Source organism: Dermacentor variabilis, chromosome 3 (assembly GCF_050947875.1).
Source record: "Dermacentor variabilis isolate Ectoservices chromosome 3, ASM5094787v1, whole genome shotgun sequence".
In the NCBI taxonomy this organism is placed as follows: Eukaryota; Metazoa; Arthropoda; class Arachnida; order Ixodida; family Ixodidae; genus Dermacentor; species Dermacentor variabilis.
In genome coordinates, this window is record NC_134570.1 from 178,498,040 (window position 1) to 178,567,779 (window position 69,740).

At 46.0% G+C, this 69,740-nt stretch overlaps 1 protein-coding gene, 1 long non-coding RNA gene and 1 pseudogene across 2 annotated transcripts; 1 reads left to right on the plus strand and 2 right to left on the minus strand.

The window, feature by feature from the left end:
• The first annotated feature begins 1,357 nt into the window (after positions 1-1,357).
• LOC142574338 (uncharacterized) lies at positions 1,358-8,528 on the plus strand. The gene is made up of 3 exons (XR_012826501.1): positions 1,358-1,478; positions 2,999-3,135; positions 8,194-8,528. It is a non-coding gene; the product is annotated as an uncharacterized LOC142574338 (long non-coding RNA).
• Positions 8,529-19,272: 10,744 nt separating this feature from the next.
• On the minus strand, positions 19,273-21,249 carry LOC142574339 (uncharacterized; annotated as a pseudogene).
• Positions 21,250-47,290: 26,041 nt separating this feature from the next.
• On the minus strand, positions 47,291-58,282 carry LOC142576547 (uncharacterized). Its single transcript, XM_075686712.1, has 4 exons — positions 57,958-58,282; positions 51,867-51,889; positions 50,206-50,247; positions 47,291-47,650 (listed from the first exon to the last, which is right to left on the minus strand). The coding sequence occupies exons 1-4, from the start codon at positions 57,995-57,997 to the stop codon at positions 47,426-47,428; spliced, it is 330 nt and encodes a 109-aa protein (XP_075542827.1). The 5' UTR covers positions 57,998-58,282; the 3' UTR covers positions 47,291-47,425.
• Positions 58,283-69,740: the final 11,458 nt, after the last annotated feature.

A 69,740-nucleotide genomic window follows, 5' to 3' on the forward strand; every position in this document is an offset into this window, starting at 1 on the left:
AAAAAATCTTGGCACCCCTCTTACAGGCATTGTCAACTCTGGGTCCCACCGCTGACTGTACATTTCCGGTAAAAAAAATCACACATGAACTCCTTTCGTATTTGTCTCAGTGTGCGTAAGCATTGTGACTCTTCCTCATCTACACGCAGTCCATGTCGTTATTAATGTTATGAGACTTGATCCGACAAGTATAAGCGACAGCGTTGCGGCGACACGAGCTGCTCTGGTCGGCGGCGCAAGCGAAGTACTGCAGGTGGCGGGGCCAGGCGCGCTGGTGACGTTCCGTTCGTTTTGAGCCGTTATCGCTCCTTAGCCCTCCTCATCCGCGACGAACCATTATCAACCGTTCTCCGGCGGCGGCTGCTTGTGGCACGGCCGCGCGAACCGTATCTCGAAAGCGAACTGCATTGTGGACAGAGTGTGCCCACTGCTGAAAACTTCACGCGCTGTGTTCTCACCGTTTACTTCGCTTTGAAAACAGACGCGCGTACACCTATCTTGAAAGTGATCTGCGAAAAGCGCATAGTGCGGCATAAGCTGAAAGCTTCGTGAGCGCAGTGTTCTCGCAGCTTCGGTCGCGTTGAAGCGGGAGCTAGCACGAAGGTAAATTCACTCGCTGCTGCCGGTTCTATTTCGAAAGATATCGTGCGGTACGGACTGACGGACGGATGGTTTTTCTTGTTGGGGAAGTATAGAAATGCTTACGTTACAAAAAAAAAAAAATCGCAGGGTTCGCGAATTTCGCGATAAGAACCAACACCAACCTACTACCCGCCCCCCGCTGAGCGATGCCGTCTTGATCGCCCCCTCCCAACCCCGGGAAAAGGGACACTACCTTTCTATCTCAGTTGAAGAAAGGATGATGAAACTTTAACAACGACAATAACGGCATTTTCTAACGAGTTGTTTTGTGGCCTCTGAGATTTGCGCGCGCGAACCTGGGAGGCCATAATTGGCCGCTTAATAGCATAAAAAGACAAAGATAATGCCAAACGACACAACTAAAAATTGAAACAAAGAACTGATCTTAGCTATACTGTTTGGGGAAAAGAAATAAAAAATTAGACAGCCGCAACACACGCCACTAAAGCCACCACCGCCGGCATAACGCGGAACCAACAGTTGGCAACATTCATTCGCGCGTCATTGCTTCGTCCGCTTCGTCTCCGCAACGAGAGCCGCCATCTTCTCGCGCCTAACGTTTTGTATGGCTTTGTTCTCTGCAATCCGCGCACACAGCTCATCGGTGGCTGCACGTCTGCTCGGCGTCGCAATGGGGCCTGCGGTGGCTGCACGTCTGCTCGGCGTCGCAATGGGGCCTGCGTCATTTTCTGGTGCTCGCGCAATCGCTGTGAAACATGTCGCATGTGAAATGTTTGATAGAAGTGCCTCACGTCCAAGTCAAGCCGCCGTACGGGTGTATGGCTGTGCGCCCCGTTCTCGGAAGCGTCGACGGGTTTCCGGCATGCGGATTTCAGGTACGTGCAAATGCGTTTCGCCCTCCTATTGAGCTCTGGAGCAAAGCGTGCAATATTGCATGTGAAAGATGCAGTGCCCGTCATCATGGTGTGAATTTCGAGCGGCAAACGAGAACTTTGGCACTTAGAGCACACCGCGGCTGCCAAGTCAGCGTGGAAATTGTTTTACGTTACCGTAATATGTTGCTGTCAGTCTAATCTGCGGCTTGTGGACAGCTAGCCCATTGACTTTTGCTTGTGGCAGCGATAGGTATATAAATGGAAGCGGTAATAATTTTCGAGAGCAGAGAGTTGTTTCGCTCGATGTTTGGTCGTATTCATGGCGTTATGAAAGCTAGAAAACTAACTGGCTTGATCGTGCTTAGTTCCAACTCCAAGGGGCGTAACGTTGGCGCTGTATATGTTTGTTTTTCGGTGTCACGAGTACCACTTTCATGCTTTTGTTGCACGAGAGTGGTAGCTGCTACATGCCGTCTGGGTACAACACAATAAAAGCAATTTCCTCACTCATACGTATGCAATGTGACGTAACAAAATTTCCAGCGTTTTATTCGGAGCGTAAATATCCAGTATAGTTTAGTAGGAAACTCAAATTCTGTCTTAGCTTAGTAGGCGTGAAACAAGTGAAACTCTCATTCCTTTTTGAATTGTTCGCCCAAACCGCACCGCCCGCAGATGCGTCATCGGGTAATTGACAGTAGCTTCGCTACGTGAGTTGTTTTATGCGCCAATATTGCCCGGTTAAGTATCCTGTTAATTTATGCCGACGCTCGTTCATCTTGATTTTAAGCGGTTACTATCCCCGAGTACCGGACGATGCCAAACTTGTGAGGTGTAGCAAACGCGGGAAATTCAAAGTGGCGTGGCTGCAAGGTCCTGTTTTTACATTTCTTGCATTCAAAGCCAACAGACACAGTATCACTGATTTATTTTCCATTTCTGCTGTACTTGATCAATCTAATGTGACAACTGCATTTGCTCTTTAATGTTCTCCATTTACTGTGTATTCAGCTTGGCTGCCGCCAAGCTGAATACACAGTAAATTCAGAGGATGCCGCTGTGATAGCTCTTTTGTATAGCACATGCCTCTAGGCCCATGTGTTTCAAGGGCTCTGGCGAGGCAGCAGTGCTCCAAGTAATTTTACCATCCTATATATTTTCTATTGTGCATCATTCTTCCACGATGGATTTTAATGTTAATAGTATTCGTCATTAGTCATCGCCATAATTTTATAGCACGTAGATTTTACGCACTTTACAGCGACAATTTTTAGGCCAGTTTACAGCCAAGTCACATCTTCCATAATACATTGTCAACATTACCACTTGTCATGGCGCTCTTTGGCCAAACCTGGCCCTTGCGCCATAAAACACCACACATCATCATCATCAGCTTGGCTGCCAGAAAATGCTTGAATTTCTTTCAGTATCCAAGTGACGAAATATTTCACTGACGGCCGTGTGTGAAACACGCAAGATGACAAAACTGATAGCAAAATGATGAGATATTTCTTTTATAGCGTTTGGACTCGACTTTTGGTGAGGATGTCGATCGACCTTGCGCCGGGTGACAGCACACCCGACATCGCCAAAGTGCAGCCTATCAGTTGAGTGCCCCCGAATGGACCATCAACATCGGAAAATGAAGCAGAGCCAGGTAGGGGCAATTTTTACTTTGGAACAGAATACTGACAGCTGCCTCTTTTTTTAAGAACTAAATAACATATTTACAAACCAATCCTTTCTCTTTGTGCAGCCTACATAGAATTGTTTTTTGCTTATTATACAGACCTTCAGAAAGCAGTTCTTCTGAACCCTTTTTGCATGCACAAATAAATAAAGAGGAGTGCACTTTCTGAAGAAATTGATGCACTGAAATGTGCGTTCGACACACAGTGAGAAGCAAAATAACCAACAACTTTAAAGCGGTAAAAGAAAGTTTGAAACATGTTCTAACATCATAACCCGCCTTGGCATACGGATCCAAATATAACAGCAACAGAGGTGCATGCAGAGAAGTGTTCGTAAATGTTTGCAAGATATGTACATTGTCTAAGAAATTGTTTTTATTTACTTGGAGCTTCTTGGTGCCATGGCAGTGCAGTAAAAGCTCAAAATGATGCCCCTGCTCCTAATAAAGCACCTTTAGATTTTAAAATTAAATTATGGGCTTTTACATTCCAAAACCTAAAGTTTTGGGAACCTGGCTTCTTTAATGTACACCTGAATCTAAGTGCATAAGCGGTATTGCATATCACCCTCATTGGAGGGCAGCTGCCATGGCCTAGATTGAAGCTGGGACCAGCATGACTGAGCAGCATGGCATCATAGTAAGTGGGATATAACACCAGGTCAAAATGAGAAATACTGCTTAGAACTACCAACTTCTTGGCTCACAAGCACTTTGCACCAAGTTAAAGGATTATGGAGTACTGACAGCGACCATTTATGTACCAATTTCTTTTGAGGCTGACTCCATTATTAGGGTGCGAAGCTTCAATTAGTCAAAACCAGCCTAAATTACAGAACCAGCTCAAAACACGCACCATGTATAGCTGGATTTGGACATGCAAATGGAGTCAATTCATGTCGCCGAAAATGGAAGTGGCAGTCACACTATTTCATGCATTTTGCCTGAAACATAGTCAATAATAATTAATCAATTTCTAAAATATTCTCTTCAAAAAGCTTTTTCAAGCATGAAAGCAGGAGCCAAATGGTGTTCAGGTGCACGAGCGGTAAGTTGCACGGCACTTCTTGCATGTGTTCACTGGCTTCTTTCAGGCTTGAAAAAAAAAATTTGTTGCACCTACTGAGCAGTAGAAAGCTGGATTGGGAATTTTGCAGGATGCTCTACAATTTTCGCACTGACACTTTTGCTTTGAATAAAATATTTGAGCAGTTAAATAATTGTTAATAACTAATTACCTAATTAGGAAAAATGCAAGAATTGGTTTCACTTCCTCAAAACGATGGCAAACGACATTACCTTGGTGCTGTCCAGCTACGTGGCACTTGTACATATTTAAAGCTTGCACATGTCATACAGACCACCTGGTAATTCCAAGGCATATATAGGAGTGGCTAAGTTGTGTGAGCCAGCCATGTGTAGCGAATCATGAGAAAGAGCCATGTTTCTTTGACTTAAGGGCATGATAAGATTTACATGCTCGACACCTTGTATCAGTGTGCTCTAGGCCTGTTCGTAGTTTAGCTGCTACGTAAACAATATTTCTCCACGTGTAAGCTCATATGCATCTTTCAAGTATATTGCCTCGTGTGTCCAAAATAAACCATCTTCGCGCTTCCTTCATTATGTCTTCATCTCTTGCTGTGCTGAATTTTTAAAATGCAACTGCACAAATTTTCATCTAGTTTTCATAGTTCCTCGTTGTTTGGTGGCTTTATTTCTGAACAAGTTGTTTTCGTTAAACCCTGTTCCACACAGCAGTACACAGCATTTCTGCCTTGAGTGGGAATTTTTTTTTTCAGATTGACATTAATACACCTTGCCTGGGCAATGTAAGGCATTCTACATAACACGGCCCTGCAATAATGTTTTATACGGCATTCCAGCATCATGCAAAACTGTTTACTTACCAGATTAGAATATGTATAAGTGTTGGAAGTAGCAGAACTGGAAGAAGCCAGCAGATAATGAGGCCAAGGAAAGCATACAGGAACATGTTGTAAGTTTTTTATATGAAGTGTAGAAATGATAAATTCTAGGTAAGTGGAAGTGGATTAAAAGATATCCACCTGTGGGTGGGGAACGGACCCATTACCTTCACATTACGCATGTGATATACTAACCACTGTGGTACTACGGCCGTGTTCGAGCGTCGACAATCTGAGGGGCCATTGTGGATGGTTGAATGCTGCCTCGGTGGCGCAGTGGTTAGTGCATCGCATGCCTAATGCAAAGGCTGTAGGTTCGTTCTCCCCCCATGCCTGGTTGTTTTTTTTTTGACGATTTTCATTTCCCTTTATCATTTCTACATTTAAATAGAAAATTACAAATAAGTTTCCATGTGCCTTTCCTGGCATCTTCCAGCTGTGATTCAGAAAAATTTTGACCCTCAGTATCCTTTCTTCTCGTTTGGAAGAACAGGAGCTTCATTTTAAAAATAATGAATTCACCTTGTTCAGCATCTTAATGTGGTCTCAAATCTTATCACAGCATGTGTATTACTAAGTGAAGTTTTTGTTAAGATGATGATATAGCATGGGACCTAATTAGTAGCCTTTGTGTACAGATATGGCTAGTCTAATAAATAGGAGGATTTTAAGCACTTCAAACATGGTCTGAGCATGCGTTTAAAAAAACTAATCTAGCATGATTTCAGGCATAACTGTTGCCCCTGAAAAATATTTGGATCATCTGCATTGGCATTGTTTTTAGAGAGCACCAATACTGCTTTGATAGAAGTAGCCTCGTGGAACATGAAGCATCGCTTCTTGCTGAGTCAAGGAAATATTATCTGCATATCTGAGGTGCATGTGTCATATGCTCGAATGCTGCTTAAAGGCTGCTAATAAGAAAATTACTTGACTTGCCTTCCAGAGATTGCTTCAGTAGTCTATGCTACTCGATCATAAACAATTTACCATAGTGAACATTCATCACAGTTGGCTTTGCAATGTTTATGCAAAATACCACAATTGCCTTCTAGACATGTGACTGCACTAAAACTTGGAATTAATGACCAGTAAGATTTATGGGACAGCAAAACTTAGTTTATTACTCCTGTTTCTGCCATAGTTTCTTACAGTAATTACTAGAGGGAACTCTGGTGCTGGAGTCGTACCACCATGGGAATGATGGGAAGCACATGGATTTGTCTGATATTCATGCTTGTGAATTCAGACGTTCTTGTGGCTTCGTATATTATACGCTATATAAATCTTATTGTCGTAAATTTCAGCGCAGTCTATGTCTATACTCTTCGAAGTGCAGAAGACGGCGCCAACACGCACAATTGCTATTAATTGCAACGATTGAGCTTGTCCAGGTGGCCAAATCGAAAGGCGCCAAGCGTCTCAAGGCACTGGTATGCCCGCGATGAATTCATCAGGGCGTTGCACTCGCTTGTCGTTATATGCCTCCGTGGCTTAATGGTTTCAATATCAGACTTCTGTTCTAGAGTTCCTGTGTGTGAATCCTGTCGTCGGACGATTTTAATGTTTATTTATTTATTATACAGTATATTGTTGAAAATGACTAGTTTACAAAGTCACAAAGCCGTTTGAAGCCAAACAAACGAAGTTTAGGCAAATCCATGTACTTCCCATAATTTCCATGCTGGTACAGCCGTTCTTGTTTGATCTCCTGTGGACACTAACGTCAGAGTTCCCTCTAGTAATTATTGTATGAAACTCTTATTTCTGCACCTTGCTCGTGCAGAAGCGGCACCACACCTGCTGCGTAAACATGCACTACCTTTCGGCCAAGTGCAAGGAATGCTGGGAACTCGCCCTGTACAAAGCCTGCACTAAAACAAATCACAACATGCAGTTGCTGCCGCGTTGAACTGGTGGAATGAGTAGCGAAATGCAGCACCTCCTGAACTAGTTCAGAAAGTGCAGGTTATTCAAGTGGAGATTATATAGTAACAGAAGTTGGGCGATTCTGCATTACATTCACGAAATATACTTCATGATACTTTTCCATTTATTTCCTCAGTTATTAAGAATCCCTTTTGCATTGTTGGACAAAACTACAGAATGCCAACATATTTTCTAGCATTCACTGGTAGCAAACATGTCAAAACTTGTTGTAGTTTCTGGATTGCCTCTTTAGCCGTTAACCGCCAAGTTAATTCCGGAGAAATGTACCAAATGTTTTACGTACTCAATTTTTAGGTGTCATTCTCATTCTAAAAATATATTACTTCATTGGTCTCTGGTTAGAAATAACACAAAAATAGGAGTTGCTCTTGCGGGCAGCTTTCCCTCAATGCCGACTGTAACTCATCTTTGACAATAAGAGCAGCGTAACATCGGGCAGAAAGAGTGCGACTCGTCATTGGCGATATTGGTACTGCCTCCAGTCACTAGTAATGCTTGGGATCAATGGTTAAAGGTAGCGACTTTGTTGCTGCCCAATTTTAATTCTGCAGCTGTTACACTTGGGTGTAGCGTGTGTATGTACGTGTGCATGCATTAAAATGACTGCACGCTAGAGCAAAGCAACTGTAGTGCAGAGAGGCATTAGTCATCTTTACATATTTGCTTTGTAAAGATGCACTAAGTTTATCTTTTCAAGTATAGACTTGGCGCTCATTGGCCAAAGATGCCCTTGTGCTACTAAAACCTATCAATTAATTAGCTTTCGGTCTGTGAGTTTTAATTTGTTTTTCTTGAACTGTGCAATTCCCACTGACAGGACTGCATGTCATCTGAGGTGTTCCTTTTTCAATCAAGAATGTTGAGGTTGTGTTTGTGAAACTCGATTTCTTGCCTCAAACGAGCTTGTGCAAACTGACCAAGCTGATAAATCTACCTGCTTATATATTAAGTATGTTGCGGTTATGAACCCTCATAATGAATGACACATAGTATAATAATTTTATCTAATAAAACAATTTAATGAAATATTTCATGTTTTTCGTGTTCATGTTCACTTCTCTACTCTAGTGTCCTGTCTGCATGCCTCACATTTTTTTGCATATTAAATATCGTATAAACTTAACCATGCTTTTTTACCACAATGCAGGGGGAAAAGGTTCCGGTAACACCATGCATTCAGTATGGTGGCCCAGATGTGTATGCAAGCAACCTCCTTCATGTGGACCAAGAACTACTCTGCAGTGTCTCGCAGACTTCCATGCGAAGCCCTCAACATTCTCGTCTCAGTGGAATGGCTGCTCATCTATCTGCGTGTCCATCACCAAGACGGCCAGTTGTAAAGCTCCTGTACCCGTTTAAGAAAGCTTAATGATTTTTTTATTTAGTTTTCACGCTTGGCCGTAGAATGTTAACATTTTTGATGTTTTCAACATTTTTACCTGGCACAAAGTGGTGCAATAACTTTAAACCAGTGTAATGTTTTTAAGTGATGCTCACTCTAATGCCTATCTGGTTTTGTTTGTGTTTAAGAAATTTGAATGTCTGATGAGGCAACGGCATTGTAATTTGTCATCGTGGCTCGTTTCAATGAGCTGCTAGGAAATAAGATGCACAACTTATCACACGCCAGTTGTAGCATTTTTGTTTTCATGAAAAGTATGCACGTTTCAAAAGATGGAAAGTGGGGAAAAAAGCCTCAAGAACATAATCATCCTAGGATTGTCATGTCCTTACAACTCTGCAATGACTAATGCCTGATACATCTTGGGAGCACACTGGTCGCAATGCCTACAGGTATACTTGATAAGAGAATAGCTTGCACTCAGATTTGAGATTTGCCACGCAGTTGATGGCTGATGGCTTTTGTTTGTCGTCTTCATGTGACTACTATGTATTCAATATTCATTTAGATGTGCTGCGGTTTTTTGCAGTCACCTATATATATATATATATATATATATATATATATATATATATATATATATATATATATATAATATAATGTGTGTGTTCTTCGTTTCAATAAAAATTTAGTTGAGAGTTAGCGCTCATCCTGTCTGCTTCTGGTCTGTGTCATTTCGCGCTACAATCCAAGATCATGTTACTGTACCAACTCGCCCAACTTTCTATCCTTGTGTTAAAGACACACTCAGACTTGTTCTTACTTATGTGACCGGTTATTTTTGTGCTTTATGATAAGGTGCAGTGCTTTTCGAATGAAAACATGTGATAGTTCGTAGTCAGGTTACTTAAACTGTTCTACTTAAAATTTAATTGAGCAAGCCTGTGCCATTATTTGGTGCTTATGTCTTTGTATTGGTATGGTTTTACTCCTTATTTTCCTTTTTACATTTAAAATGTGCAAACATTATTATGTAACCATTTGTCTTTAATGAAATAAATACTTTTCTTCTGACATTTCGTCACAAATTTTACAATGATTTTGTTGAATTAGGTAACCTTAGACTAGCTGATTGTTATTCTGGTAGCTTAACTTACAATGCCTGTGGAATATTCAATGCAAGCACATAGTGAAAAATAAACTAAATTATTGGGTATAAGCAGGTCACTGGCAGTAAATGGAGCATACATATATTTCAGGAAATAGTGCATGCTTATATATTGAACAGCATGCACAGCTGCACATGCTGTTTTGTTCGTAAATGCTGAAACATTATTCGGCGTGGAAGTACTTAGTTCTTTGGCTTTCAGTGCTGCCTTTAAGTCATGTGTAAAAGTACTAGTAGAAGCATCCCGTGGAGATAAATGACAACTTTAATGTATAGAGGTATAAAATGTGTGCTTAAAACGGCAAAAAACTGCTTGACAGGCAAACGTATGCTTCTGTAGTACTGCACTTGTTACCGTCGCCAATCCATGCATTGCTTGCGCTCAATTGCATTCAATATGAGCTACAGCAATGAGCTGTGGTGTCTTTCCCTCCTGGTCGAGCTGGTGTTGCGAAAATTTTTGACCAAGTGGAGGTTTTTAATTATTTCTGAAATGCATGTAACCATGCTTTTGGCTGTGTGCTGTTTCCACGGGGTTATAAGTACTGGTGCACCAAGGTGCGGGAGATCCTGTGTCCTTAGTGCAGCGCGCATTGTTATTGCGCTCTGCAGCCTGCCGGCAGTGTACTATCACTGCGGAGGAAGATTACGAAAAGCATGGCCTGTGTGCCTTGCTGCAATGGCGAAACCTTAAGTTGTTTGCCTGAAAGGGTCGCACGTTATGCTACCACATGACGGACCAGAAGCGCAATATGAGGACGCCTCACAGATTCTGGCTCATACTGAACAAGGTAGTACCATAGCTAAGGCTAGGCAGCATTCACAACAGCTAGTCTGCCCATTAACTACGTGGATGTAGTGAACACTAAAATAATTGCAGGTATAACACCCTTTTGGAAGGGTATTGTCCATGCTAGACCCATATTGAAAGGGTGGTGTCTGTGTTACACCCCATATAGAAAGGGTGTTGTTTGTTTTACACCCATAGGCGAGGTGGCGTCATATTAACACCCCTTCTTTTGTGGGGTGTTAATTTGCATCCCGTTGCTTGGGGTGTAGCAATACAGCCAAAAAGGGTGTCACCCATGGGACAAGTCATTTACACCCTTAAGGGTGTTAAAATGTTTAGAGTGTAGCGCAATTTGCTGACGGATACCCCAAGACTGCTTGTGTGAAAGCAGTTTACACAAGCACGTGCCAATACTCCGGAGAAGCAGTTAACATTGGATTGCACAACACTTGCTTAACTCTACGTGTGCGAAATGTAGCCTTAGTGAAATAAGTAGGCAGTACAACAGAAAGGGGAGAGGATAGTTAAGGGATGTCTTTGCGAATTAGTTCGCAATTTCATTTAAAAACGAGCCTTTGGAATACATTGCAAATAAGCAGGGACTAGCAAATGGAACAATCATATTAGACAAAATATCATGAGAAGTCAAGAAACAAAGATGCCAAGGACAACTCACAGATAGGCCTCAATTTGGCCGCATAAGGTTGGCATGGGAAGTAGAAGTAAGTGCACAAAGCGCTATAACTGTCTTTCGAGTCACCGCAACGCCACTGCGCCAGGTAAGGGGAGGTATACGGCAAGAGTGGAGGCGGGAGAAGGACAGCCGGGCGCAAGCCATGCCAAAGGTGACAAATGTCACTGAGGAATGCGTTCGGCAAATGGGGAAGCGAGAGACACGGCTGAGAGCTGTACAACCCCGCGACGCGGAGATGGAGGTGCGCAAACCCATGGATCACGCGCGAAATGACAAGGAGTGCCCGCCACCGGCACCGCGGCAGTGCCGCGACAGCGGGAGAAGGGACGGCGAGGGCGGAGTGGACGGTGGCGGCGAGAGTCACCGCAACGGAGCTGCACGGAGGAAGGAGGCGAGAGGATAAGCGAGAACAAGTGATCCGGCTTTTGAGGACAAGCGGAGAGCAAGGCTCGAGCCGTGCGCGAAAGATGACGCCAGGAGCGTGCAGGTCCCGGCTAAGGAGCTAGTTACGGCTAGGCACAACGACAAGGCCGACGGCGACCCGAAACGCGGGAACGGGCGCGACAGAGCTGCGCTCTAAAGCTCAGTGCCCTTCCACTCTGTGAAGAAGGATGACCCGCGAAGGTGTATAGGCGGACCCCTTAATAGCGACTTGCGTCTTGACCGCGGGTCGGTCCGGCATTCCGTCATCTCCGGCATCAGCCCACATATGGGGAGTGCTTAACGCCTGCTTCACCTCTACTGCAGGTCGGCCCGGCATTTCATTATCTTTGCGAAGGGCTCACCTTTGCGAAGTGTTCCATACCTTCTACACTTCCACCGCGGGCCGGCCTGGTATAGTGTTATGTTGGGATTTTTTTTCTACACGCGCAAACGGTAGTGGGGAAAGTCGCCTTTAAAGGGCCACTCCGGCGATTTTTTTGTGTACACTGATCTTAATAAAATTTTGAATATATGTTCTCTATTGCACTCTGATTATCAGCACCAAATTATATGGCTGAAAATCATTTAGTTTTCCTGAAAATGAATTTTAAATATTGGTTGCGTTCCCCACTCCTGACTTTCTACGGGCTATCCTGTGTTTATGACGTCGGAGGCTACAGATACACCGCCACTATTGCTGAAATCGTCGCTGAAATCGCCGCAGTCTAGTTGGGAAACTCTGTAAAAGCTATCTGTGTCTTCAGGAGACATCAGCTTCGCTTCCTTGGCATTAGCGCCATGTGTACCGCTATTTTAGCACGCGTTGTGCGTGTTTGCATTATGCTGGTGTAGAATCTGACGTCGGTGACTCATCGTGACGTCGCGCGAAGGAAGTACCCGCTTCGGTTTTGGTATCTCGTTTATTGCTTATTTAAAATGATTGATGAATTTCTAAGCAAACTGAATCATCCTGCCGGTGACAGGACTGTCAATGCCATTTGAAAATGACAATATCCTGATATGTTTAAAAAGACGCCGGAGTTGCCCTTTAACAGCTTCCCTGTAAAACAATTTGTCGCACATGGGGAACGACTCCACGCCTTCGAATTACGCATGCGATGCTCTAACCAATTGAGCTACCGTGGTGCCGTTTTCCCATCTACTTTCTTGGGTATTTATGGCTTACTACTATAACTAATCCTGGGAATGTTAACCAGTGCCAACACTTACAAACCTTGGCGGGAGATGTGGAACATCTTTTCTGCCGCAGGCATGACGAGTACATGATCTTTTTGAGAGAAGGCAACCGTTCTACGAACCCAGACTAGTACTTGTGACGCCTGCGGCGGAAAGGATGTTCCACATCCGCCGCCAATGTTTGTGAGCAGTGGCACTGGCTAAAGCTCCCAGGATTTGTTGTAGTATAACACATAAATACCCCAGACAGTGGATGGGAAGACGGTAGCGCGGTAGATCAATTGGTAGAGCATGGTAATTATTCAGCTTTCGCAGTATTACGATCGCACGCAGACCGTTTGCAGCAGTGCAATCAATGTGCGGGCACTAATTCAGTGATCCATCGCAAATTACGCCAAAGTACGTAATTGGTTCTACTTGCCATATAATACTGAAGTGACATGCGAGTGAAATATTCACTATAGGTCTGTGAAAGGAAAATTTAGAACCGCACATTTACGAGAATTGAGCGTTACGTCCGAATAGCCAGGACGGGAGATTCCTTACGTGCGCGTGCCGAATCGAGAAGAGTGAATTGATTTAATCAGCCTTGGCAAGAACACAAATGTCATCGACGTGAACGCAAGTACTAAGACACTGGTCAAGTTGGGTCGTGCAAAGCAGGATATTATATAAAACCGTTGTGAGGACAGCGCCTTCCATTCCTTGTGTTTGCTTGTACCTACAAGAGTAAAAGAAGCCTTGACCAGTAAAATGCTCTACCCTTCAAAACTTCAACTGCCCATGTCACAATGCACACAGGAACGTCGTGAGATTGCAACTGGCGTAAAAAATTGTTCTAAATTCTGGTGTAGGCTATGCCTGCATCAAATGTAACGGATACTATTGCGTACTGTTTTTGCGTCGTGCGAGTTGAATTCGGCTTTCAAAATTTGCGTGTTCATTCAGATTGAACATCCAGGTCTAAATTCCATTTTAAAGGTACTCAATGGGTAATTTATGTTAGGTAAATGCGCTATGTGCCAAAGAAGAACCCCTTATGTAAGCTTGACTGCATTAGAAACAAGAACTATTGGTCTGTTCTATGTGCCAAATAAGAACCCCTTATGTAAGCTTGACTGCATTAGAAACAAGAACTATTGGTCTGTTGTTTTTCTGATCATATTCTGGCCTGGTTTTAACCATCATTATTAGGTTAACCACTTTCTACAGAACTGACGTGCTTTTTACATGTGTTTTCAATGGAACACATCCCTAACTATAGTATTCTGGTAGGCGATTTCTTTCCGTAGGATCTGTAATACTGCTTTTCAAATTTCATCAGAGCAGGACGCTTTGATAGCAATAGTAACCTAATCAGATTCAACTCCCAGGATGCGACCCTTCTGTAGCTGAGCCAGAGATAATATTAGAAGCAAAATACTGCTGGCATGTCATAAAGCATTTTCCCAATCCTTAGGCGATTCCTTACAAGTATTGTTTAATTTCTTGTGATATCGCAACTGAAAATTCTATATTAAATTAGCGGGATACCCCCCCCCCCCCAGTAAAAGAAGTAATTGAGTAGCGTTTCTTTTATTTTTTTATGTCATAATCGTCTTTCACTCCAATAACAATACATTTGAAGGAAGCAGAAGGAAAGTAATATTCTTACAAGTTGGAGAACACTGAACAGGTAAGTTTTATTGCTACAGTAAATATATGCACTTCCCGGGAAAGTAACGTCCAAACTTTTAGAAGTCCGTCAAGCCGAACAAATATTACGCGCAATTTTTTTACTTCCAGCATTTGACAAGGTCTCCTAGTGTTGAAAGTCAGTGTAATTGACGAAAACGCGCCCGTGTATATGAACTGCTGTTAGCTGGCCATCTATGTAAAAAAACCGAGAGAGCTATGGTCGGTATACGAAGCGAAATGAATAGCGGACCAAGATGACGCAGTGAAATTTCTGGTAGCGAGCTCGTTCTAGCACGGAGTGAGGATTATTAGGGATATTGGCGGCTAGGAGTCACGGAGTCGCCATCTATCGGAAGCGCCATGCTGGCGTAGTATGAGGGATCACGCGGCGTGCTCCTCATAGGTTTTGCGGTCAGCGCTCGCTGAAAACACCACGCGCGAGCTCTCCCGGACATTTCTGTAAGTACTTTCGAAACGAGAGAAGTTTTTTACTGTCCAAATAATAATCTTGGGCAAACTGAAAGCACAGAATCGTTTACAGACGCTATCTCTTTACCGGATACGTACAGTGAACGCCACTGCGTGCGGTCGCCGCGATGTAGTCTCCCGAACCGGCTTCTTGAAACGCTGAGAGCAAACTATGTGAAATATGCTCTTATAGTGTTTGTATAAATAAATGGAGCGTGACAGAATGAAGCCTCAATGCAGCGGTTGCACAAATTCGCAGCGACTCACTGCGCGTCTGAATGCTTGTCCGCGCACTGTTTCGCTTTCGCCGCGCGCGCGTTTTCGCACCGTGTCATGAGCTTTAGGCTGCAGAATATGAGCATTTGACAGTATACAAGCAACCATTGTTGCGTGGGCGCTATAAGAGCTGTTAAAAAATAATTTCATTGCAGAGACTTCGACGCCTACGGGGACTGTGATGTGCCGTCGCGACGATTCAATCTTTTTGTTTCTTCTAAATTCTTGGACGTTTCAATATTATTTTTCGAGTTGCGTCGCACAGTATGTTTATCGGTGTTCACAGCGTGCGACTTCCCGCTGCTTCTTTTTTGTAATCCAGTGTAATAATTCATAACACAAACATGACCATATACCATGCTTTTCTTAATGTGCTTCTTACCACTCCCTTTCCACTACAGCGAACTTGCCAGTATCTATAGCATCGACAAGTTCATAGACCAAGCCGTCATGACATTAGTCGGGCAGCGGACTCGGGCGAGTGTCGCAGTGCGCGTTTTCCGAACATCCCAGACCCGGCGCCGAAGCAGAAATCTTCCTCGCGTCTGCGCTTGCTGCATGCCCAAGTTGTAGCCGATGACTATTTGCCGGTTTTATATTTCGCGAGCCAAGCTTCACGCAGCTTCTTGTCCTGCGGCTACGTGTGAATAAAGCTGACACCGGGCTCCATTGCGTACGTCCGGCACTGCGGCACCGAGCAGTAGCCTACCATGTTGCGCGCCTTCAAAGGCAGCCACTACCTATTGTAATGCTTTCAAGCGTTGTAAAGGAGACACTCGAAGCGGGAAAATCTCGCCACTGAATGAGGACCGTAGCGTACGAGGGAATTTATACCCGTGTCACACGGGCGTTTGGAAGGCCTTCCAACCGATAGGCAGTTGACTCAAAGGTCAAGTTCGAGCTGCTACACGGGCGGTTTCGAAGGCCGCCGCGTCAATAGTCTATCGTGTCAACGGAGCACCCTACAACTCTATCGAAATCTCGATGGCCTTTGAGCAACGGAAGCGGAAACAGCGCGAACATGCCCTCTCGTTCACAGTGTGCTCGTACTCACGATTAGAAAGAACAAATCAAACCAAATTCTCTAAAAATACTATACATGAGTGTTATTCATTATTCAATAAAGTGTTTTTGCCACTTGACATGTGCGAACACACACCAAAATGGCAGCCGCATCGAGCGGCGCAAACGTTGCCGCAGTTTCGTTACTCAACAACTTAAAAACTAAACATATATGTATGGCAATGTGTAAACAATTTTTTTTTAATTTATAAACAAACATAAAAGAAATTATAGTGCTTTTAAATGGTTTTAATGTTGTTTAGCGTTTTGTTACATGAAAACGAAAATAAAGATCCGCAGCGCCACACAATTTTGCGAGAAACGCCTGAACCACTCAACGGCCTTTCAAAAGTGCCGCGTAGCAGCGCGACAACTCCTTTGAGTCGATAGAGTTGTGGCGTTTCAAAGGCCGTTGACTGGAAGGCCTTCCAAATGTGTGCGTGTGACACAGGTATTAAACTCGTTTTCAGCGCGCTTCGGCGCTCCCGAAGCAGCCCACGCGGCCGCTATGTCCACGTGATCCCTAATAGCACGTCATGGCGACGGTGGCGCCAGCTTTTCCAGTGGTGGAGCTCGAGGCCAATACGTATCTCTCCCTTGTTTAAACAACGTAGGTTACTGTCTATGGACCATTCCCACAGACGAGGACCACAAGTGTCCATTGTTAGTCCCCCTCACAAATGATCTAAGCTAAAATAACGTGATTTTCTGTACTAGCCAAAACGCTACAGAAGTTGCTATTATCGTGGACGCCTGCAGGGTAATCCACATTAAGTATAGGCCAGCATTAACCGCGGAAGCTAGAACCCAGGGGTGAATCACCGCATGGTTGCCATTGGCTGTGTTAATGCAGACGCTCTTCAACACTTGCGGCAAGGATTCCTTCAGTTAAGGCCCTAGCACGCGGGCGATACTTTATCAGAATGGCGGCGCACAAGATATTATGTTGTCATGGCAACAGCAGCAGCGCGGCGCCTACTCACCCTAACGCTCTTTTTTTGTTTGTTTTTTTATGACGACCCGACCTGTTCCTTTTCCACCCTCCCCCGAGCCCCTTCCACCCGTTTACATTTATTTTTTCCTAGCCTGTCCACGGCGCGTACTGTTTTCTACCGTGCGCTCGTGCTACGCCGCTCATTGGTATTGTTTGTGAATTGGCGGCTGGTGTGCCGTGGGTTCTTTATGTGTTTGCATACACGCAGTCTTGTCCACAATTCGACTATGCCAGCATGTGCCAGAACATAAATAAATTCCACTTCCAACACGCTGACTGTACAACAGCGATCCTATTCGTCAAGCATGCCGGGATTATTTTACAGATGCTGCCGCTACTGATCACCACGCAAGGAACCAGCAAAGGACTTCCAGTCTTTCTCGATGCATCGTTCCCAGGACTCTTTCGCATCACGTACAGCAGCCTATTGAAACGTCCAAACCGAGGCACGTCATCCAACGCCGTGGATACAAAAGCAACAATTCTTCGACCCTTCTTCAGTGGGACCGGCAGTACAGCAGCGCTCATGTCGTTCAAGCATGCCTGGATTATTTTACAGGTTGGGTATTACGCTCCTGTATCGCACTTTCGCACGAAAAATCTTTTTCTTCTTGTACTACCGCTCCCCGCAAGTATTTTCGGAATCTTTAGCGTTTTGTAGTCGCATTTCTCTATTCTGCTTTTTGGGGACGTCGAGACAAACCCGGGGCCAATAAACGAAGGGCGGCTGCAACTAATTCTAGATAAGCAAACGCAGATGGAGGCTAAACTCTCCGGTGTCGAGGGCAAGCTTGAATCTCTTCTGGAGCTATTAGCTAAACTAGCAACCCTCAAAGGTAGGGTCCGATGTCTTCCGCGCACAGTCGAACAACAGCAGCAAAGGCTGACCGAATTAGATGACAGAGGTAGGACAAATAATCTTGTTGTTTTTGGCGTCCCCGAGGGCAATAATGAAACAAGAAAAGATATTGAAGAAAAGAGTGTTGTAAGAAATTTTCTCTGAAACCTTTTGCATCACTGTATCATAGGTAGAGCGAATTCACCGAATTGGTCAAATGAAAAAAAAAAGGACTCAAAGCCCATAATTATGAGACTATATGACTTCACAGAAAAATAGCTAAATTTGCAGCAAACTAAAAGAAACAGATCGCGGTATATCTGATGACTACTCACGTGAAATACTTGAAAAATAACGTTGCGTTGGCACTCTGCGCGGGCAGATAAAAGCAAAGATGCCAAAGTGAAGCTGGTCCATGGCAAACTTTACGTAAACCACGTTGTTTACACATAGGATTTCCGGTCTAATTTACGGGTGCAGCTTGCAAGCAACTATAACGTCCTTTCCTTCCGCCTTGAGTGACGTCAAAAGCCGTATGAAATCAGACTAATCGACATTAATGCATGTAGTGTTCTTAATTAAAGTGAACGAACAAGAGTTTTACATGACCCCGATCTGATTGCCATTACTGAGACCTGGTTGTGCCTGGCGGTCTCCCGATGTTACAGACTCCAATGTGTTTCCTCCTTCATGGAACGTACTGCGTAACGACAGGGTGAACAGGGGCGGTGGTTTCACATTACTAATTAGAAGGCCTTTGACATACCAACCACCACTGAGCTTCCATGGATGTGAAAACGTGTGGTGCAGAATATTCATGAATGAAACACCGTTAATTGTTTGCCCTATTTACAAGCCTCCCGTAAGCTCAGGAGAGGTCTTTCACAGACGCGGTCACCACTTATCAAATGTGACAAACAGCAGAAGGAAAATATTATTAGTAAGTGATTTTAACTTACTTGGCGTGAACAGGCATGTTATAATTCCAGGAGCTTTAGATAAGTTGCATGCTGAAAGCATGTTCGAAACAATGTTGAAGTACGACTTATTGCAGACTGTCAACCAACCAACACGAGTTCAAGGGTCCTGCCAGTCACTACTTACTGTTTTAACGCGACAGCGTTAAGGAGCTCGTGTCGCAGAAAAGCCGGTGTCGTCGGCGTCGGCGGCCGTGAGCGATAAATCCCAGCAGGCACTTCATGAATAAAAAACAACTTGCAAGATGGGTTGGGTGGGAATCGAACCAGGGTCTCCGGAGTGTGAGACGGAGACGTTACCACTGAGCCACGAGCTTTTTTTTTTCTTTATTACCGACATGGCAACAAGGCTACAAAACAAGACATTTTAACAGTACACAACGGTCACGACAAAATCTCTGCCATTGGTTGGCAGTCACAGGGCTAAAAACGCTTGAAATTCGCTAGCTCAGTCATCACACTGAGCCATGTTGGTTTTTCTTTTTGTAAATTATACATTTCCTTTATGTGACAAATGCTTTCAATGAGGTATTCTCTAACAGGCCGGGAATTGACATCGGCATGTCTCACGGCCATTCTAGTTTTCCATAAGCTATGTAAAGACACGAGCATGAACATGTCATAGGGTACTTTGTCTTCATTTAGAGTAGGCAAGAAACGAATCCCATATGGTCTAATCGGCAAGTCCTTCTTTAGTGTTCTCTGTAAGATGTCCCAATGGAACACAGCATCCCAGCAGTCAAGAAAAATGTGTTCTACTGTTTCGGGTTTCCGGCATAGTAAACAGTTGACGCTCCAAGGCACGGAAAGGCCTTTTTCATCTAGCCACGGTTTCACAGGTAAAGTATTAGTGTGGAGCAGGAAAAAGAAGGACTTTACCGACGGGCGTACTGGCATTCGTTTTACTCTTTTTAGTACATCCTTTTCAGGTCCAATGCAGAACATCGAGCGATACAATGGCACCGGCAATTGTGTCTCCCAGGTCCTTATATAAGCGCTTTCGTGGTACCCTACTTAAGTATTCCATGGAAAACCGAACCTTTAACAGCTGAAAAGCCAAGACTACCTCTTTTAGGAAACCACGCGCTCTGCCTTGACTGCACCGATGTGACGATACAATAAACTCAGGTATAGCTTCGCTCAGCCTTGTTTGAAACATAGTTACTAAAAATGGGTCATTTTGGTCCCGCAAGAAAACAAACCTCGACACAATCTGCCTAATGAACAAATGTGCCAGACCTAATCCTCCATTTTTAACCGAACGAAAGAGATTAGTGCGACTGGTGCGCTCCCAGCTTGAACCCCACACAAACACTGCGAGCACTCTGTGTAAACGTTGTATGTTAGCCCTTGACATGCACAACGCTTGGAGCACGTAAGCAATTTTAGCGACGGCAAACAGGTTGCACACTGTCGCACGAGCAAACAGAGAAATTGCGGCCTCCCCATTTAAGTGTAGCTTCACGGACCCTTTCAGTTTCGGCATTCCAGTAATAAACGGCGTCACGGTAGTGCTCAAGCGGCACCCCTAGGTACTTTGCCGGCGTGACTGTCCAGCGGATATTTGCCAACGTACTCGGATGGTCTTCCCAGTTGCCGATCCATACCCCTAGGGATTTATCAAAGTTGATAGCACTGCCTGTCATTCTGCAGTATGATAACGCCTCTGCGACCGCGATTTCGATGCTTTCTTTATCCCGACAAAACAACGCGATGTCATCCGCGTATGCCAGCACTTTCACTTCCGCGGACTGCACTCTGAAACCCGATATTCTATTGTCATTCTTGATTTTCCTACAAAGCGGCTCTAGGTAAATTGCGAATAAAAGAGGCGACAAACCACACCCCTGGCGCACAGATGACCGGACGCTAAAGGTTTTGGTAACCTCCTTGTTTATAATGAGGCTGGCGGTACAGTCTTGATAGCACATCTTTACCCCATCTAAGATCAAATCCCCTACCTTTATGTGTTCTAGAATACTGAAAAGAATTTTATGGGCCACACGGTCGAAAGCCTTCTGCATATCTAACTGTAACATGGCGCAGTGTTCACCTAGGTCGTTACAGTATTCTAAAATGCTTCTGGCAATATGAATGTTTGTGTAGATAGACCTTCCTTTAATGCCGCATGTTTGATGCGACCCTACTATTCTGGTCACCACTCCCTGTAATCGCTTTCCGAGCACTTTTGTAAATATCTTATAGTCTACATTCATTAGTGATATCGGCCGGTAAGCGTCGACAGCTAACAATTTTTCTGGGTCCTCTGATTTCGGTATCAGAACTACGTGCAATGTCCGAAAAGAAGGAGGAACCTGTTTTTGCGCATAGGCCTCCTTAAACAACTGTAACAGGATCTCACTGACATCACTTTTGAAGGATTTATAAAAGGCCGCTCCGAGTCCATCAGGTCCCGGAGACTTGCCTGCAACTAAATCATCTATGGCTCCTTCCACTTCGGTGATGCTCAGAGGCCACTCCAGAAGTTTTTGAATGTCTTCCTCTAATTGCGGCATGTTTGACAAAAAGTCCGTCTTGAATTCTTCTGTGACGTCTTTAACAGTCCCGAATAATTTGCTATAATGATCAAGAAACGCCTCTTCAATTTTTTGAGGTTGGCTCGTGATCTCGTTCTCGTATTGAATCATTCTGATTTCATTTCGCCTTGCGTATGCCTTTTCGTCAGATAAGGCTCGTTTAGTCGGTGTCTCACCTAGCCAAACCCTTTCAGCTCGTGCCCTTATAACTGCTCCTTTGAACTTCTCTTCTTCGATAAGCTCAAGCTGGCTTTTCAGTTCTGTTATTTCTTTTGTTCGGCTCCCGGGTCTCTGGCTTTCCACGGTGTACAAAAAATCAAGCTCACATTCCAGTTCATTTTCTTTTTTGCTTTTAAGAAATTTCTCTTTAGTGGCTTCTTCTATAGCACTGATCTTGACTCCTTGTTTAAAGTTCTCCCATAATTCTAGTACGTTGCCATCTTCGGCTTCGATCAAATTATCTAACTTTTGCTTCACGCTTTCACAAAAGGATTCGTTCATTAACAGCCCATCGTTGAACTTCCACAACTTCCAGTTAAACTTCGATTTTCTTTCTTTGGAACCTACACTAAAAGTTACAAGGCTGTGATCGCTGAACGAGACGTGTTTCACACTATAGCTGCCGCACATCGCAACAAGCTCCAGTGCGACATACCCTCTATCTAGCCTTGCGTGACTTTGCCCTTGAAAATATGTGAATGCAGGCGTGCCGGTAGTACACAGGAAATTACCGACGTCATCCAGATTAGATTCTTGCACTAGTGTGTTTAAAAGTAAAGCACTTTTGTCACTCACTGGAAGGTTTTTCACTCGATCGGCCGCGTAACATACACAATTAAAATCTCCTAGCAATACGACTTTCCTGTCACACTGTAAATGCTGATTTACTCTCTCAAAGAAAGGCACACACTCACTTTCAGTGTTTGGGGCGTAGACACATATCCCGCGCCAACCTACACCCAAAAAGAAAAAATCCACAAAAACCAGTCTTCCACTTTCACAAGAAAAGACCCCTTCTTCTCTAATTCCCAGGTTGTTTCTAATGAAGATAGCGCACCCCGCGGAAGTGCCAACAGCATGTGATACACAAACATTGTATCTATTGCGAAACTGCAGCACCATGCGATCCGTCTGTTCTTCACTTTCTATCTTTGTCTCCTGCACCGCTGCTATATCAACATCTGTTTCTAAGAAAAGCCGGCTAAGCTGGTATTGCCGCTTTTTGGCAAAAAGACCGCGGACATTTATAGTAGCAAAACGAAGTGCAGTGTTTTGAGCCATGGTTATGTTTTTTGAAGAACAAACGAACCGCATGGTACCCACCTCATGCGTCTGGGGCCAAAGCTGCCTTCGCCTTTTGCACAAACCTTCCGCAGCTGCCATGGCAGCCTTAGGAAAGCACAGTTGATGTCCCTGTCATGGCGTTCCATCGTCCCTTGAGTTTGGCTTGGTCACTGCGTAGACTAGAAGCGACGCCGCGAAGCACACGCTCTCGCGGCTACGTCGGCGGCGTCTACGCGGCCCTCCGGTCCAGAGGTATGCTCGGACGCGGCCTCAGCGTTGATCGCCGAATGATCGCCGCCTTTGGCGGCGGTCCTTCCGAGATCCTTGCAGCCAGGGCCTCATGCTGGTCCAGCGTAGCGTCGTGGCCGCGCTTGGAGACTGAGGCTCCGCTTGTTCCCTCGCTTACTTCCATGAGTGCTGGCTCCTCAGGTGACTTCGACGGCGTTGAGGCATCCTGCACTTTCACGACGCCGGTGGCGTCGCCAGCTGCGTCGGTCAGCTTTCGGCTTTCCTTGTTAACACTTGCGTCTTGGGGCATGTCGGGCGGGGTTAACGTTGCCGCATCAAGTTCCTCGAGCTTCGACAATGCTTCGCTAGCGGCTTCTTCACCGTCAGCCTCGTCCATGACGAGTTCCGCAGTGTCTTCTCCACCAACCGGCCCCGCAACACTTGCGTACGTCTTCACGCACTGAGATTCCTCGTGTCCAAAACGACGGCAGTGCATGCAGCGAGGAACTCGGAATTCTCGTCTGATATGGCCCTTACTGTGACACCGCAGGCAGAGTGGCGCTCTTCCGGGCGCGACTAGAAGGGCCATGTCACCGGCTACGCGAAGCTGGTGTGGAAGGTCATCAACCTTAATGCCGTTATGGAGCTTGAGGCGCACGAGGCGTGTCGTCGACCCCTTGTCTTGGATACCTTGAACTCTCCACTTTTCCTTCGAGACCTCGGTCACCTTTCCGAACGGAGCAACCGCTACACGCACATCATCGTCAGCCACATTGAAAAGAAGCCAGTGAAGCTTCTGACGCACGTCCTGGTTTGCCGGATGAATAACCAAACAACGTTGGCCCTTCACCTTCATTTCGCCGCATGCCAAAGCTTTCTTCATCCCTTCCGTGCTCTTGAAAGTCACAGCCCATACGTGGCTCATCTGATATGCCCCCAACGCTACCACTTCGGGGAGCAAACCAAGACGCGCCAACGCGTCCCGGAAATGTTCGACTCGGTAAGGCCTCGACCAGACATCCGCGTGCAAAAATAAAGTATTCAAAACACTACGACCTGATGGCAGAGTAGGCAAAACCACTTCGTATCCCTCGGTATCCATTCCGTCGATCCTGTCACCGCGGCCGCTGTTAGACGCAACCACCGCTCCTTGGGGGCCCATGAAACGCACGTCCTTCCACTTCGGTAGCCAAGACGCGTCGCCACTGAGCCACGGGCTCGATGCTTCAAAGCGGTACAAAAGCGCATCTAGTGAACGCGGTGTTGCCTTAGAAACGAGCTGTTTCTAAGGCTCAGGCATGCGTCGCTTGCTCAGGCGCACATTTCGTTGTCGCGCCGAACGCTGCGTTGCTCGACGCTCACCGCGTGCGATGCGGGGCGCGTAGTCGCTGCGCCGTAGCCCATTGTCTTACACCCCTTGGCGGGTCGACGGGAACGCTGTCGCGTACCACTCTTGAAGGCGAAGCTTAAGCGTGCTCCAATTTTTTTATCCCAAGGATCCCTTCGGCATGAAAACAGCGTCAAACAAGGCATCTCACACCACAAGCTTTATCGTAAGCACCCTGAAACAACATAACAAGCGTTTGGTAAGCTACCCGACAACAAAAGTGTACAATTTCAATAGAGCAGACCACATTTCCATTTAAGATTACTTAGAGACAGCGCTTAACGTAATGCCTACAACGACTGATATCGACCAGCTTTGGAACTACTACAAATCTGCCGCAGAATACTGTTTACCGCGTTTAGTACCCCACAGGACAAAGCGCTTATAAAAAATCCGTGGGTAATGCGGAATATTATCCATCTCAAACGGGCACTGCGCCTTGCGCGTAAGAATAAGCGAAAAAATACTGCCCCCCCACCCCCCACCCCAGTGATTCCAAACCTAAGTTCTCAGGTGCACAGTGAGCTTAAAACAGATCGAATGTATTTTATGACGAATACTCGCTCCGAATACATGGCAACGTCATCGCAGAAGTTTTGGCAGCATATAAGTGATACCATACGTGCGGCAATAAGTGTATTCTTGAATGAAAACACCTGCAGAGCACCCAAACTCATTGCAGACTCATATAAGCAGTTCTTCAGATCTGTTTTCATTCCTAAAAATAAAAGTACTTCAGAGTGAACTTTACGATCGAAGCATAGCTGCGAGTCGGCCTAGTTGAACAGATTCATTTTTATTTTATTTTTGTGCGCAAACAACCAGGGACGAAGAAGTGGACCAACACAAGGACGAGCGCTCGTCCTTGTGTTAATTTGCAATCGAGTGATAAAAATTTACGATCGAGTGATAAAAGCAACCTCGGTATTTCAAAAGAAGGCATAATGGCAATGCTTCTCATATTAGATCCCAAGACATCCGCAGATCACGATATCATACCCAATGAAATCTTAAAACGCCACTGTCACTGGGTATCAAGGTTCTTTGCTAATATTTTTCACTTGTCACTCCACGAAGGAAAAGTGCCACGCGATTCCCTACTAGCAAGAGTAGTCATCATCATCATCATCAGCCTGGTTACTCCCACTGCAAGGCAAAGGCCTCTCCCATACTTCTCCAACAACCGCGGTCATGTTACTAACTGTGGCCATGTTGTCCCTGCAAACTTCTTAATCTCGTCCGCCCACCTAATGTTCTGCCGCCCCCCGCTACGCTTCCCTTCCCTTCGAATCCATTTTGTAACCCTTAATGACCATCGGTTATCTTTCCTTCTCATTACATGTCCTGCCCATGCCCATTTCTTCTTTTTTTGATTTCAACTCTGATTTCAACTCGCATTACTCGCATTTGTTCCCTCACCCAATCTGCTCTTTTCTTATCCCTTAACGTTACACCCATTGCGTCGTCCTCAATTTAAGTAGAACCCTTTTCGTAAGCTTCCAAGTTTTCGTCCCGTACGTGAGTACTGGTAAGACACAGCTGTTACACACTTTTCTCTTGAGGGATAATGGCAACCTGCTGTTCATGATCTGAGAATGCCTGCCAAATGCACCCGAGTCCATTCTTATTCTTCTGATTATTTCCGTCTCATGATCCGGATCCACCGTCACTACCTGCCCTAAGTAGATGTATTCCCTTACCACTTCCAGTGCTTCGCTACCTATCGTAAAGTGCTGTTCTCTTCCGAGACTGTTAAACATTGCTTTAGTTTTCTGTAGACTATTTTTCCCTCTCTAGGTCAGTGAGCATGGATTTCAATTGGTCCCCTGAGTTACTAAGCAAGGCAATATCATCAGCGAATCGCAAGTTATAAGGTATTCTCCATTAACTCTTATCCCCAATTCTTCCCACTACAGGTCTCTGAATACCTCCTGTAAACACGCTGTGAATAGCATTGCGGAGGTCGTATCTCCCTGCCTGACCCCTTTCTTTATTGAAATTTTGTTGCTTTCTTTATGGAGGACTACGGTGGCTGTGTAGCCGCTATAGATACCTTTCAGTATTTTTACATAAGGCTCGTCTACACCCTGATTACGTAATGCCTCCATGACTGCTGAGGCTTCGACTCAATAAAATGCTTTTTCGTAATCAATGAAAGCCATATATAAGGGTTGGTTATATTCCGCACATTTCTCTATACCTGATTGATAGTGTGAATATCGCCTATTGTTGAGTAGCCTTTACGGAATCCTGCCTGGTACTTTGGTTGACCGAAGTCTAAGGTGTTCCTGATTCTATTTGCGATTACCCTAGTAAATACTTTTTAGGCAACGGACAGTAAGCTGATCGGTCTATAATTTTTCAAGCCGTTGGCGTCCCCTTTCTTATGGATTAGGATTATGTTAGCGTTCTTCCAAGATTCCGCTACGCTCGAGGTCATGAGGCATTGTGTGTACAGGGTGGCCAGTTTTTCTAGAACAATGTGCCCACCATCCTTCAACAAATCTGCTGTTACCTGATCTTCCCCAGCTGCCTTCCCCCTTTGCATAGCTCCCAAGGCGTTCTTTACTTCTACCGGCGTTACTTGTGGGATTTCAAATTCCTCTAGCTATTCTCTCTCACATTATCTTCGTGGGTGCCACTGGTACTGTATAAATCTCTATAGAACTCCTCAGCCACTGGAACTATCTCATCCATATTACTAATGATATTGCCGGCTTTGTCTCTTAACGCATACATCTGATTCTTGCCTGTTCCTAGTTTCTTATTCACTGCTTTTATGCTTCCTCAGTTCCTGAGAACATGTTCAATTATATCCATATTATAGTTCCTTATGTCAGATGTCTTACGCTTGTTGATTAACTTAGAAAGTTCTGCCAGTTCTATTCTAGCTGTAGGGTTAGAGGCTTCCATACATTGGCGTTTCTTGATCAGATCTTTCGTCTCCTGCGATAACTTACTGGTATCCTGTCTCAGGGAGTTACCACCGACTTCTATTGCACATTCCTTAATGATGCCCACAAGATTGTAGTTCATTGCTTCAACGCTAAGGTCCTCTTCCTGAGTTAAAGCCGAATACCGATTCTGTAGCTTGATCTGGAATTCCTCTATTTTCCCTCTTACCGCTAACTCATTGATTGGCTTCTTATGTACCAGTTTCTTCCGTTCCCTCCTCAAGTCTAGGCTAATTCGAGTTCTTACCATCATATGGTCACTCCAGCGCACCTTGCCAAGCACGTCCACATCTTGTATGATGCCAGGGTTAGCGCAGAGTATGAAGTCTATTTCATTTCTAGTCTCGCCATTCGGGCTCATCCACGTCCACTTTCGGCTATCCCGCTTGCGGAAGAAGGTATTAATTATCCGCATATTATTCTGTTCTGCAAAGTCTACTAATAACTCTCCCCTGCTATTCCTCGAACCTGTGCCATATTCCCCCACTGACTTGCTTCCAGCCTGCTTCTTGCCTACCCTGGCATTGAAGTAGCCCATCAGTATAGTGTATTTTGTTTTCACTCTACTCATCGCCGATTCCGCGTGTTCATAGAAGCTTTCGACTTCCTGGTCATCATGCCTGGATGTAGGGGCGTAGGCCTGTAAGACCTTCAATTTGTACCTCTTATTAAGTTTCACAACAAGACGTGCCACCCTCTCGTTAATGCTATAAAATTCCTGTATGTTACCAGCTATATTCTTATTAATCAGGAATCCGACTGCTAGGTCTCGTCTCTCCGCTAAGCCCCGGTAGCACAGGGCGTGCGCGCTTTTTAGCACTGTATATGCTTCTTTTGCCCTCCAAACCTCACTGAGCCCTATAATATCCCATTTGCTACCCTCTAATTCATCGAATAACACTGCTAGACTCGCCTCACTAGAGACCGTTCCAAGGTTAAATGTTGCCAAGTTCAGATTCCAATGGCGGCATGTGCGAAACCACGGAGTTGGCAAGAGTAGTACCAGTCTTTAAAGCAGGGAATTAACTCTGTGGATAATTATCGTCCCATTTCAATCACTTGTACGGCATGTGAAATTCTGGAACACGCGATTGCAAAGCAGTTAGTAGAATATCTAGAAAACCATAGCCTGTTTTACAACAAACAACCCGGTTTTTGAAAGGGCCTGTCGACACAAACCCAACTGTTCAAAACAATACATAGCTATGCAAAAGCAATTAACTCCCGACAGCAAATAGATATGAATACAATAGACATGTCAAAGGCTTTCGCCAGGGTGTGTCATGTGAAACTGATTGACAAAATGTGTGACCTTGGCGTTGATTCTCAGATAACTAAATGGGTTCGAGCCTACTTACATAACAAAAACCAATTTGTTGAAATATCTGGAAATCGTTCATCTACATTGCACGTGTCGTCTGGTGTGCGGCGAAGGTTGGTTTTTTGACCTGTCTTATATTTAGTATATATTATTACGATATCATCGAGCTGTGCTCAAGAGATGAGCCGCCGTGCGAACGACGATGAAGTGGGTCTGAGCCCTTGGCGCGAGCGAATGTCGGCCTGGTGCTCTGGCTCCAGTCCAGTGTAAGTAGCCTGTAAATAGCCTCTTCCGTCTGTGTCTTTCTACACGCAACAATATTAATCATATTGCAATTGGTGGCGATCCAATGGTTGATGTGAGATTGTTCACGGATGACTGCGTTTTGTAAAAGCTATCGTTTACATCGTTATCGTTGCGTTCTTTGAAAGCTATCAATGACTGGTTTGTCATATGGGACATGAAAATTAATCTTGAAAACATGAAGGCCATCTCATATAAAGATCTATCAAAAAGAGTTTTGTATACTGGCTTCAACACTAAAGTGTAGAAGAGCTTCTGATATACGCACTGCGATATTGCACAAAACTGGACGACGTGTATGACATCGTCGTGAGAACTAAAGCAACCGAAAATTCACTGGAAATGGCAAAAACAGTGACACGCAAAATACCTAAAAAATTAGAATAAAAAGCAAAGAGTGTTTTATTGAGAACCATACCAAAAAGCAAAAAACAGGTACTTACATACCTGCACAAGAGCATATGAAATGCGTGACATGTTCATTACTTCTGAACAAAATGAAAAAGCAGACATGGCAGAACCAAAATAAGATTGTGCTAAAAACGAAAATACACATTATCACATTATTTTGCACTTGACCAGGACATGAGTGACGGTGGCAACGGGGAGCAGAAGGTAACCAGCTTTTGCAGCAGCACATAGAAATCATTCGCAGAAAGGCCTATTCCTCAATCAAATACCAGGTGAAATAGGCCAATGACACAACTTTTAATTCACGACGAATACAATGCTTAACAGTGAAACTGTCACTTAAGGCACTAAGCCATGCCTTGTTTACTCGGCACTGTTTGTTTAATAAACACGAACTGGAAAAATCTCCATGTAGGACACTTGCAATGCTCATGCTTTCCGGAAAAAGAAAGCGTATCATTTCTACACGTGAAGGTTGTTGTTCGTGCGGTTTTACCATCCGCAATTATTGAGGTAACACATAAACATGAACACCAATTTTTCAGCACCTTATACGTTTGTAGAATGGTGATACAGAAAAAGCACTGAGGACGGATAGGAAAGGTGGGCCGGTTACTGAAGTTGCAGACTGAGGCTTGGCACAGAAAAACACAAGTCATATACCAGGTGATAATGAGGAGGAACATCTATTTGTCAGTTTTGCCTACTGGTAAGAGCAAAGTGTAGCACAATCAAGGCGCAACGACATCCAGCGACTCATGGAACACACACATGCCTAGGGCCATGTTCGTGTATATGCGCCTTCTTATGTCCTTGGGTCTGCGCACTCACCTAGCGTCTTCGGGCGCCCGGAAAAACTTTGCAGCGCTTGTTTTTTGAGGTATCGTGCACCACTGCACGTGCACGAGCAGTGCGAGTCGCGAAACGGGTGAAACATGAGAAACATCGCAGAGCACAAGCCGCACAAGCACACAGCTATCGAGGACCACGAAACTCCGGAAACTGCCCACGCCGGTCACCGCACGCAGCGCGTGCTTCCCTATAACAGCAGATGAGGAAACACGAAGCTTTATGCGGCGAGCTAAGCTGGTGCCAGGCTGGCGGTACCGGCAGCGCCTGCACGGCGGCGGGCGTACGCGGGGACAGTGGAAGGTAAGGGCGTAACGAAGGAGTCGTGAGGGAGGGCAAAGGGAGAAGAGCTGTGAGGAGCGGCGGAAGGGTACGGACGCCTGCCCGTTTCGGTGCGCACCCGCGCGCCGATCCAAGAGGCCGTGGAAGTGAAGTGGATTTGCTTTCCCGCCCGCCGGGTGGAGGGCGCCAATTACCTCTGCAACCGGAGCAGCGGACATTCCGAGGCCGGGCTAGAATCGATTGGCAAGATTTCATAATTAGAAACCACTAACCTGGAAAACACATTTTAGCTTTATAAAAAGGTTTACTGAAAACAAGTGTCAATAAATAATTCCTATGAAAGTCAGTCTAAACAAAAACACATAACGAAAAGCCTGGCACAACCCATACCACGAGGAACTTCGACGTTAAAGCAATTAGCATTTAAGCACCGTACTGACACACGGTATTTCCAACGTCGATACGTGTACACAGCCTAATTCCCCTCTCTCGCACTTCTTACTGCAGACATGGAGCCACCTAGCGGTGCCGCCGTAAATTGTCCGCGTGGCACGGGTTCGACTCTCGCGGGGCATCGGCGAAATTTAAGGGTGAATTCTGTCATTGTAGAGCGGCCCATATCCAGTTACCCATGTTAACGTCGAATAGGTTTGTCGAAGCGCGGCACACACCTACTGGTTCATACCCAGTGGACCAAGCTGAACAAAGAGGGTCAATTACGAGCAGCATATAGCGGGTGGCACATACTCAGTGATTAAAGTCAGAGCCACAGTATTTCTTTGTAGTGTGGTATATATCCAATGCAACAGGCACAGTGTCACATTACCAGTGGCCCGCGTCTGCGTCAAAAATGTTCATTAAAGCGCTGCACATACCCAGCGATGCAAGCTGGTCCGACAGTTGATGTCACACCGTGCTCTCTTAGCACAAAAGCCCTTATGTGCTACCCATTCAGCCGTGTACTTCCATGTGACCCAGGTTGTCGGGAAAACGGTTAGAGTCATAGATAGGCAGCCTCCAGAGTGAGCGTTAAGTTGCCTAAGAATGCTTATCGCATGAGTACTTCAATTGAAAGATTTTATCTGGTGTAAGCCCAGTTTGTTGCTATAATTATTATGTCGGGGCTTAGGTGAGCAGCTAGCCAATGCAAATCAGTTACAGCAAAAGTAAAAATCGTCAGTTGTACTGAAGGCATCCTTTATTACGCCTACTCGGATGAGCGCGACGCAGAGATTCACAAAGAAATCTGCATGAACAATGCCTTTCTTGAGATAGCCGGCGCAAGAAGATTCGGATCGTCGCGACATATTTTAGTAACATTCGTTGGGCACAAGTTGCCGAGACACGTCCGTTTCTGGGCTCCCACATTCAATGTTTATCCTTTCAGAGAGACGATTGAAGGTTTTATTTAACTGTTGGCGCGTTGGACACCGTTCAGACGTCTGTCCGGCCCCACTCAAGCAACGATGCCGCAGATGCGGCGAGGAAGACCTTGAGACACCGCCACGTGGAAATGAGGCAAGGTGCGTGTCAAGTTGCATTATCTGCCGAGGCGGCCACCCCGCCGGTGCGCGCAGCTACAGCTACCGCTTAAGCGGCAGCTACCGATACCAATGATGATGATATGTAGTGTTTATTGGCGCAAGGGCCAAGTGTGGCCAAAGAACGCCAAGGAAGTGGTGATGAGTACTGAATGGAAAAATGGCTTATGTGACGTGGCTGTAGAGAGGCCTAAAACTGAGAGCTATAAGTTGCATAAAATACACAAGGAATAAAAATATGAGAATGGCTGAAGTAGGGTATGCTGTAAGTATAGGATGTTCAACAATGGTGTAATAGCGTTACATGAATAAAAATGGACAAGTGATTGTTGTTGACAAATAGCACAACAGCCTCAGCTGGTCCCTTGAGTACAAGGGCCTGGAGGCATGTGCTATAACAAAGGTTCACATCGCAACCGTGGCCTCTCGCAAGAGGCCGTGTTACGAATTTCTTGCACAGAAAACGTGGAGCGTGTCCACGTCGTTTAAAAAGGCTAAGGTAGATTGCATGTGAAATAGCGGTTCTCTGCCTAGAAACAGTGCCAGGTGAAGTGGTATACACTGACTGTATGCTAAAGGGAAGTGCTTTTTTCCTTTCGGCTTGTGTTTCGCGGCATTCTAGGAAGACATGCTGAACACTGAGTGTCTCCCCACATCTACTACACATTGGACGCTCACCGCCACTCAACAAAAAGCTATGTGTACCGTAAGTGTGCCCTATTATGAGACGACAGAATAGGACATCACTTCGTCTGGACTTGGTCAGTGATGGCCAGTATCCTAAATGTGGCTTAACTATGTGGAGTTTATTAAGGGTTTCAGAGTCCCATTTATGCTGCCAGTAGGTTCTGAGTTGTTTCCGTAAGTATGGCTTTAGGTCTGAGAAGGGAACGGCTGCGGACATGTTGCAAGCTTTTGTGTCTAAGGAGGTAGCAATTCGGTCTGCCAGGACGTTACCTTCAATACCTCTGTGTCCAGGCACCCAGCATATCGTTACATGTTGGCCGGAGGCATAAATAGTACAGAGGAGAGAGAAAAGATCTGCAATTATTGGATTTCTGTGGTTGAAGCATGACATCAATGTTTTCACAACACTTAATGAGTCTGTGTATATGACCGCCTTACGTAGTTTTAACTGTTTGATGTGTTTTGCAGCCGACCATACTGCATACGCCTCTGCTGTAAAGATGCTTGTTTGAGGGTGCAGAACATCGGACTCGGAAAAGGATGGGCCGATGGCTGCGTGACACGCCAGCATATGATTTAGACGCATCTGTGTAATACTCTGGACAAGGGTATTTAAATTGTAATTCCAGAAAATGCATATGAATGTGCGCCTCTGGAGCGTGCTTCGTTACCTCCACAAATGACGTGTCACAGTCAATGGTTCGCCACAACCACGGTGGAAACGGCTTGGCAGAAGCCATTAGTCTATTTTCATGAATATGAACAACCATCTCCTCGCTCAGCTTTGTCACACGGATCGAGAATGGCTCTCTGGCTGTAGGTTTGTTGTGAAAGAGTGTTGCAGAGGTCATATCGTTTATGGTGGGATAACAAGGATGGTTTTCGTTAGCATGTACTTTCAGAAAATAATTAAATGTAGAATATGACCGCTGCAGATCGAGCGACGATTCATTCGATTCGACATAGAGGCTTTGAATCGGACTCGTCCTAAAGGCACCGGTGGCGAGGCGGATACCAAGATGATGCACAGGGTCTAGCATCTTGAGAGCACTGGGTGTAGCTGAGTGATACACAACGGCACCGTAGTCTAAGCGCCATCGTACAAGGCTCCTGCAGAGGTTCATGAGGCATTTTCTGTCGCTTCCCCATGTTGTATGTGACAGTATTTTCAGGATGTTCATTGTTTTAAGGCATTTAGCTTTTAAATACTTGATATGAGAAATGAAGGTTAGTTTTGAGTCGAGTATTATGCCTAAAAATTTATGTTCAGTGTTGAGTGGTATGTGTTGTCCATGCAGCATAATATCAGGATCTTGTATCAAGCCTCTCTTTCTAGAAAAAAGTACACAGGAGCTTTTGCAGGGGTTTAGCTTGAAGCCATTTTCGTTTGCCCATTTTGAGACCTTGTTCAGTCCGAGCTGGACTTGGCGCTCGCAGACAGCAAGGTTACAAGACCTAAATCCTAGTTGTACATCGTCTACATATATTGAATAAAAAATTGAGGATGGAATGACTTCGCGGATGGAGGTCATTTTCACAATGAAGAGGGTGCAACTAAGCACGCCCCCTTGTGGCACACCAGTCTTTTGAGTGAATAGCCTGGACAGGGCATTGCCCACTCTAACACGGAATGTGTGGTTAGTCAAGTAGTTTTCTATCATACTTAGCATATTGCCGCGTACGCCCATCGCGGATAGGTCTCGGAGGATTCCGAATCGCCATGTTGTGTCATAGGCTTTCTCCAAGTCCAGAAATACAGAAAGAAAAAATTGTTTGTGTATATAAGCCTCTCTAATATTTGCCTCAATGCGAACAAGGTGGTCTATTGTTGACCTACCCTCCCTGAAACCACATTGAAGGGGATCAAGTAGACGGTTGCTTTCCAGGAAATAGATTAGACGCCAAATACCCATTTTTTCATATAATTTACACATGCAGCTCGTTAGTGCTATTGGTCTGTAACTACTGGCTAATGCGGGGTCTTTGCCTTGCTTATGAATTGGGATGACAATCGCTTCTTTCCATGAGGATGGAATATGCCCAGATAGCCACATGGTGTTGTAAAGAGACAGAAGTGTGTTCAATGTTTCTGGATGCATATTCTTGATCATTGCATACATTATGCGGTCACCACCTGGTGCTGAGTTGCCGCAGGAACTGAGAGCAGCCTTCAGTTCAGCGAGACTAAACGGACGGTTATAAGGTTCATCTGCTGCGCATTTTCGTTCAAGGCGCTCTCGCTCTATGCGTTCCTTGAACTTTAGGAAAGTTGGCGCATAGTGTGATGCACTAGAAATATTTTCAAAATGCTTACCCAGGAAGTCTGCCTGATCTTTCATGGTGTCGCCTTGAGCGTTTACTAAAGGAAGCGGTTGTGTTTCCCTGCCCTTTAATCTGTTCACCCTGTTCCATACCTTACCCTCATCCTTGTACGAATTGATACTACAGATGTACCTTTCCCAGCTTTCTCGCTTAGCAAGTCGTCGTGTTCTCCTGCCCTGTGATTTTGCCTTCTTGAATTCAATTAGATTCTCCGCCTTTGGTGATCGACGAAGCCTGCCCCATGCCCTATTCTGCCTCTTTCGCGCTTCTTTGCAATCTTCGTTCCACCACGGGACACGTCTTTTCGATGAAAGACCATTTGTTTGTGGTATACACTTTTGCGCTGCGTCGATAATAAAATGAGTAAAATATGATACGGCATCATCTATAGTATAGTATTCTAAAAAGTCCCACGGTAAATAAGTACATTCTTGAAAACTTTTCCAATCGGCTGAGGCTAATTTCCATTGAGGGACATGCGGTGGAGAATCATACTGTGTTGTTAAGTTTAGAGTGACTGGGAAGTGATCACTTCCAAAAGGATTCTTGATGACATTCCATTTCAGGTCAGACAGAAGACTAGCAGTGCCAATTGCTAAGTCTATAGATGAGTATGTGTTGTGATGCACACTGTAATAAGTCGGCTCCTTCTTATTAAATAGGGATGCACCGGATGTCAAAAGAAAATGTTCTATCAGCCGACCTCTCGCGTCACAACGGGAATCTCCCCACAGGGTGTTGTGGGCATTAAAATCACCCACGAGTATGTAGGGTTCCGGAAGTTGATTTATAAGGTTGTAGAAGTGTGTTTTGTGAAGGTGATAGTTTGGGGGTATGTAAATGGAGCAAACAGTAACCAACTTATTAAAAAGAACTCCTCGCACTGATACTGCTTCGAGGGGTGTCTGTAGGGCTACATGATGACAAGCTACAGACTTGTCTACGACGATTGCTACGCCACCGCACGACGCGTTAGCCTCGTCAAGGTCTTTTCTGAAGATGGCGTAGTTACGAAGAAAGTTTGTTTGTGTGCTTTTCAGATGAGTCTCTTGAACACACAGCACCTTTGGATTATGTTTATGTAGGAGTTCCTTGACATCATCTAGATTGTGAAGAAGAGGCTTGACATTCCAATATGATATTTGTGTATCCATAGTGAAAGTGTATGGTGATGTGTGTTCAAGAGAGGAAAACTATGTTATCCCACAGGAACCTTGCCAGGCCCTGTGATGCGGGATTTCCCTTTTTTGGGCAGCTCCTGAGGGCTTCGCCGATCCTTCGGCGTCCGAGACGCCGATACACTTGATGTATCCATCGCCTCCATAGAGGCGCTGGATGCCCGCTCGCGGTGTACGTTCGCGGGTGTTTCGGGCTTCTCTGTGCGAACAGAGGCCCTAGAAGTCGTGGAGCCCGCAGGTCCGGTGGACTGCTGGCCCTTGCTGGGTTGCGGAACAGCACTAGCTGATCCCGCAGTGGGGGCGAGTGGCGCTACCGTCGGTCCACTTTGCGTGGTCCTAACGGCCGCCGAGAACCGTTGTGGCACTGCCCCCTGCCGTGCCACGTCGGAGAAAGAAGGCCCCACAAACTAGAGGCGTTTTCTAGCTTCTTTGAAGGAAATATTTTCTTTTACTTTGAGCGTGATAATTTCTTTTTCTTTCTTCCATAAGGGACAAGAGCGAGAGTATGCCAGCTGTTCACCGTCACAATTTACACAGTGGGGTGGATCATTGCAGTTATCTGCAGGGCGCTCATGTGATGCGCACTTTGTACAGGTGGTACGGCCCCTGCAGCTCTGAGAGCCGTGACCGAATCTTTGGCACTTAAAACAGCGTCGGGGGTTTGGAATGTATGGTCTTACATTTATTTTCATGTAGCCGGTTTCGATTTGTTCAGGGAGTGTGCTCGTACAAAAGGTAAGTATGAGGTGTTTTGTCGGAATTTCTTTGTCGTCACGTCGGATCTTAATTCGCTGTACATTCGTAAGGTGTTGATCTTTCCAGCCTTCTAGGAGCTCTGTCTCACTCAGTTCCAGCAGGTCCTGATCTGATACTACGCCTCGTGTACTATTCAATGAACGATGAGGACTTACAGAGATTTGGGTGTCGCCAAGCGAGGTGAGCTTTTGCAGATTTTCATGCTGAGCTTTATCACGGACTTCAAGGAGAATGTCACCACTGGCCATTTTCGTGACTTTGTATCCTGCACCTAGTGTCTCAGTTAGGCATTTCGCGACAACGAAACGTGATACAGTTCTTACGGTCTTGTCGGGGGTTTCGCTGTGAATCACGTGGAAACGTGGAAAAATTTCAGTGGGCTTATTAAAGAAGTTGAAACATTCTTCGGTGCGCCCTCTTTTTGTGAGAGGGCGATCAGGAAGCCTGGGGAAAGAAGAAGCCATAAAAATTGGAGTAATTTCGGCAGTGGTGGCAGCCACCCACCATGGAGCCCAACAAGGGGACGTGACAGGCCTTGTAAATAAACGAGGCCTGCCATCGCCAGCTGTACACAACCACTATAACCAAATATGATATAACCAAGCTTGGTTATTTCACACAAGGTTAACCCTAGCTGCCAGAAGGATCATAAATTCAGAAGTGAGAAGAAGACAGGAAAGCTGGAAAGTGAGAGAAAGACTAAGGGTCGAAGGAGAGAGAGACAGGAAACGGCAACTACCGATTTCCGCCGGGTGGGTCAGTCCGAGGGTGCCGTCTACGTGAAGCCGAGGCCAAAGGGGTGTGTTGCCGCCGCCGAGGGGCCGTAAAGGTCCAAACACCCGGCATTGGCTCAACCCCCAGGATCCCCTTTTCCCCGAACACGGCTAAGCCGCGCACGGCTAAACGCGGGAGGGTCCAACCCTCATGTGCTCGGGTACGTGGTGTCGCAACACACCAAACGCCTGCTGACGCAGACGCCCCTGCGGGGCTACCGATACCGAGATTAAGGAAGAGCGCTCACGCCACCTGGGACTGACGCGTCACTGAAGATCACTTATGTGAGCCTGAACCAGCTATCTAAATGCGGAACCAAGAACGGAACCGGATATCGTGATGCGGGTGGAGCAGCCGCTTCACGACGCGCGACCGCAAGCGCAAACATTGAAGCAGCCGAAGACGCCGCCGGCAGCGGAGCCGGGCCAACTTCTCACCGCGAGGAAACCAGACGCTGACTAAGAGAGTCGGCTTTGGGTACACGCCTGGGCCCAAGTCACAGCAGCCCCTGCAAGAACGAGACCAGTTGTGGGAGCTTTCCGAAGAGAGTAAGAACCTAAAACAGCAATTGGCAGCTATAAACGCAAAAATAAAGAAAAGCTAGAGAACACAGGGTGCTAGAGAGATCGTGGCATCCGTCCGTTGAGGCGGCAGTGACACCATGGAGGTCGAACACACCAGTTGCCCAAAGAGAAAGGCGCAGGAGCGCGATGAATCGGCTGTACTCGATACCCCGAGCACGCGAATAGAGTAGACAAACTAGAGGCGGTCATCGCTCAGCTGGCCCCCACCCTCTCCGAGCACATAATATCTTCTGCAGACAACTTGGCCAGTCTTCAACGAATATTTACTCATGAGATGGCCAATATTAATATCACACTCAATAGCAAGGGTGCTTCCCAAGCAGTGACGCACACTTCGGTGCAGGAACAGTTCAGCACCGCACCCGCCAAGGCGTACAATGACAAGGGCCTTAAGGTGAGTTCGCCAGTCCCAGTCAGGGCAGAACTGTATAGTAAGAAAGATGGCTGCGGCTGTTACGATTATCCAGTGGAACTGTACAGCGTTCACACGTAAGAAAGACACCCTGCAATTCGCCTTAGCAAGTTTCGACACCAAAGCTGATGTCGTGGCCCTTCAGGAGACGGCCACAGAGCTTAAAATAAAATGATATGGCACCTTTAATGATATCACCATTCCGGCTAGTATGCCCTTCACAGAAATTAAAATGCTGCACAATCTCACTGCTAGGCAAATCGACCTAGAGGAAAAGGAAATTCCATACACAATCAAACAGCTCCTTCCTAAACGGAAACAGGACAGATGTATATACATTCTTGATGTTTACAGCATTCCCCGGCACAAACCTGTTAAAAGCGCCACCCTACTGAGTAGGGCCAGAAAAGCAGCTAGCACAGCCCAATTTGTCGTTACCGGATATTTTAACGCAGCCCACACTGCATGGTGGTATGAAAAGTGCAGAAATAAGGGCGATGCCCTACTTTCCGCGGACAACGAATTGGAAGTCACACTGCTTACAGATCCAGACCACCCCACCCGCATCGGCAATAGTGTGAGCCAAAATACCACACCCCCTCTACGTATTGTAAGGAGTGCGAACGGGGTCAACTGGTTCAACACAGAAACATGCCTCGGTAGTGACCATTACCATATTACCATAACCATCCCCTCCAAAGAATATGATGAAAACACAATTGGTAAAAGACACTAAGTGGGATGTCTTCCAATACGTGCGTAACCGCAAGTCGCTCACGGACATCGCAGACCTCTCTGCCCGGACCGAGGAGCCCGTACAACATGCGGCAAAGGCAACGGTATGAGCACCCCTTGAGCAGAAGGGCCCTGTGCCAGATTCAAAATTAGTAACCTTATGGGAGAAACCGCAGGACATTCAGAGCAGGTGGATGGGGGACCAATTCAACCGCGAGCTTAGGAAACAACTTGCAGAATTGGAAAAAGAAATACAGGAATATTCAACCAACTAAGCAATATGTAATGGCGACAGCTTTGTGATAAAATCAATGGTAACCTGGGAAAGAAGGACCCATGGACCCTCCGTAAGCACACGCTTATGATCACTCTGATCACTCGAAAAGCGGATTCAGAAAAGAACCCAGAAAATACTGCGGACTTTCCCTGGTGGTGACACGGTTCTAATCCACCTTTTAACAACACGCTATCTCAACAGGGATACATCCGCGTCACAATTGCTACTACCCCTTGCCCCCAAATCGTGGAAAGGACAACACGGGTCGACGTAAAGCCAGGGCAGGCGCGTTCTGCCGAGGTCTTACAAACAAACCGGCTATCTACTTTGCTGCTGCTTGCGCGGACAATGGCCGTTGCACAATCGCTGCCGTTGATGGCATGTGGTCGGACCAATAGCTCCGCCACGTTGGGCAAGTCCTTCATTGTGGAGGCGGAAGAAGCCACCATCGCCATTGACGCGTCCCTACGTGATGTTAAATTCGTTGTGTGAGACTATAACTCGTCCAGAAGAAGCTACCCTATAGGAGCAACCCACCCCATTGTAAACAGACTTCTCAAACCTCAGGACACTATCCATCTAATGTGGGTGCCAGCTCATGCCTGCATGCCGCGTAACGAAGCAGCTCACTTACCCACCCCATCAGCAGATAACCGGGAAGTGGGATCACTACCTATCCTCAGATATCACGAATTAACTCTATTTTACAAGGATTAGCGCAGCGCGTATCCGTTCCCGAGCACGATTCTCTCAAGGGAGCACGCCACGATCCGTGCTAAGCCACAAAAGGTTGGATGAACTTCATCAACACGGCTTTAAACTTCCCCGCAGGGGCGTCTGCGTCAGCAGGCGTTTGGTGCGTTGCGACACCACGTACCCGAGCACACGAGGGTTGGACCCTACCGCCTGTAGCCGTGCGCGGCTTAGCCGTGTCTGGGGAAAGGGGGATCCTGGGGGTTGAGCCGATGCTGGGTGTTTGGACTTTTAAGGCCCCCCGGCGGAGGCAACACACCTCTTCGGCCTCGGCTTCACATAGACGGCACCGTCAGACTGACCCACCTGGAGGTAATCGGCAGTCGCCTCTTCCTGTCCTCATCTCCAATCTTCGTCTTTCTCTCCCACTTTTCCATCTTTCCTGTCTTCTCTTCACTTCTTATTACTTCCGTATTTCTTGGCGGCAAGGGTTAACCGTGTGTAATATATCCTGTCTTGGGTATATATGTATTAGGTTATAGCGGCGATGCATGGCTGGCATCTGCACGTATTCTTCCAACCTTGCAGCGTCCCCTTGTTCGGCTCGGTGGTGGGTGGCCACCATCGCCGCCCAAATTTCCAATTCTATATGGCAAGCAACTTTCCTTCGCTACCTGATCGCTTCCTGAAGAGGAGGCGCACCGATGAAACATTCACTTTCTTATTGCAGCCAAAGCAATCTTTTGCAAAGTACCACGTTGTACATAGTCAGCACGATAAGAAAACAGTCAGAATGATCTCACCATTTGTTGTAGCGAAATCTCTCACTGAAGCAATTGGCCCAGGCTATAAAGTAACGAAGTGGCAAGTGGTGATCTTCATCTCGAACTTCACGACAAAGCTCAATATGACAAAGTCTCCAAACTTGTAGCATTTGGGGAAATTCCAGTCTGAGTGGGCCCACACAGGTCCATGAACACAGTGCGCGCGGTCGTCTCAGATGATGACCTTCTCGGACTGAGTGAATACGAACTACTAGAAGCATGGGAAGACCAGAACGTAGTAAAAGTGCAAAGAATAACATTAAGGCGAGATGACAAACAAATACCGACCAAACACATATTCATTACTTTCGGAACCAGCAACGTGCCTGAAATAATAGAAACCGGCTACTGCAAGCTCCGTGTTAGACCATACATCCCAAATCCGCGTCGATTCTTCAAGTGTCAGCGTTTTGGGCCTGGTTAGCAAACCTGCAGAGGGCGTGATACTTGTGCTAAGCGTAGTTCTTCTGAACACGCTTCTGACTCCTGTACTTGACCAGACCACTGTGCCAACTGTGAAGGAGATCACCCCGCCTACTCGCGATCGTGCCCTTCGTGGAAAAAAGAGAAACAAATAATAGAATTGAAAGTCAAACTAAACCTATCTTTTCCAGAGGGACGTAAACGTTTCGCTCTCCACAACCAGTCCCGTCCTCCGTACACGGCCGCCCGTCACAGGGAGTGTGACGGCGGTCACGCCATCAGCACTCCCTTCCCCCCCCCCCCCGGCTGGAACAGCCAGCGCCCTTCCAGCCCCCGCAAAGGAGGAACAGCAGACCCTCGGGCCTGCTGAACCCAGGGCCACTGCCCGTGCAGATAGGCCCAACACCCCCGCGAACGTGCCCGCTCCGCAGGCGCTATCCACCGCCACAGACGAGGTGATGGATACGAGTACAAATCCGGCGTCTCAGACGCCCAAGGAACGGCGCAGCTCCCTCGAGCGCGTCCGGAAGATAGCGAGATTTCGTTTCATAGGGCCTGGAAAGGACTCGTGAGCTTATATAGTCTATATTTCTTAGACACACAGCACAACACGCGTACATTATCGATACACAGATAATACAATGGAATGTCAGGGGTTTACTCCACAACCTAGACGACATTAAGGAACTCTTAAATAAGTACAATTCAAAGGTGCTGTGTGTCCAAGAAAAGTATCTTAATCCCTCACACACGAACTTTCTCCGGCAGTATGCCATTTACCGAAAAGACCGCAACGACGCCCTTGCCTCGTCTGGCGGTGTGGCAATAATTGTAGATAAGGGGATTGCTCGCCAGCAATTACAGCTCAAAACACACCTAGAGGCAGTCGCAGGCCGTGCGATACTGTTTGACAAACTGGCAACAAATCCTCACTATACATCCCCCCGAACTACCACCTTTCAAAAACAGAATTTCAAAGCTTTATGAATGAACTGCCCGAACCTTATATTGTCCTCGGAGATTTTAATGCACACAACACCCTTTGGGGAGGTTGTCGTTGTGATGCCAGGGGACGCTTAGTGGAAAGCTTCCTCTTGACTACAGGTGCATGCTTACTAAACAATAAAGAGCCTACATTCTATAGCGTGGCAAACAAAACATTTTCATCGATCGATTTAAGCATTGCATCTGTTAAACTCGTACCGTATTTAGAGTAGTACGTGCTTAAAAATCCATATGGGAGCGATCATTTTCCAATTATCATAAAATCAACAAAACGTGATGAATGCTCTCCATGCGTCCCCCACTGGAAAGTCGAGTCAGCCGACTGGAAACGTTACAAAGAACTCACCCGCATGACTTGGGAAGACATTTCTGCATTTCCTATTGATTACGCCGTAGCATATCTGACAGCATTTATTGTTGATGCGGCGTCTCTATGTATCCCTGAATCAAATATATTGCCCTTCAAACGACGTGTTCCCTGGTGGAATGCGGAGTGCAAAGAAGCTCGTAAAAATCAAAATAAGGCTTGGAGTCACCTTCGCGAATCTCCAACTGCCGAGAATCTTATCAATTTCAATAAATTAAAGTCACTAGGAAGAAGAACACACCGCCGGGCTAAACGGGAAAGTTGGCAAAAATAATCCGTAGCATCAATTCATATACAGACGAACAGAAAGCCTGGAATAGTGTGAACAAAATCAAAGGCCGCGAAACTCATCATCTACCTTTATTAAACACGCAAGGAGACACTATTCAGCACCAAGCTGATTCGCTAGGCGCACATTTTCAGTACATCTCGAGTTCATCCCATTACTCAGATAAATTTCTAAGATATCAGCGACAAGCGGAAAGACAGCCTCTGAACCAGAAAGGAAATAAAAATGAACCTTACAATCGACCATTTAACATGGTGTAAGTTCAGGCTACACTGAACTGTTGCAATAAATCAGGTCCTGGAGGCAATCGAATAGTTTGTGAGATGATTGAACACCTACACGCCGAAACACACAAAACACAACTATCACTCTTTAATTCCATATTCTCTGCCAGTTACATTCCATCTGCTTGGAAGCAAGCAGTCGTAATTCCTATTCTTAAAGAGCGCAAGGATCCAACTTCGGTCTGCAGCTACAGGCCTATAGCCCTGACAAGCTGCCTATGCAAACTCTTTGAGAAAATGGTAAACAGACGCCTAATTCATTATCTTGAGAGCAACAAAATACTAGACCCCTTGCAGTGTGGTTTTAGGGAGGGTATATGTACGACAGACCACCTTGTCCGCAAGGAGACGAATGTCCGAGATGCCTTCGTGCACAAGCAGTTTTTATTAGCCGTATTTTTAGATATGGAAAAGGCATACGACACAACCTGGCGTTTTGGAATTCTTCGTGATCTGGCTTGTATGGGTGTCAGAGGCAATCTCTTGAACCTGATTCAAAGCTACCTCTCTAATAGTACGTTCCGTGTGAGGGTTGGTAAAGCGCTATCTCGTCAATTTACGCGGGAAACAGGTGTGCCACAAGGTGGTGTGCTGAGCTGCATGCTCTTCATCGTAAAAATGAATTCCCTCTATAGCGTCATACAACAATGTTTTATTCAGTGTACGTGGATGACGTACAGATATGATTTAAATCATGCAATATTTCTATCTGTGAGCGACATATACAGCTTTGCTTAAACAAAATATCTAAGTGGGCTGACTAGAATGGATTCAAGTTAAACCCACAAAAAAGCACATGCGTTCTATTCTCTACAAAGAGAGGTATATTACCTGACCCTTTTGTCCATCTTAATGGACAGCCGCTATCTGTCAGCCACGAACAAATTTTTAGGAATCATCTTAGACTCGAAACTAACATTTATCCCTCACCTTAGGTATCTGAGAGCGAGATGTCTGAAGAAAATGAATTTACTAAAGCTCTTGTCCCGCACATCTTGGGGAAGTGACAGGAGATGCCTTCTGAGCCTCTACAAAAGCCGTATACGGCCCCTCCTCGACTATGGAGCAATAGTATATAGCTCTGCTGCGCATAGTGCTTTAAAGATGCTAGATCCCATTCACCACTTGGGTATACGTCTGGCTACAGACGCTTTTAGGACAAGTCCCGCACAAAGTCTGTATGTGGAGTGTAATGAATGGTCATTACATCTCCAAAGGACATATTAACTTTTTTCCTATGCTCTCAAGGTTAAATCAGACGTGCAGCATCCATGTCACTCATCTATTCGTGAAGTGTCTACAGCCAGATTATTTCGTAACCGCCCAGCTATTAGAGCTCCGTTGAACCTTCGTTTCATAAGACTGGCAGAAGAAATAGGTGTCTTAGTCCCAGAGAATGTCCTAATCGCACCCACTCGCCTTCTCTCACCATGGGATTGGCAGACCATTGAATGCGATGTCTCTTTCGTAGAAATATCTAAGAGGACGCCAGAAGCACATATACAATTCCATTTTCGTGAACTTCAGGAGTACTCCTGTACAGAATGCTATACAGACGCTTCCAAGTCCTCTAAGGGAGTTTCCTACGCAGCTCTGGGACCTTCATTTTTCGTATCCCGGGCACTAAATCCACACACAAGTATCTTACAGTGGAAGCCTACGCTATAGTATCGGCTGTTCAAAACATAAGGCTCACAAAACTTGCTAGGGCTATTGTGTTTACAGATTCATTAAGTGTAGTCAGAGCCGTACTTAGACCAAGAAAATATAAAAACTCAGTTTTTAGTGAGCTGTACAGTCTGTTGTGCTCCCTATATATGTGCAATCAAGTGACTGTCATATGCTGGGTACCTGGTCACAAAGTTATAAAAGGCAACGAAGCTGCTGACCAAAGCGCTAGGTCAGTAAGTTTTAGCGATGCAGATTCAAATATCCCCATCCCTACCACAGACCTAAAGCCTTTTCTACGCAGTAAATTGAGGAATAATTGGCAATGCAAGTGGGATACACAAGCAATGAATAAGCTTCACACAATAAAACCAAAACTGGGGAACTGGATAAATGGGAAAATAGCAAGGTACACGGAAGTACTTCTTTGCCGATTAAGGATAAGCCACACATACAGTACCCACTTTCATCTCTTGACTGGCGGCGATCCTCCAACTTGTGTTAAGTGCGGCAATAGTCTCACAGTCCTCCATGTTCTAATTCAGTGTCCTGCAATACAAACAGAGAGGAAAAAGTATTTCCCTGCTACATATCGTGAGAATATACCCCTTCACCCTGCATTTTTTCTTAGCGATGAACCACTTTTTAATCTGCAAACAGTCTTAGAGTTTTTAGCCGGAACAGACACCCTGAAAATCATTTGGTCAGGCAACTTTTAGCACACGACCAACAGCATTGCATTCAAAGGCTCTCTTGAAACTCTGGTGTCAGTGTTACGTTTTATTGCACCATGCTTTAACGAAAGCCCATTGCCATAGCCCACATCACATCCTAGTTACTGTCATTATTTTAGCCCCTATATATTCTACGCCACTTACAGCGGAAGTTTTTAGGGCCTTTTACAGCCATATCACATCTACCATGATGAGTTCATTGTGCACGTCATCCACAATACATCGTCAACATTACCACTTGCCATGGCACTCTTTGGCCAAACCTGGCCCTTGCGCCATAAAACATCACACATCTTCATCAGCACGACTTCAAACTTAACTGCAGGTACTGCGAAGCACTAATCGCAGAGCAAGATCACATATTTTGGGGGTGCCCATCCAACCCACCATCAAGAATGATTCATCTGCAAGCTCCCACACTAGAGGCCTGAGAGCGTACGATCAAGACTGATGACCCAAAATGCCAAGTCATGCTGGCAGAGTGGGCTAACCGTGTCGCGGTCACATGGCCTTCACACTAGCTCCTCTGCCAGGGTCGCAATAACTGATACGCCTCTAATAAAATTTATTTGTCCCTCCCCTATCAATGAACTCATAGCGACGACCGCAACGCTTTGGCCGCTTGCGTCTGCAGTATACTCCTTCTTGAAGAATAGTACTAGAATGGCCCTTTTGGGACTTTTCATGGGCGACAGGGCAAGGCCATTGGCGATGCAGCTAGCTTTTGAGCCCTGATGTCGGGGCTCATCTCTATATTGTATATACTCATCTATACGGGTTGTGGTACATTGAATGTTACAGGGTTGAAGAAGAAATATTTTCCTTACCCGCTCCACCCGGGTAAATACAAAAGGATGAACATGCGAGAGTAAAATTCGCAGAATGATCACCAATGAAACTCCTTCGTTTTAAACGCAATGTCTCAAACTACGTGAGAAGTGTCTGAGATTGCTCTGCACCTACGCTTTCTGGCCTATCATGGTGCTTGAAAAAAATTGCTTGCATCGAGTGCGAACTCACTTTGAAAAACCTGTAGGTCACACCGCGCCTTTGCTTGTAACAACCACTCAGTGCCGCGCTGTGTAACAAAGCCAGTGAGAGACTCGGAGACCTTCTCGACTTAAAACAGCCTCATTCACCGAAGGCGAAAGAAAACACTCAATAGCGAAGACACTATTCTAACCGTCTGATCACAGTGCAGCATTTACGTATAATAATAAAAAACAATGTGTGGCATACGCATTTTATTTGACAATATATTTTATTACAGTATCATACAACCTATACAACCAGAATGTCTCGCTGACTGAGTTATAGCGTTGGTGTGGCGGTGTTATTTATTACTTTATCAAGACAGCTGTGTTTCATTTTCCAATGGGTATCTCCACTCCGACGCCAACGTTAGCCTCTGGCTTGCCCTTGTACGTCTTTCCTTCGTGCCGCAGCACGTCCTGGGAGACGCCGCCGCCCAGAACAACTTTGGCGCCGTTATTGGCACGGTAGACGTCGTACTCTCCACGCACTTCGGCGCCGCCTGCGAAGTTGCGCTGGTTGCGACCTCCGGCTTGCGCATTTACGTCATAGCGGAACTGCAATAAAGCATAGAAATGGTTGTTGTGAGACCTCCATGTTTCCCTTTGCGAGGTAGGGTAGAAGTGGTAATGGATGAATCAATACATCTTTATTTTAAGCGGTCACGAACAATCAGAGGTCTACATCCTGGCGCACAGGCAAACAAAGCAGTAGGTAAGACAACTACGACTAAAGGTTCCGCGATAAAAAATAGAATAGAAACCAGAAAAAGAAACTGATCAATGCCAACACAATCAGCAACAATACAGCAATTCGACAACTGTTTATAGAGAACATGTATGGATTTAGAGCGATACTACGAGAAGGCAGGAGAGGATAGATAGACAGCTGTCGGTATACAGACGGCTCAAGAGAAAGTGCGAAGTTCCCAACCGAAAGAATACACGCATTGAAAGATATCATGGTGGAGGAAATGACCGTTGTAGAAAGTCCGCGTTATGTCCTGAGCTGAGTGTCTGCTAAAGAAAGGCAGGAACTTGTGAGGGTCTGTGTTCCTTGGTAGCCTTCTGCGTTACCTGTAGTGCAACAGAAGCTAGTAGACACGTGAAAGTGATAATTCTATGAATTATTTTATATAAGTAGAGGACGTCTGTACGACTACGTCTGCAGCGATGTGACGGAAGTGCAGAATAACTATTAACATTTGAAAGATTGTTGGAGCATGAAGTGAGAAAACGATGTTCAAATATAGTCACGAACTTTTTCTGCATACTCTCAGATAAAATGCCGTTTTAATTGTTTGTGCTATTTAAATCACGGAGGAATATACGAATAATAGGAGGTAGGCGGACGTAAACAATTCCAGGGAGGGCATTAAGGTGTTGAAATCTCTTGTAAGTCAACAGACGGAACTGGGCGCACGCTGGCCTCGTGATGCTACGGTCTTAGAGTGGGCATCGAAGCTCAACGCTCTATCAAAAAGCACACCGAGTTTGCTTATCTCAACAACGCTCGTCGACACTGCATGACATTATGGGTAGCAATATGTTCAAATAGTGCGACTGCAACAAGGACACAGAGAGGCCAAAGTATACCACAGCAGAAGCGCTGACTGCCACCTGAAATTTTATTCGAAGAATGGTAGCCTTTATATATCAAGCCCCGAATATGCATTCATACATAAATCCATATATATTATACAATCATAGTCCATCATGAAAAAAGTACTATTTGTTTTTCTGATAACCCATCTGTCTGCAACCTTTCTCATATACAAGCCACTAACGCATATGTCACCAGGCCTGTGCACTAGTTCCGGGGCTGCGTTTATTCCTCCCTCTCGGAGGAGTTATGAGACCTCTTTTCTTTTCTTCCTGTATGTACAAACGGTTCCCTGGGGATTCATCCAGAGGTGCCGTCTCGTGAACTATCATTTCAGGACATGACTTCTGCGGAAGCCCACATGATGAAAGGATAGAGAGAGACAGAGAGTAGATCTATTTAATGAGCTTTGGAGAGGCTTTCCTGGCTGCTCGGACTCCAGATAAATATGATGCAAAGCGAAATCATGGGCACAGTGAACAACACAGATGCACAGCATACACGAAGCACATCACACCACTCAACAAAAAAAGGGTAATTGCAAGTTATGCAATTAGTGGTCAAAAGACCCTTAATTGCATGAGGTGCGCAGTCAACATTAGGCCCCGGGCCAAGAACACATATTAGCTCAATGGATGTCAGTCATGGATATTAAATTTGGTGACTCATACGGTGATCCTGCGCTTCACTGCTCCTGCAACATTCAGTCATGTATTAATGTTCAGTGTGAGCATAAGGCTGCTTTTTCAACTGTTGTTAATAGTCTGCGACACGCAATTATGATTTCGCGTACGCTCAAGGCAGGGCGCAATGGCACGTAAGCTTCACGCCAAGTGCCTGCTGAGCTTTGTGGCTTCACGTTACACTCTACTAGACGCCACCTTTCGCTTTCTCAAATACCTCGCTTAATAGGAGATATGCGAAACACACTAAGTACGCTTTGCCGCGCTAATAGGTTGTCCTACACAGGAAGGCCGGCAGCCGGCTTATGACGCCAATGAGATCCGGGGAGGTTTTTAAACAGCCACGATGTAGCAAGGAAGAGATGGTGGCAATGATAGCGGCATCTGCACATGCGCTCCTGCCTTATTGCTACTTCCAGGGCGACGTTTCGTGTGAGTAAGCTGGCTGCGTAGGAAAGCGCATGTGCAGAATTTCAAATAGACCGGATTGTGTCGTTCTTTTATTTGCTCCTTTGCACATATTATCGGAGCTCGGTTCTGTCGTCGTATTAAAATATTAAATAGCCTTGGTACTCTGAGATGCTTTCGCTATTTCTTAGAAGGCAGACAAGTCAACACGGTGCCTTTGTCTTACCAGTACCGATGCGGCTGAGAAGAGATAGCACGGAACTAAGAATGAACGGGTCTTGCAAATGTCGACATTTCTTTTACTATGTGAATGATGCTATTTCTTTTACAGTATCGAATAAAAGCAGCTATTCGTTCTTACCGTTAAACATTATCTAATTGACTGGAAGTTCTGTTTGCCGATCAAAGCGGGTACTTACACGGCTGGGCTGAGGTCTGAAGTTGAACTTTGGCAGTCTCCTCTGGAAGCCAGGACAAAGGGATCAGTGAGAAAGACATGCCTAAGGGCACCTGAATGCCACTGTTCTGAAATATGCTACATTCCCGACGCGTTAACTTTCTCGGCTCGGCAGTCAGGACTTTCAACATTTTAACCCATGAACGGCGTTAGTACATAGCCTCTTTGTGCACATCTTTTTCTATGTAAGATCAATGTTAGTGAACCCTGTTTCGAAGGCAGGGCATACAACACCCACAAACCACAGTGTGAACAGAATAGAGTCCGGGCCTCACAGTTCTCAAAAGGATGACACCAAGAAAGAACTTCCTTTTCTTAGAGTTATTGCAGATATTAAAACATTTTCAATGTAGGCATACTTCGCTTTTCTTTCTCAATGAATCCTTGGCTATAGTTCTTAGCGGTCAAATATCCACTAATCACGCACCAAAAAACAATAAGCTACATAGGCTACCTTTTGTTATCATGTTTTTTTTTATTTATTTACTTATTAATATTATTTACATTTATCAACATTGAGCGAAATACGCATTTACTGGAAAATAAGTGCATTTTCTTGGTGAATAAAATGTATTGGCCATCAAACCACGAGAGGGGTTTACACGCAAAACAATAGAACACCAGTGAATGCACTGCACTAGGAATTTTTTTTTTTTACGTGATGAGAAATACCGTCGGCTACGGGCAGGTGGATTGCTCATCGGCGTCACACTTACCTGTAACCACCAAATCAAGCTGCCAATTCAAACGAGGGTGTTCGTACCAGTCGTCAAGTTCTCACTTTCGCTTTTCTAGTTATCGCTTCAGATAATCACACGCCGAACACAAAAATTACGCGGAAGCCTGCAGCCTGGCGAAAACTTGTTTTCGGGTGCTCTCGCAATTGGAAAATGGGGTGAGAGGAACGAAGTTTAAAATCTTATTTATATTTTGGTGGTACTCAAGTTCCAGGAAATGCTGGCATTTTTTTCAATACCTGTAGTCTAGTGTTGTTTCAATGGACTTGTAGTGCTGCGGCCCACTGAAATTTTAGGTAATTCTTCATTGTGAATATCCAAGCAGCACGTGTCCCGAAATTTTCATAGTAGTAGACACGGCGCTCCCGCTTTTGAGATCCCCCCCTCCTTCCTCCATAAAGCATTCATAGATAGAAAAGTCTACTGAAGAAGTCAGAGGTTGAGACAGAAGTCGTTGCTAACATTTAATTACCATCATTAATGTTATTATTTCCATAATGCCACAGAAGCCCATTGAAGGTTAGGGCAGGCACAGCAAGGAAATCTGTACTAATTGCTTATTTGAAGTTAAGATTACTTTCATTATTGTTATTGTAGTTGTTAGTACTTGTAGTACAACTACTACGGCTACCACACGAAGGAACTACCGAAGCGAAAGATCCAGTGCGTTTTTGTCAGAGAAGCTTGGAAACATGCTTTTCTTTATTAGTTGCTGGTGGGAAAACATCTTTAAACAGAAATAATGTTGGGAAACAATAGAGCTTGATCAACGGTTCTTGCAATATGTCGATAACTTCAACAGCAGCATTAAGAGTAGCAATTACCTGGTACTCTCTTTAATCGATAAGAGAAAAAAAATGGGGAAAACTCCTCTTAGAGGACTTACCTGTGCGCTGATTACCGCCGCAGCTGTAAAAAAAAAAGGAAGTTTGTCAGGGGTTCATAAAGACAGACATGAAGAAATGGCTACCACAACCCAATTAAAGAAGCAAAAATCATTTCGTGACTTCTGTTTAAAAACGGAAAAAGTGGTTCACGCTTAACATATAGAAAAAAAAAAAAGAAAAAAACTGTGCGCATGGAAGCAGCGTGTACCTGCACATGTAAGCACATGCTGAAATAAAAAAAAAGTATTCGAGAAAAACCCCTACCAGCGAACTTTTGATTCACTAGTAATTTCTTTTCATTAAACTCCTTCGGCGAGACGCGACGCTTGTTTCGTGGACGTTGTACAGGCGCGCGCACATAAATACTGAACTACCGCCGACGGCCTTTAACGTCGCTCAACGTACCGCAGATTTTACGCCCGCTACTCTTACGATCGTACAAAGCTACGAGAAAAGAAGTTGCTTAAGGCAGCGTTACTAAACCTCCCACAGACACGCGTGCGGGCTCCGACCCTGGAGGTCCCCTGTCAGCGTCACGGACGGCGAAAACAGCCTCCTAAATCGAAGCTTACGCTTCACTCAAGGACAGCTTTCGAGAGTGCAGGTATTGAGGTCAACGCAAGGGCATTGGAATGCCAGCGTGTATCGTCGCCTTACTCTGCGAAAATAACGCGGCCCTGCAACAACTAGACATTTATGTTCGTAACCAAAAAATTTTCTAATTACAATCTTCCGAGGTGGCATCGGGCAGACGAGGATATTATGGTCGAGTGAAAATGGCAGGTTGCTGATGTTGCGGCGCAGCCAGCTCCAAGGACGCCGTCTGACGCTCGCGAGTTCCGGACGGATCACCGGGGCCGCCGTGACTGAACGACGACACGACGCAGGAACGAAGCAGTAAGCAAAAGACTAAATGATGGCTCGGGAATATTTTGCACGGCTTCCCCGACACGTGCTGAAGAACCGCTGTGTATGGCGAGGAGTGGCAGTCGGTGATTGCTGACGACGTCCTGGGGTCGGACGTTTCCTTTCCCTCTCCCTCTCTCTCTTAGTATTATTTTTTTTTTGCTCTCGTTTCTTTGGCGAAATGAGTTATCGCAAAATTCACAGGGTAGATGGTTCGACGAAAGCAGTATTTGTCCCCCAAGCGACAGGCTGAATACGCTATGGGGAAACTGATGTTTTTCAGAATGCACATAGCATCAGGCAGCGTGAAGAATGAAGACAGGACTGGCGTGGCTCACATCAAAAACATGGTCTAGATGTAAAGCTGACTCGCCAGTCATATTACGTAGTTGATGGCAGCTGGCAAGCTTTGTTGCTAAAGCGCTGCGAAGTTTGAGGCAGCCTTCGCATACGAAAGTGTGATTCAATTACGAAGATTAGTTTTCCAATAAATGTCCTCTTGCACCCTCCTGCTTCATTGACGATGTGGAACATTTTTTTTTTTTCAACCTGCGCATTTTCTTGCAGTTTGTATTTGTTGCACTGAGTAGCAGTTCTCACTTGTATAGGGAAACAATTATTACTAGATGACGTGTGCGCGGCTACGGGTGTTTCGCAGACAACATAATTGTCGCACCGCTACCCAGGAATATGCACCCAAAACATAACATCAACAGGAGAGTTGCACGAGCCAGGGCGTTAATCAAGAAAATGGATAAAGGGGGCAGAGGAGCCTGCTTTGTTGATTCGGCTGCATACAAGGATCGAACTAAGTTCGCGGCGGCGGTAGTGGATCATCAGGGCAATTGCACCAACTGCGCCACGGTCTACACTAGCAAACCAACAAGCAAACAAGTTGTCATTGCATTGGCACTAACAGACGATAAATTCACAGAAATACATAGCCGCTCGAAAACAGTTACTAGAGCTTTCAATAGGGGAAAAATTGCCCCACAGGCTGCGAGAATAATTAACAAGAGGCAAACAAATGTTACACGTTGCATTTATTGGTTCCCGGCGCACCTTGGTTCACTTGATGGTATTCCTGTCAATCCAAATGAATCGGCCAACAGCGTGACCTTACAGACCGGGCCGTTTTTACATATGGTTTTGATTCTGCTGGATTGGAGAACTTAGAGAGAGATACGCTCATTACATATAATGAAATTACAGAACATTACTACATGGGAAGGAGGGAGTTTCCATCCCCTCACTAAGGCTAAACAGAGCACAAGCAGTTACACTTATGCAATTACAAACAGAGTCTCATTATTCATCTGCACAAATAAACGAATGGTATGACATTGCAGACATGAATATTATATGCAAAGCCAGCAAAAAGGAGATATGCACGCTTGAACATCTGCTCTGGGAGTGTGGGTTGCTCGGTCCTGGCATTTCCCGGAATCGGTGTTTAGGAATGATCAGATCTCCAGATTCTCTCCCTCAAGTCCTGGCTGTCCAGTACGCCCGTGATAGGGCTAGGAGGCTCGACCTCCCGGTCCCAACATGGGACTAGCCAGGCAGGTGGCAACACCTTGTACAGGACAAGAATAAAGTTTTTTCCTCCTCCTCCTCCTGTTTTCTTAACATTATTTCGCTGAACTCTTACTAAGATTTAGCATTTAACGATATTCGTAAGAACTCATGTCGGGGATTTCAGCATTAGTGTATTTATTTCTGACATCGGTGCCCCAGGCGAGGATACTATCAAGTGTTGCTAGCGCGGGAAATACTCAACCCAACACACACATTATCTCCAATAGAGAGGTCTCTTTCATCCTTCACCCTTGAAAAGCTGCCTTTCAAATAAACGTAATGCCTCTGTAAATAAGAACTGCAACCCCGTAAGTGTCCAACGAAACAAACAAATGATAAGTTACCTTTGTACGCAGCTTTCCAATCATTCGCATTCTCACATCTTGCCTAATGCATCATACAGAAAAAAGAACGGCGCCATTTTGTTGTTGTTTTTTACATACAATCTTCAGCCACACTGAGCTGTCCGCACAGTTCTTGGTGCAGATGTCTGTATTTCATTATATGTTGACCAAGAATTTAGACTGTGTCGGCACTGTTTCCAAGGGCGTTTCTTTGTTTTTATTTCTTTATGCCAAAAGCTTTCGCATGAATCAAATCACTTTCCAGCCTCTTTACTAGTAACCCAGATTCTTTTTCGTTCAAGCTACTATGTATAACTTGTGAATAGGCTACTCCTGTCGGTAACGGAGTAAAATCAGTTATAGGGAGGGAAAGAGAAAAGCAGAAGGCAGGGAGGTTAACAAGAATAAAAGTCAGTTACATAAATTAAAATAGGTAAATAAACTTGGCATGCTTAGAGTTATAAACTATTATCTATCGCGAACCCTTCGACCTATCGTTCGAACGAGTACATGGAAGTACACGGGGTGTATCATGTGTGTGCTGCCTCTACCTTTTAAGCTGGTCCTTTAAGAATAATTCAGGTAATTATCTCAAATACGTGCCACCTAGCGCAATATTAATAATTCAGAATATGTGCGCTCTGTGCAAATATGGCAGTCTAAATTTAAAGAAGGCCACGCCATGTCGACAGCTGTTTTAGTATTGACATCATTAGTATTTGGAGAATATTCCATCACAAAGCGGTTCGTGGAGCACAGTTTCCTTTACTGCCGCACTTCAGATGCCTTGAACAACTAATTAAAGACATTACCCAATAACGCCTGGGTAATGTCAATAACACCATAATTGAATATTAACGTAAAGACGACTAAAGTAAGGTTTAAGAGCATGGTAAGATAACAAGAATTTCTTCTTGGCAGTAAGCCTAGGAGCTCTCCGAGAGCTCTCCAAGACTTGGGTCATGAGAATGATATTTACAGAAGCAAGCTATGCAGGTTCAACGCACATGCTGTTATCTATGTGAATGAAAGCTATAGTGAAGCGGGTAATTTAATGCTGTTAAGAATTTGTTCTTGGCAGTAAGCCTTTAGGAGCTCTCCAAGAGCACATACATATAGTACTCCAATCAGTCACGGGAGACTTGGCTTATGAAAAGGATATTTGCGGAAAAAAGTAATGCGTAGTCAACACACATTCTTTAATCTCTGTGAATTGAAGTTGTAGTGATGCGGGTAATCTATTGGTGTACAAACAAATGCAATGGGCCAAAAAACGAGACGCATATTTAAGAGAAAGGCAGAAGGCAGTGTCGATTATCGAGGAAACGCACGTGTAACGGATATTATGGTTGACATCAGAAGAGAAAAATTTAGGGGACGTTTAAGCTTCGCCTTTGAGAGTAGAATGCGATAGCATTCAAAGGCCCCTGTCCACTTCTCATGCTTCCCAGCAACTGCAGCTTATGTAACCGTAATTCTTTCCTGGAAACGCTGGCGGCGTTTCTAGGTGTAAGTCGTACTTTACGAATTTTCTCACGCACTTTAATTTGAGAAATTAAATTAGTTCAGTAACTCCTGCCTCCGCGCGTAGGACCTGCGTGGATCGGGATTTTTCTCATACGGACATCGCCGTCGACGACGACGCCGGTTTTCCTGGCCCTTAACGCTACCGCGTTGATGCTAACGATGGTCAGGGCATGCAATGCATCGGGCAGATGAAACCAAATTAAAGTATATTCTGGGGTCTTAAGTGCGGGACGGCACAATCTCATTATGAGGCACGCAGTAGCGTGGGGAAGGATCCAAAACAATTTCTGCCCCCTAGCGTTCTGTAACATGGACGCAACGATGCGTATGCGGTCGTTCTTGTATTTCGCCCCTATCGAAGTGCGACCGCCGCGGCCGGCATTTGAGCCCCTGACCTGGTTTTTAGCAGCATCCTGCCAAATCCATTACGCAACCGCGGCGGCTACTGGGGCAGATAAGCGGTGGCATGTCAGAGTTACAGAATGGGTTCCAAGAAAGCAAGTGCGGCTGACAATGGCAGAGCACTAGGTCGCGTGATGGAATTGCGATACTTTCAGGCATAAAATCCGCCCAGCTGGCGAAAGACAGAGCTAGGTAATCGGAGATTTCTGAAAGACGCCTCCGTCCTGAAGTGGACATAACCATGCTGATGATGCGGGCGATCTGTTGGGCTTCAGCCAGTGTGACTGATTCTTAGTGTTTTGCGCAGGCTGCGCTTGTTACAATGGCGGCCCCGCGTGCAGCGACGGCAAAATGAAACCAACGAAGCGATCTGCTTGCTCGACTACTCGCATATGACAACGCTCTAAAAAAGCTTGAAACCTTTAAAGCGTATTTTTTTCACACATTAATGATCGTAATCTGTCTTGATATCCTATCCTTTATTGAAAATTCTTTGCTCACAACTTTTCTGTACTGTGTCACGCTCATAACCCGCGCAGCCTTAATAATAAGCACGGGGTGAATAAATGTAGATTACGCAATATGGATAACTATTATTTTTATGCGGCTCCTAAGGATGTGACTGTTGTTAAAGTGAATACGTGGCGGTCAATATCAAACCGAAGCCGTTCACATAGGCTTATCTCGCAGCCTCTATGCAACATTCGCATGCAAAAGTACATTTAATAGAATTTGCTATTTCTATGTTCATAATGAAGGCTTTAAACAGAGTGAATGCCTGTTCGCGTATGTGATTTCTGCGTTTTGTTTATTGCAAAGGATTCCTGTCACTATTTTTTATGTACTTTTACTAAGCCAATGCGACGCCATCCTTGGTTATTGCTGGGTTTCTCCGGCTCTAACGTTTCCACTAATAACAACGGCTGTTCAATATAGCAATGTTAAGTTAAAAGAAAAAAAAGGAGTTGTTGATAAAGGTGGTAAGCTGTGTGTTCCATACTGCGACCACTTGGAGTCTGTAATGTAACTACAAAGTTTCGCCACACGAGCGCTTTGACATTCGGCCACCTTCGGAAAATGGTCGTGGTCGGCAATTGAACCTTTGATCTCGTGCGCAGAAAGGCATCTTGATAGCCACTAAGGATCCACAGAAACGGCTTATTTACTACCGTAGCCACTTAGCCAAATCTTTGCCGGGCGATACCGGCAGTGTTTTCACTCTAAAAACTTAGCGTTACGCCGATGAACAGTTCAACCGTTCCTAATCAATTTCTGGGATCGGCACAGGTGTCCCACAACCGGGTTGCCGCAACAAGCTGGGTTACACACTTACCGGCAAAGGCGATCAAGAGCACGAGGCAAAGGCGAGACATCTCCTATGCTTGACCAGTGGAGGCCGTAAAGCAACGCAAGGGGCGAAGGAAATGGCAGATGCGGACGACGACGGAAGGTGCCGTAGCTCGCGCCTATTTATGCCTCGAAAGATCCCGGGCTGTTTGCCTCATCGGCAACTGCACCCACCTCGGCGAGACATCGCAGGCGAGCGGGTAGATTGCACGGTTCGAGCGCAACCGGCGCCACCGGGTTTCACTGAGAATATCGCGTGCGTGCACGCGGAAGTCAGTCCGCCTTCGGAAGCGCTCGCCATTGTAATATCTGCTCGCGCCGGGGCTTTCCTGAGGCGGCTGGCATGACGGATGCCCGACTACAAACGACGCTGATATGCACGCGCGTCCGGCTCAGCCGCCGCCGCCGCCACGTGCCCGACCTCTGCCTTCGGGCGAGGAGCAAATGTCGCTGACACTTAACGGACCAACAAGGAGCGGTAAGGACGCTGAGCACGAGTGTGCGGAGTTGCATTCGCGCAAATATCATCGAGATGGCAATCTATAATTGTGGTGCTAACAAGGATCGAACCAAGCGTTCCCACACATAGCCTGACACGCACGGCGCACATTGCCAGCTGAACTTAAGCACGCGTCCTCCTTGTACCGAAGCTAAATTGGCTGAATAAAACACACGGGACGCTTATTCAATTTGCAAGTCCTTCCGCCGAGTAGAATGTAGGTTGTTCCTCATAGCACAAGATATATATCGCGGGAGTGACGGGTGCTGGCCACCTGGCAGACCGGCTAACAATCGGAAAGGACGGCCCTCTGATACTGATAACTAAATCTAGCTACAACGTTCGTGATGCACGAACATCATGATACTACGAGCGTACCTGGCGCTATTATGTATATGTGCTAAGGCGCATGACACTTACCTTGGCACAACATACACAACATTACGGAAGCGGCCAGTTTTAGTAATTAGTCTGGGTGGGCTTTGATATCTTCCTTGTTACTACTTTTAAATGTGGGCAACTCACACAATATATGAATGTTGTCTCTTCGCGCCAGACACGATGTACGACCTCCTTCGAATGCGCAGACAGGGTCGGAAAGCAACTTCCTTGGCACAAAATGCACTCAAAATAGCTAAAAAAGACATAACACGAGATATAAGGCTTCCATTCCATCTGAAATTATGCCTTAGACTTCAGACGCAAGCAAAAGGAGCAGGTTTATTTTTTTATTATGTATTTACCACTATTGTTGGTCAAGACCAGGATCAAGACGAGTGGGAGAACAGTGATCAAGAAACGTACAATGCACAGTCAATAAACAGAGCAAGAAGAAAAAAAAGGAAGAAGCAATCTAACCGTGCGCTTTACAGTTGCAACTATTCAGAAAGAGGAGCAGATAACTGTTTCGACTGCTGGCATTTATTTACTTTCCATTTATTTATTAGTACCTCAAAGGCCCGGTGCGGGGTATCACATGAGGGATGTGTAATTACTTCAATGAAGTGCGGACTGTATCGGAGCTTCGAAATATTGCGCATCAGAGTAGTACACGGCGTCATCAGAAATGTTATTGCAGTCCCGGGAAGTTTTCACGAAAATGTCTTCCAGCACACCATGTGTGACTTGACAAGAACGTACGTGTGTACTACAGACCTGGCCACATACATTGTGGGCTTCTAGTCGGTTGTAGAGCGTGATTGAAACAGTCTTCCAGCACATGGTGTGCTGAAAGACTGTTTCAATCACGCTCTACAACCGACTCGAAGCCGACAATGTATGTGGCCAGGTCTGCAGTACACACGTACGTTCTTGTCAAGTCACTTTCCTTTACGCGTATCGCAAGCATCAATCAAAGTGTTTACTGACCAAGATTAATGAGCGGGAAGTGAAAACGAGAACCAAGGCGGAAACAAGTAAGCAGTACACTATCCTGTTTCAGCAACGCAAAAAACGGGATGTAGTCGGTGCACGCTTATAGCCATCTTGCGATCCGTGTCACAAGGAAGGCAACAGGACGGAAAGACGTAAACGATGGTATGAAAGCCAAAACGACCAGCTGCATACCGACGAGTGCGTAAGCGCACTGTCGGAGCTACTGACGTCGAGATAAAGCTTGCAAAAAATTTCATATGCCGTGAACAATGCAGCAAAGACAGTTAACTTTGCTGACTATGGGTATGTGTGCTCTTATTCGGCCCTTCCTTCTTGGTAGTCCTCAGAAGTTGTAGTCCAAATTTTCTTTGACCTATAATGTTCAGAAAGCTACTCACATCACCTGCTTACGCCCAACCCGCCGTGGTTGCTTAGTGGCTATGGTGTTGGGCTGCTGAGCACGAGGTCGCGGGATCGAATCCCGGCCACGGCGGCCGCATTTCTTCGATGGGGGCGAAATGCGAAAACACCCGTGTGCTTAGATTTAGGTGCACGATAAAGAACCCCAGGTGGTCAAAATTTCCGGAGTCCTCCACTAGGGCGTGCCTCATAATCAGAAAGTGGTTTTGGCACGTAAAACCCCAAATATTGTTATTATTACGCCCATATTCTGCGTTTTTCATATTTCTAGTTAAAAAAATTCATTATGAGGTTCTACGTGCCAAAACCACGATCCCATTACGAGGTACCCCGTAGTGGGGTTCTCTGTAAATCTGAGCCACCTGGGGTTCATTAACGCGCACCTAAATCCAAGTACACGGGTGTGTTCGCATTTCGCTCCCATCAAAATGTGGCTGCCGTGGCCGGGATTCAATCCCGCGACCTCGCGATTAGCAGCCCAACACCATAGCCACTGCGTAACCACGGCGGGATGCTTCTGGTTCGAAGAAATGTCAATGAATCGAAATGTAGCGCACATCGTAATTCGCGCAATTAATCATTTTCGTGCACACAAGCCGGCTTCGAATTTGAAGACGAGCAGTACTGGTCATGCCTGCGTGCTTCACAGAAGCCCTAAAACTAACGGCACTTTGGAGATATCGGTCCAGAAATTCTGCTGAAAAAAGAAAATCCCTGTTACATTTAATATGATCCAGGATTCATTGACGCACCTTTTTCCTAAACCGTCAATTGGAACAGCAACGTACTTCGAAGCACGCTTCAATGCCGGATATCTCGAAAGTGGTGCTAGTATTACGATTTCTGCTATACGAAAACGTGGCTTAAATACCGCTCTGCTTCAAATTCGCTATTGAAACATGTATGATTCAAAGCGAATAATGAAATAATAATTTGTGAATATGTAGGATTAGCCACACGGATATTGTGATTTCTCGTGCAAGTAACGTCCGCGTGCAATTCCTGCAAACAAGACGAATGATGGTATCTTTGTCAGACAATACTGTGAATTTTTCTTTTGAGCTGCAAAAAAAGAAATGTTTAAAGTCTGGGGTTCACGTGCCAAACCCACGATCTAATCATGAGGCACGCCATACGGGGGCGAGGGGGGGGGGGTGAGGGGGACTCCGCTGTAATTTTGACCACCTGGGGTTCTTCAACGTGCACCTAAACCTGAGTACACGACTGTTTTCGCATTTCGCTCGCACCGAAAAGCGGGCGCCGTTGCTGGGATTTGATCCCGTGATCTCGTGCTTTCGAATTGAAAGAAAAGACAGGAAAAACAGGAGTTGTAGAACACACTCTTGCCCTGTATAAAATAATTGGTAGGCATCGCTTTCGTACCTTCGTTTGTGTTGTTTCACCCTTTCGTTATCCATGACAAACGCAGCGCAGGAAATGTTCACTTGTCATGACGCCTTTTTCGAGATGATGGCCGATACTTTCGCGGCACTGCTCGCGCCACGGTTCTCAATAACTGTGTGTTCACTCATTGCGTATACACGTGATGAACCGCTGCGTACTGAGGCTAAACTGGCAGCTAGGACGCAGCAGTAATATAACCACCACACGCCAAGATAAGCCACGCGTCAAACACGCGCATTGGCCTAGGGTAGGCAAAGCGTGCGTTTAGTTCCTTCACAGTGTATTTGAGTGTCTCTGCTTTCTTTATTCAGTAAGTCGGTCGGTCGGACCGACGGACGGACGGACGGCCAATTTATAGGGGAACATAACATATGTTGTGGTGGATAAAACAGCCCTTGCTCCCCTCCCATGTCCCAACATGTGTAACGTCAGGCGAAAGAAAAAGAAACTGGAAAAAACAAGCGAATAAGATAGGAAGGGTGTGGATAAATATGGATGCAGAAATATTAAAAATTAATAAGAAGTCACAGTTTGTAGCAGAGGAAATAAACAATCTCGCAATCCACAACGAATGAAACGGGCCGACCAGTCAGCTTTCATTAATATTTCTCCTTTTTTTATATTCGTATTTAATGTCACTATAGCACTGGGTCTTCCCTTTGAAGGCCTTCTGGAATGCTCGCTTTTCTTAGCATAGTAGTCACCCCTTCTTGAAAGCCTGTTCATGGAATGGTAGGGGCGGTAATTTCTTTTTTTCTTTTTTGTACTCCGGCAAATTAAATTTAGAACCTGTTGCGCAACGAGCAAGGCCGAACGTGAAGGCGACGCAGTGTCGCACAGCGTCTATGCATAGCATTAGCTGCTGCGGGAAAGGACTGAGAAACGTGGGCGGATCCTGAATGCAGTGTCATTGGACACTGCGTCTCAAGGCATTAGCTGCCACTTGGTTTTACAAGCCGCATGCTTCTATGCGAAGTGACGTCCGGAAAGAAAGCCGACTAAACACTGGCGTGCACGCTCCCATGCTGTCGCTCGTCCTGTGTTACTTCTCGCGCACGCCAGTCGCCTCAAAGAGCTAGGTGTTATTGGCACGAAAGAAGCATGCGTGCTAGTATGGCCGAAAGACTGAAGAAATATATATTTATTTGAAAGATGCTGCTATACTGTCAATCAGGCAGCACTAAAGAAAGTGTCACCTACTGCTTAGGGCATAAGGGGCGTGTCTGCTGGGGGCCGAGGTGGGAACTCACCATCGAACACTTGATTTACTTTTATTTTTAAGGTAACCCAACACGACGCGAGTCAGTGACGTACCTACGTAATTATTAGCATTAAAAAGTGATTTGTTAGGCATTCACGGAATGCGTTGAGCTACACCGTAATTGCGCTCAGTGCAGGAATCATTGTCATTGGTAAGCGTACTCCTAAGTATTATTGCATCAGGGAAGAAAAAAGCGATTTTGGATGTTGTATTGTGTGGCCTGGAGTACGGGGTGTTTCAGTGCTGCGATGAAAGCCACAGAAAGTTTGGAATGACGCTTTAAGCAAGCGGTCCCATGAGCGTTGATTTAGACGGACTGAGGCTATAGAAAATGCGCGATATGATTCGGCGGGACTTCAGTAATGATAGACGGATTGTTAGTTTTACGTAAGTGACATTCGTATCCCGTGAGTAGCGAAACAAACAGCACTTAATTTCTGTATGTAGCGTCTTCGTAATATTGACAGAGGTTTCAGCTAGCAAGGTTCCAGCTAGAGAAGTTCCAGCTAGTCTACATGCATCAATAAAACGCCAGGAGCCGCCCCCATCGTAGATAGCTCATTTCCATTGTTTACCCGAATGGTAAACATGATCGCACAAAAGCAATCGAGCTAAGATAAAGAGGGTCAGCATTTATCACTTGTGAGCAAGTTCTGTTCGAACGGTGTTACTCGACTAATCTACCGAGACAAGTGTCGACTGAGCTTCTTAGAATCTTGATTTGCAATTAAATAATTATTCTGTCAGGCGCCAGCCTTGCAAATATTGGTCGGTGGATTTCGTCACAATTCTTTATCGAAGCCGCTGTGCACTTCCTGGTTTGAAGCCAAGCAAGGCTGCGGATTGCAGAAAGAGGCGAAGCGATGAGCAGTGTTTCAGTAACAGATATCGCTGAAACCAGAGTTTTGACAAGGGGACATATTTGTCAGGGTCGTTTCCTTCAATGACATCACGTGTTGGGCCACTATTCAGTAATGTGGTTTTGTCCTGTTACACTTGAGTTGCTGTGTAGAGAATGACGTAGAAAGTACCTCAGCTACGCCATTTGTCTGTGCTATAGAGCAAGAAATAAAGAAATACATCACTGAACTAATAAAGAGTTCACTTTAGTTCACGTTCGCTTAACGGCCACCGATGCAGCTACCACATTTGTACATACACTTCGTAATCCTCACCCAGTGGTTCAGACAGAGATACGATTTATTACGATAAAAAAAAAACGGACATGTCGGCCTGAACTGCCATGTTGTAGCCTGCTTCTTAGCGCTGTAGAAGGGGAACAAACGGGGAAGGAGAAAGCGAAGAAAATTATTTTGGTATCAAAAGAAAGGGCAATAATGAAATTTTTTCTTCCAAATTCCGAGGGTCTGGCCGCTACGGGTCCGAGGAGTGCGAACGCGCTTCATATGGTCTCCTGCGTTCTTTGGCAATTTTCCCAGTTAGTGCCTATATTCGACGAAAATATGGCATCGACGGAATCGACAAGGTGGGCGGCACATGAGAGCACCAACTTTTCCTCGATAAGTGAAATTTTCCGTTATATTTTCCCGTTTGAAAGTTACACCCGAGGCGAACCGAGCTAACCCTGACAGTACCCGCCGTGGTTGCTCAGTGGCTATGGTGTTGGGCTGCTGAGCACGAGGTTGCGGGATCGAATCCCGGCCACGGCGGCCGCATTTCGATGGAGGCGAAATGCGAAAACACCCGTGTGCTTAGATTTAGGTGCACGTTAAAGAATCCCAGGTGGTCAAAATTTCCGGAGTCCTCCACTACGGCGTGCCTCATAATCAGAAAGTGGTTTTGGCACGTAAAACCCCAAATATTATTATTATTATTAACCCTGACAGCCCTAGCGGCCGTGCTGTGACCCGTAGCACACGCCGCGTGGCTCGTGGCCAGAACATGGGGATGTGAGCGCTCGCGCTCTGTCAGAGGCTTGCAATAAATGTTGAAAAAAAAAAGAAACAGGCAGTGAGCAGCGAAAGCGAAGAAAGGAGCTAGTGTAAGGAGAGCCCGAATCATATTCGAAGAACATAGCGGCAGAACGGTGTACGACACCATGTGGGCCACGGACTGAACAAGAAGAGGCGAGGAAAGGAGTAGGCAAATGAGATGGCAAATGAAACGAGAGGACCTGACGCCGGAAATGACAAAAGCAGAGAGCTTGTTTGTCACTGCAGGAAGACACACAGACAGAAACGCCTTCACGGTAGCTCTGGTGGGTAACACGGGCAACATCGACAGTCAACTTAGCCACGTTTATCACAAACAACCCAGACATTGCCGACCAGACAGCAGTCACCCTGGCGTTAACAGATCCCAGGAGGATGCACATATACAGTGATTCTCGTAGCGTAGTCAGAGCCTTTCACAGAGGTGTAATCTCGCAGAAAGCCTTGGCTATCATACAAAAGAATAAAATCCACTTCCATTCAATATGCTAGTCCCCTGTACACCTGGGAAACATCGAGAAGGCCCTAATACTCAACGAGACGGCCAATAAGAGCGCGCGAGAACTAGCCCTCCGCAGCGTCGCCCTCACGGGTCCGCACCATCTGCGAGAGAACAGGGACGCCCCACTCACATATAACGAGCTCAATAAACACCTCTACCGCAGTCGATGAGAATGTACCACACCAGATCCCATACTCGCCTAATGCTTCGCACGCCGAATGCTTGCGAAGAGGGCACGCGTAATGCGACGACGTGGGATCGTTCCCCACCTGCGGCAAGTTGGTTTGTCATACACGTTCGTTGCGATTAATTTAGCATTTCCTTAATTCAATTGATAAGTACACGGAATGTTTCCTATGTTTTCCTTTGTCTTTGTTTGTTGGCTTCTCATGATACTCCACCGAAGAAATAGATTAAATAACAAAACACTTCGAAATTTCACCAAGAGTGCCAAAGACAGTCTCCCAAGTCCCGTCAATGAAAGCTGCGAAAGCGGCATGACACCTGAGCTATTGAGGTACATCAACATTACGGTGTTTCCTAAATCAAACAAAGCCATCGCAATAAAAAATCTTCGACCCAGCTCACCGACGTCGTGCGCCAGAAAGCCTTTCGAGCACGCGGTTCACGATCGACTCTCTCCGTACTTGGAAGATAACCAAAAGATCGGAAACACTATGTTTGGATCCCAACCGGGCTTGCCGGCACAATATGTCTTCCTGAAAATGAAAGAATGCCTTATTGACAGCATCAGTGCTACCCGACACACTGCTGTTCTTGACGTTAAAGGCGCATTTGGACAAAGTGCACACGGCCGTGTTGAACATGCACAACACCAACTGCGGGAAAAGGGTCTACCGGGAAAAGGGTATCGGTATACGGCAGAGCCTTCCTCTCTAACCGGACAGCAACCACATACGGCTTCGAAGATTTCGCAGTGGCAAGTTCGCAGGCCCCTCAAAGGGCACTCCCAAGGGATCAGTGGTATCTTCATTGGTTTGGAAATTTGCTGTGATGAAGCTACCTGAGATACTGTGCGGTATGTCGGGACTCAATCATGCCATTTATGCAGACAATATTGTCACGAGGCAACCAAGAGCTGTGCTTGTTCAATGGCAGCGCAACGCAGAGCGCGTAATTGCATATCCCAGCCGCCTGCTTTCAACCGCCGAGAGGACTTTTTCAAATACCGAATGAGAATGCCTGGCGTTATTTTGGGCAGTTGCCAAATTCGGCCCCTACTTGTACGGCCGCACATTTTCCGAGGTAATCGATCACCACGCCTTGTGCTGGCTCTCGTCACCTAAAGATACCACTGGACGATTGGATAGATGGGTTATACGGCTCTAAAAATATTCAGTTGCTATTTTATACAACTCAGGCTGTTTGCACAAGGACACCGACTGCCTCTCCCGTCATCCTGTCAACTACTCTGAATACGACGAGCACGACACCAATTCTTATGTCTTGGCCAATTCTGATCTACACGGCATCCACACTGAACAACGGCGTGATATCTATACTTACGTGTTCTCATCAACCGTCTCAATTCTGGACATTTGGAGACCACGCACGGCATGTTTCTGCTCCTCCACGACATTCTCTACCATCGCACCTTACGGACGAGAATTTTTACTCGTTGTACCACGCCATTTCCGGACATCAGTCAGTTCTTGAGCAATTGCATGATCCCCTACTGCAGGCAACCTTGGCGTTTCGCGTGCTTACGACCGCGTACGGCGCCGCTTTTACTGGCCAGACCTGTATCGCTCTGTCTGCGCTGCAAACAAATCGGCCGCGCTGCCCACTGGACACCCTCACCCCGTCGATGCGCCCTCAGAACCATTTATTCGCGCCGGTCTCGGTCTCCTTGGCCCTTTTCCTACGTCGAAATTCGGCAATAAGTCGGTCTTTGTCGCGACTGATTACGCGACCCGGTACGCGATCACGCTAGCTTCGCACACAAACTGTGCCGTTGAAGTGGCAGATTTAATTTTACATAATGTCCTCCGCCATCACCGCGTACCCCGGCAGCTCCTCACTTATAGCGGTCGCACCTTCTTGTACCGAGTAGTTGAAGACATACTTCGCTCCTGTTCTGCCCAACAGACGCTTTCCACCGCCTACCACACTCAGACAAACAGACTGACGGAGCGGCTCAATCGCAGGCTCACAGAAATGCTGTCTATGTACGTTTCCGACGACCATAGTGATTGAGGCAAGAAGTTACCATTCGTCACTTTCGCCTATAATTTGTCTTGTCACGATCCTGTTGGCTTTTAACGTTCTATTCGGCCCCACCCTTCTTTTCGCTTTGACACACTGCTTCCTGCCTCGACGAACACTCCCACTGAATACGCTCAAGACATGTTCGCCTGGACTCGCACGGCACGTCAGATTGCCGGCTCTCGGCTTATACTGAGTTTCAGGCCGCGCAGAAGATCCGGTACGACAGCCGACAACGGGACGTTCGATTTCGTCCTGGCTCCGTTGTCCTCCTATGGACACCATGTCGCACGTGTGCTTGTCTGAAAAGCTGCTGCCGCGCTACACAGGGCCCTACATGATATTGCGTCAGCTTGGCGATGTCAACTACGAGATCGCTCCGCTGGACTCGCGTGTCCCCACGGACGTTGTGCATGTGTCCGAGCTGAAGCCTTACTTTGGCGCGAGTTCACCCCCCTTATAGCTAGCGCCGAGACGGCGCCTTTACAGGCGGGGGTTATGTTAAGGCGCGACCGATAGTGGCGCCAGTGAGAAGACGATTTGACGTGAGAAGTCGCGTCAGCCTCGATAGCCCTCTTGTTTATGCATCGTTGTCTGTCCTATAGTAAATACATCTTTATATGTGACTTCTGCAACGCAACTATATTACATCCTGTGTCAAAGGACGCTCTAAGGCTCTGAGGGGGGGGGGGGGGTACGACAAGGCGCCTTACAGGAAGGCATTGATTGCAAGGAGACGTACCTCAATGCGTGCGGCCACTCGTGTGCCCCTGGAAAATCAGAACCACGTGTACTACGCAGAAGAAGGAGAGGTCAACCACCGCCTTCAACGGCGGACTCTGACACCAAACTTTGTGGTATCATCACCCCATCGGTTGATACTCTGCGCGTACTGGGGCTAGTTCTCCAGAATGAGGGGGCGGGATTGGCCACCCTCCAGAAGGTTCAAAGTTCTATCACTTAAGTCACACACCTGATGAAATGAGTGGCGAGCAAACGACACAGGCTCAAGGAAGAAAACGCCCTCAACCTAACACAAGCCCTAGCTACCAGCCGTATCCTCTACGGAACACCGGTTGAAGACCGCAGAAACGAAGTTTAACATGTTCATCCGCCAAGCGCATCAGCATGCGTCGGGGCTCTCGGCAAAAATCGTCTACCGAGAAGCTGCTCCAACTGATTGTTCCAACAACACCTGGGAGGAGTGAGCGGAAGCTCACAGAGTCAACGAAATCGAGCGGCTCAAGCTTGCGGAACCCTCTAGAGCCACTCTGCGCTGACTTCGATTCAGCCAAGGGCTAGATCGATGCAATGAACACAAACGCATACCTCTCCAACTCAGAGAGCGTGTTACAGTTGCTAATATACATCGCAACCTGGATATGGTGCGCCACAGGGGCAGACGAGAGGCAAGAATCAAAGCACTCAAGGCGTACGAGAAAGATGCCGCCACATGATATGCGACGCCGCTCACTACCCGAGCAAGTCGACGCACACGGCAAGCGTCACAGACAGAACAGGAAAAGAGCTTAGTGCAGCAACATTCATTCTGAGCGACATCGACTCCGCAGAAGAGATTGCGCTCGCCACAGCAATCTGTCAGGGACAATTCACAATTTTTCAAGACTCGCAAGCAGCATGCAGAAATTTTCAGAAGGGCCGTATCTCCTCACTGGTTTTCATTGTACTAATCAAGCTACACAACCTACCAGATATTCATATCGCGTGGGTGTGTGGACACGATTGCCTTGCGTAGAAATAGCGGCTGATGTTGCATTCAGAGGTCACACCAACCAGGCATCTCCGAGAGGGTGTCGTAGCTGAGTACCCATCCCAAAACGACATGCTAGAACATTACAGATTACACGGAAGGAAATACCCACCACCTCTTCCCACGCTAATGATGGAGGAGGCCATGTACCTGCGAAGATCGCAAACAAATTCCTTCCCACACGCCACATTATTGCATAAGATAGATCCCTAACTATAGAAATACATCTGTCAGCTCCGCGGAATGCCCAGCACGCTCTATCATAAGGTTTTGGGGTGCAATGGTGCCACGTAGGTGTCATCAAATGGAGCGCGACCTGAAGAGTAGTGGGAGGACCTGCTCACCAGCGCTGAGCCGAAC

Bases quoted from the DNA above. Each gene is read 5' to 3' on its own strand.
- LOC142576547 (XM_075686712.1), bottom strand. From the start codon at position 57,997: ATGTCTCGCCTTTGCCTCGTGCTCTTGATCGCCTTTGCCG. The intron at 50,248-51,866 runs GTAAGTCCTCTA...CCTGGCTTCCAG, and splicing joins CGGCGGTAATCAGCGCACAG to AGGAGACTGCCAAAGTTCAA. The intron at 47,651-50,205 runs GTAAGTACCCGC...GCTTTATTGCAG, and splicing joins TCAGACCTCAGCCCAGCCGT to TTCCGCTATGACGTAAATGC.